Source organism: Melozone crissalis, unplaced genomic scaffold (genome assembly GCF_028551555.1).
Source record: "Melozone crissalis strain CALT ecotype California unplaced genomic scaffold, PUWL_Pcris_2 ptg000081l_1, whole genome shotgun sequence".
Taxonomy (NCBI): Eukaryota; Metazoa; Chordata; class Aves; order Passeriformes; family Passerellidae; genus Melozone; species Melozone crissalis.
Genome location: NW_026535858.1, coordinates 10,798,809 through 10,855,739, shown reverse-complemented (window position 1 = coordinate 10,855,739; position 56,931 = coordinate 10,798,809). Strand labels below are relative to the sequence as shown.

Below are 56,931 nucleotides of genomic sequence, written 5' to 3'. Positions count from 1 at the left end.
CTCCCATCAATTCCCGTGGTCCGTGCTCTGCCCCGTGGAGGGAAAGCGGCTCCCCCAGAAGGAGTGACTCCGTTTGAAAGGCCTCTTCCTTGGGTGGGGAACCGGGAAGCGGCTCCCGGTGCTCATTCCCGCAGCTGCCCCGGCCCCGTGCCTGGGGACGGAGGCACTGAGCGCGTTTCCACGGCTTTCAATAAGAAATCAGATTGAGCAGGAGACGGGAGAAGGGATCCCTGAGCGTTGTTAAACACCCAAGGCCAGCCAGGCGCGGGCTCTGCTCGGCTCGCAGACTTCTTGTGGGTTTTCTTCTGTTTCTTTTGCTTCCTTCCCCAATACCCTAACCTCTCGTCTTTGTTTCATTTCCACTTTGGGAAGAGGGGGAAGACGACAAGAGGCAAATAAAAGAAAAAAAGGAAAAAAAAAGGGGGGGGGGGGGAGAGAAAAGGCTGTGACACGTTTTGAATTTTAAATCAATGACTGAAAAAGAATAAATTGTAAATTAATTTTTTTCTTTTTTTTTTTCTTTCTTTCTGAACAGAAGAAAGGCTAATCATTGAGAAAAGTAATAAGAACTTTCTCTTCGTGCTGCTGCTGCCCCGAGGACAGCTCGGCCTCTTTCCCGGCGCCTCGACAGGCACTCCCGGGGGGCTCTGCTCGGACCCCGAGGGGGGAACGGGGACAAATCCCGGCCCCCATTCCCGGCAGGGCATCCCGGTGCGGCGGCCGAGAGAGGGACAGAGGGACAGAGGGACAGCGGCTCCGGCCCTGCGGGGGCTCCGCCAGTGGGCAGGTAGCAGTGGCGGGGCTCCCTCCCCGCTTCTTGGCTTTTTGGTTTGGTTTTGTGTTGTTCCTTTATTTTCCTTTTTTTTTTTATTATTTTTTTTTTTTTATTTTCAGACGTTAAATTCTTTTGCAAACATTCATGCCTTAGGAAGGGCTGGAACAAAGCTCAGCTGCTCCAACCGGTCGGACAGGTAAGCAGACTTGTTGACACCGTTATGTTTGCAGCACGCATGCTCCTTCCCAAGTTTCCTGGTGCATTTTTCTATTCCACCTTATGAAACTTTCCTCCCACCCCCCCCACCCTTCTCCCCTCTCCTCCCCTCCCCTTCCCCTCCCCGCGCCTCCGCGGCTCTGCCCGGTGCGTGCGGTCCCGCTCCCCCGGACGGCAGCGCGGCCCCGTCGGGGCGGGCGGCGGGGCTGAGGCTCCGCTCCGTGCCCAGCCGTGCCCTCGCCATGCCCAGAGCCTTCCTGGTGAAGCGCCGCAGCCCGCAGCCCGCCGTGCGCAGCTGGGATGGGCTGCCCGACGAGGAGAGAGCCGACACCTACATCCCAGGTACGGCCCGGACGGACGGAGCCGGCGGGGTCCCGGCGCTCCGAGGAGCGGGAGACCCGGGGGAAGGGGGATTTACCGGGCCGGGGGAGCCCCGAGGGGGCGGGCAGCGGCTTTAGAGAGAGCTGGGTGAAATGCAGCGGAGGGGACAGCGCTCCGGGGGAAACATGCCCGGACAGCGGTGCCAGCCCCGCCGGGCAGCGAGTCCCACCCGGGGATGGGGAGCGGATCTGGGGGGGAATGAATGTCCCTGTGTGTGTGTGTGTGTGTCCAGGAAGGTGGGAAACCTCGTTTGCATGAGAAAGGTGGCTGGGGGAGGAGGAGGAGGAGAAGGAAGGACCCAGGGCGGGCGGGGTGGGGGTGATGTACTCCTGGCCTCCCCCTCTCCTCCTCCTGCCCTTGCCCGGGGTATAACGGGAAGGCGGCGGAGCTGGCTTGTTTGAACTTTGGGACCGTTCGTGTTTGAGTTTCCGATTGCAGCGTGAGCCGGGGATCCTCCCCCGCCGCCAGCGGCCCGCCCGCAGGTTAAACACCGCGGCCCGCCGGCTCCTGCCCGGCCCTGCCCGCGGTCCCCCCGCTTTATCGCATCCCCACCCCTCCGCAGGCGGCATCGGCTGCGTGCTGCTGGGCTACGAGGACAGCTGCAGCCTGGAGAGCAGCGGTAGCAGCAGCGGCGGCACCCGCGACGCCGAGCCCAGCGATCCCCCGACGCCGCAGGCTGCCCCCGGCGAGCTGGGCGCGGGCGGCGCCGTGCTGCTGGACCTGGCCGGCCAGCGGCCCGTGGTCAGGTCGAAAATCAAGGTAAATGCCTACACCCACACCCCAACCATCTCTGGGGTGACCCCTGCTCAAGGTCAAGGCCTGGCACTGCCCGGGGACACCAGGTGACAACAGTCCCGCACAGTGGTGACAGCAGCTGTCCCGCACACCGAGGTGAAGGCCAGCCCGCTGTGGGGTGGCAGCGGCAGGGAAAGCCCCGTAAGCGATGTGCCACAGTCTTCCAGCGCCCTTTGCCTTCTCTTATCCTTGCCCGGGATGTGCTGCCCCTGACCTGCTTGGCTCGGGTCCCACAGGAGCTCTGAACCAGCCGGGAAGGAGCAGCCCTGGCAGCACGGAGTCGTGCCCCACGGGGCGTGGGTGGATTGTGCTCCTCAGCGTGGGGCCTCCTTAAAGGCTGCCTGCTGGGCTGCGCTCAAACCTTCCCCAAGGAGGGCTGGGTGACCCTTCACGCTGCCCCCTGTCCCACCACGACCTATCAAGAGAGCAGATAAAGGTTCTCCTCCATTGCCACCTTGAGGCGGACCTGCAGGCTTGGGTGAGATGGAGCAATCATCTGCCCACGGACTTTGCTGAGGGGCAGGAGCTCTGGCTGCACAGCCAGCACAGCACTGCAGTGATTTCCCTCCCTCCCAAGGCTGGGAGAAGGCAAATGGTGCCTCAGATCCTCGTGGTACCTGAGAATCCAACACCGAGCGAGCTTCCGATCCCTCTGTGAGCATCCAGGGTGTCCCAGGCCACCCCAGCGCTAGGCAGGAGATGTGTTTACCACTGGTGGTTAACACCTCGTTAAACCCTGGCTGCCGCTGTGCGGGATGGAGCTGTAAAGATTACCATTGTCTGTGCCGGGCTGACAGCTTTTCTGTCGCCGCGTTCTGAGGTGCCATGATTGGGTTTCACCCCGATTATATGCAGCTGCTTGAGGTGGAGTCACAGCGGTGTTGCCCAACAGATTCTTCCCAGATGGCTCCCCCTCCAGTTTCACACCTCGTGGTTTCACAGCTGCCGGGTTTTTTTAATATTTCTTCACAATTTCGAGTAGCCTTGCTTCAGTAGTAAGCAGAGGAGGAGGACCGGGAAAAATATCTGGCTCTTCAGGAAAAAAGAAACCCCAGATGTATTCCTGTCCTTGTGAAAAGCCCGCCCTGCTGCTGTTTGACTTTAACCCACTTTGTATAATTTAACCTGGGCTGTTTGTGACTGTCACAGCAAAACCTTTCAGCAGAGCTGGGCTTTTCAGCCGATGGATGTGGTCCTGTCTGCTCTGCTGGCTTTCCCTCATCTCTGGCATCCAACAGGGGGCATGTCCATGGGTTCCACCAGGAATAATTAAACCAGCAGCGCAGTATTTACATTTTCCAGACATTCCAGATCTTCCCAGGAGCTGAATCATCAGTGTCTTCTTTAGTCAAGTTATGTCATGGTGCTGGCACAATGCTTTTGGTGCCAGGAGTGGGAATGAGATTACCCCCTAATGTCACTTTGCTATTAATTAACGAGACACCAACAGGGCGAGATTAGGGCCATTGTTTCAGTCTTTGCTGAGACAGCACAACGTGCCTGGGGTTTATCTCTCCAAAACCACCTTTTTTATCACTGCTGGCTGGTTTTTGAGGGACCTGGAGCAGTTGGAGGTGTGACTGGTGAAGGCAGCACATAAAACAGCTCTTTGGCACTAGAGAGGACTTCCCTTTCCATGCAGGGCATCAGCTGAGCGCAGGAGCAAGAAAGGTGCTCAAAGCCTAAGCCCTTGTGTTCATGGATGTACCTGGATAAGGGTTGCTACCCCTGGAAGGAAACCACTGCACAAAATTTGTTTTAACCCCTGAATCCAAGCTGGCCAGAGATGCCTCAGTCCCAAACTGTGCACAATAAATCCCCACTTGATCACAAAGAGGTTGTGAAGGTTTCACCCAGCGGGAAAATCCTCAGTGCGTTCACTTTTCATTTTTTAAATATACCCCTCCCCCCATTTTTTTTTTTTTTTAATTTTTAATGCCACAATAAGCCCTGCTTGTTTTGCTTTATTCCCCCTGCTGGTTCATCCCCATGCTCACACAGTCCTCCTCTCCCACTCCCCAGTTCACCACGGGCACCTGCACCGATGCTGCCCTGCACAGCTGCGAGCTGTGTGGCAAAGGATTCCGCCTGCAGAGGATGCTCAACCGGCACATCAAGTGCCACAGCCAGGTGAAGAGACACTTGTGCACCTTCTGTGGAAAAGGCTTCAACGACACCTTTGATCTGAAGAGGCATGTCCGGACCCATACTGGTGAGAATGGGATCCCTGGGGACCCGCGGGAGGCTCTGGGAGAAGGGGTGGGATGGGACAAGCACAAGGTGAGGGTGACCTGGTGAGATCATAACATGAGGGCCTGGTTAACAACATTTGCCAAAAATTGTGGGGATGCAGTGGAGAAAATGCGAAGACAGAGTGTGTGCGGTGTGGACAGAGAAAAGTCCTGGGAATGAAGAAATCCGAGTAGAACTATTGCAATCCCTGTGAAGCAGTGAGGGTGCAGGACCTGACATCCACACCTGGTGTAGACACAGCCCCGTGCTGCCATGCCTGGGGCAGTGAGGCTGGGATAACCCCCCCAATAACCCACCTGGGATAACAGCCCAGGATAACCCACCTGGGATAACCCCCCCAACAACACGCCTGGGATAACCCCCCCCCCCCCCCCCCAGATAACCTGCCTGGGATAGCGACCCAGGATAACCTGCCTGGTATAACCCCCCTGGACAACCTGACTGGGACAACTATCCATAACCTGCCTGGGATAACCCCCCCCCCCCCCCCCCCCCCAGATAACCTGCCTGGGATAACCCCCACGATAACCCACCTGGGATAACCCCCTTCCCCAATAACCTGCCTGGGATTACCCCCCAATAACTTGCCTGGGATAACCACCCCGGGACAGCAAATCGCTGCAGTTATCCGTGCAGGAGCTCCATGAAAACGCTTTGCCCTCTAGAGGCAACGAGCAGCAGTTTCCTGGGGATTTTGCTGTTGGGAGCTTTTCCAGCGGATTGCTGTGCAGGATGGTTTTTGAGGGACCTGGAGCAGTTGGAGGTGTGACTGGTGAAGGCAGAGCATAAAACAACTCTGGCACCAGAGAGGACGTCCCTTCTCCATCCAGGGTGTCAGCAGGAGCAAGAAAGGTGCTCAAAGCCTAAGTCCTTGTGTTCATGGACGTAGCCAGATAAGGGTTGCTACCCCTGCAAGGAAACCACTGCACAGAATTTGTTTTAACCCCTGAATCCAAGCTGGCCAGAGATGCCTCAGTCCCAAGCTGTGCACATTAAATCCCTCACTTGATTGCAAGGAGATTGTGAAGGTTTCACCCAGCAGGAAAATCTCGAATGCCTTCATTATTGAATGCTTTCTTCCCATCAGGATGGGATTCTGGCTTGACTTTGGAAATGTCTGGAGGAAGCAGAGTGTGGTTCATGCTGTGCCTCCCCCAGGCTGCAGGATGTGCTGTCTGTCTGCTGTGGGGTCAGTTCCTGAGTCCATCCCAAATCACAGTGGTTGTGTTTCTGTTGCCTCAAATCCAGCTCACTTTTCCCACAAGTTGTTACCCCAGTTTGGAGCAGGGAGAAGGCTGCCAGTTTGATTGGATTTTTATTTTTCCTTGGAAGCAATGGCTTAAATAAACATCCACCCCATCCTCTCCAAGGGCAATTCTTCCTGGTGGCCAGGCTGGCTGAGCTCAGCAGGCTTTGACTTTGCACTGTTGGTGGTGCATCCACCACATCTCACAGGCACATCCCATCTTCCCAGACGTGTGGTCACCCAATGGGAGCTGGAGATCATTTGGGCTTGCTCTGCAGAGCCTCTTTAACCAGGTGAACTGCTAGAAGTGACACAAGGATGTTTTTAGGCAGGAGCTGTTTCTTAGCAGTAGAGCCCCCAAACCAATGGCACCTGTTTGGATGGGAAGGCATTGCCTGGAGCCAATGTTTTGGGCTGTTTGGGTTTGTTTGCAAAGATTTCATGTGGGAAGGAGAGCTGCCACTGGGCTATGGAATCAGTGCTTCCAAAAGAAGCGATTTTTCAAGCTGTCTCCTCATTAGAGTCAAAAAATAAACCCAAGAAGGTCTCTGGTCAGAATAATTTAAAATGATTCCTAAATGACTTTAAATGATTCCTAAGTGATGAAGAGGTTCCCTCAGCCTTAATGGGCTGTGCCATCCCGGCATTGCCCTTTCTGTGTTGTGTTCCTGCCTGTGGAGTGCTGGAGCAGGCACCAAGGATGGTGGAGGTTTAAATTGCCTCAAATTAGCACAAAACTGCTTTTTGTGTGTGAATTCTAGTGAAGGTTTGGGCTTTCTCTCCAACTGCAGTTTAATGAATGGAAATTAAGCAATTTCACATCAGCAGGCATTAGGAAACTTCTGTCTTGATAGTTTAATCTGGTGCACTGGGATAACCTCTTTTAACTAAACCAAAATGCAGTTGAGATGCTGCTTATTGGAACTTCTAATTAGCTTGGATTTCTGGTGGATAGATCAGGTCCTGACTGGTAACTCCATGCAATCACAAAGTTACAACTGTCTGAGCAATCAGGTTTACCCATTTCTGCCTGGCTCACCATAGGGTCTTCCAGATTCTGGCATTCCACCTTCCCTGGGGAAAAGAGGGGTTTAGGCGACTCCTTTTATCAGTTTTAAGGGTGGTCTTTGCTTGGAAACTTACTAATCTAGTCTAGTAACTAGAATTCCTGCTGGTTTAGGTTCTTTCAAGTGTTGCTAAATCCTCAGCTCTTTAAGCACTGGGGGAGTTGTTAAATCAGCGTTGATTGGTGGTAAAATTGATTTTTGTGGTGTTGGTTGTCTGGGCTTTCAAATCACAAGCCAGTTTCTTCTCCCTCCTCTGGAAACACACAGAGTTATTTCTTTCATCTTCCTGCACTTCTCTAGAATTTGTAATCTCAGTCATCAAAACTGTATGGTATGAAAGTACTTGGGATTGCTGCTGTTCACTGAAGCCTTGTTAAACCAAGGAGAAAAATTAAAATTTTATCAAGACAGAAGTTTTCCTTCATTATAAAAGCTGAAATGGATAGTTTTGTCCAATCACAGGATTTCAAACAGTCAGGATAAAAATAAAAAGTTAAAAAAATATATATATAAAAAATAAAATAAGTTTTGCAGGAGTTGATGGTTGCTACCTTAGGACCGAACCACTGATGGGCATCTGTTATCCTCAGCACCTGCTGGGGATAACTCCTAGGTTTTCTATGCCTAAATCTATAAACCCATAGCCTAAAAGGAGGATGTTCTGTTTAGACAGGCAGCTCCTTGGGCTGCTGGATATCTCAGCAGCTGGTGTGCCAGAGCCTTGCTCTTGGCTGGCTGTAGGAAACCAGACACAGGTGACACAACAGGTGACACGACCTATTGTATTTGCCGGAACCCTCATGGCAGGGAGGAATGATGCATCTGACTCCATGCTCTCAGAAGGCTAAATGTTATATTATATTATATTATATTATATTATATTATATTATATTATATTATATTATATTATTATATCATATCATATCATATATCATAGTATGGTATAGTATGGTATATCATAGTGTAGTATATCATAGTATGGTATGGTATATCATAGTGTAGTATATCACATTATATTAATATCATACCATATCATACTATATTATATCACTATATTATACTATATTTCATTACATTACATTACATGATACAGAAAGGATATTTACTGAATATTAAAAAGATAATAATGAAAAATCATGACTCTTTCCAGAGTCCCAACATATCTTGGCCCTGATTGGCCAGCGAGGGAGAACAACTCACACCAAATCCAATGAAACAATCACCTGTGGGTAAACAATCTACATGTGAGCACAACACAAGAAAAGCAAATGAAACAATAATTGTTCTCCTTTTTCTCTGAGGCTTCTCAGCTTCCTAGGAGAAAAGCCCTGAGTAAAGGGACTTTTCAGGAACGCCACAGTAACCTCTGTCTTTCCCCCTGCAGGCATTCGTCCCTACAAGTGCGAGGTTTGCAACAAGGCCTTCACGCAGCGCTGCTCGCTGGAGTCGCACCTGCGGAAGATCCACGGCGTGCAGCAGCACTACGCCTACAAGCAGAGGAGGGACAAGCTGTACGTGTGCGAGGACTGCGGCTACACGGGCCCCACGCAGGAGGAGCTGTACCTGCACGTCAGCGGCGTCCACCCCGGCAGCGCCTTCCTGAAGAAAACCTCCAAAAAACTCGCAGCTGTTCTGCAAACCAAGCTCAGCCCCGTGCTGCAGAGGAACTCCAAAGAGGAGGGCAAGGACGAGTGACGCTCGCCGGCGCTCGGCGGGAATGAAGTTTACATGCAGGACTACGGATCTTATTTTTTTAAGAACTATTTTGAAAGAAACGCCTGAAATTATTAAAGGGATGCTTTTGTTAACGGGACTCTTGATGTTGGTAAAACCTCAGTTTGACAGAAATATTCCCATTCAGACTTTTTTTTTTTATTTTTATCTGGCCAATAAAAACGGAATGCTTGCAAAGGCTGTCGCCTCTCGGATGGCGTATTTACTGAACTGGCATTTGGGCAGCCTGTTTTCTGCCAGGTCTGAACACCCCTGACAAATGAGAGTTCACCTTTCCCCAAGTGTATTTTGTAAAGTGAATAACTGCTACCTCCCATGCAAATTACTTATGAGAGGTTTGGGTGGCAAGTGTTGGGTAAGAGTGCTGCTGGTACTCGGTTCTATGCAATGTTAATTGAAGTGCCTTAAGAGCAGGAGTGCATTGTATCATCCAGTGAGCTACAAAGTGCAAGTACCCTCAGCTCTGCCCCCTGTGCAGCCTGCTAACAATTCATGGAAGTGTGATCCAAGGTGAGTTGAAACTCTTCCCAAAGGATGCAGAATGTTTTCTTCTCAAAATTTCTCCACTATTATTCTAGAGCAGACTTTTGGTTGTGTTTTAAGTACTTGAAGCCATGAACTTACTTTTATCATGTTGATATACAAGTGAAATCTTAGCTCTGGTGTTCCTGGACTTGCTGCGCTCACTTGGAGGACTATTACCACGTCATTTTAATATGCACCAACAGCAACCCAGAAACCCAAAGAAAGCACTGTAATGACTTGAAATTAAGTATTTTCTGTCATGATGAAATGCAATTTTGTGCATATTTTATGGTGTGTGTTTGTTTTTGTTTTTTTTTTTTTTTTTTTGTCTTTTATATTCAAGTGCCTGTTCATTAATACAACAATGGAAAGGGGGATTGAGCCTGTGTCTGCTTGAGGAGATCAGTGCAAAGCTGCAGGCACCAATCTGGCTGCTCCTCTGTGACCACTCTAAGTGTAGAAGCCTCCTCCCACCTAAAATACCAAGTCAGGACTTTTACAGTCATTGCTGCTAAAATGAGATATTTTGAGCAACTTTGTAAGAATTGTAAAAAAATCTTTTCAACTTCAGTTTTTGTACAGGCACCTGCTTGAGTTTTTGTGGGGAAAGGATTTTAGGGGTCTTAACACCTTCCTAAGGATGTTAATGCTTTATTCAGCACAACTGTTGGTGCTTGAGACCTTGAAAATGAGGATAATAAAGTGATGCTACTGTGTTAAGAACAAACTTATCCAATATGTAGCAGGAAAGTTTGTAGAATACTTTAATAAATGGGAAAAGAAAACATCTGAGGTAAATGAGAAGATCCTGACTGCAGAAAGCTAAAGCTTGTACACTGACCCCCAGGCCTTGTAACTGAGCAGTGTAAAGGGAAGGTTGCTCACTCTGCAGTGGGATTAATGTTCACCTGACTGCATGGGATTTGTGTGCTCAGCTCTGCTGAAACCTCAGCCCTTCCCTGGCACAGCAGAGCTGGGGCTGAACCCTTCCTCTCCAGCGAGAGCCATGTTTTGTGTTGGTTTTTTGTTCCTCCTGCACCATGTGTTGCTTTGGCTCTCCCTCCAGTGTAAGTGCCACAGCACATCCCTGCTGACAGAAGCACAGGCACAGTGAGCTGGGCACAGAAAGGATTCACAACAAAAGAGAAAGGGAGCAGGTAGCAGGCCACAGGGAAAAAGCCATCCTGGATGGAGAGTGAAGCTCTGGATGGCAGAGCTGGACTAAGTGCCCTGGCTGCCCAGCAAGTTTTTCTGCAGAGGACAGACAGTGCCTGCAGCAGTGCCCTGGGCGCATCACTGTAACAGTCTGGCAGCTTCATTGAAACTGGTCACAAAGTGTCTCTGGGTTTGTGTGACACCGTGACAGGCACCTGCCAGTCCTGTTCCAGGACAAACCAGCCTGTGCTGCTCCAGCCACGCTCCACAGCTGAGCCAGGGCTGCCCAAGGCAGCAGCCAGGCTCTCAGAGGTGCCAGACACAGTGACTCCCAGCACTGCTGTTTTTGAAGGCTGTCTGCCTCCTCCTGGCTCCATGAGGTACAGACTCACTGGGACTGAGGGTCACAAACTGCCTTTGCTGGCAGCCTTCCTCAGGCACGGGGTTCTGGCTGATTTCCTTAAAGCTCGGGGGTTGGGCATGACTTCATTTGTAAGCTGCAGTGTTATTGTGAAAACTCACACATACAGGTCATACAAGACAAAGAGAATGAGGAAAAAACATTTTCAGAACAATACTGCTTGACACGATCAAGGCTTATTCTCTGCTTTACAGACTTGATTTTATGTGCTTCAAAAGTAAAAATTCTGTTTCAAAACATTTATTCACAAACTTATTTGAAAAAAAAAAAAAACCAACAAAAAACCAAAGAGAAACCTATAAAAAACAGTCCCCAAAACCCAACCAGCAGCTCTTCACCCCTCAGAAGGCTCTGCTTTGATACAGAAGCTCACTCAGTGGCACTGGGGATGGTTATACAGGATGGGCTCCTCGTGTGCTCAGGCCCACAGCAGAGCCAGGGGAGCTCAAGGCAGTGGCAGCACAGAGCTCCCAAGCCAAGGCACACAGCCCATCTCTCAGTGCTTTTCTGTGGGCTGGGTGTAAAACACCTGCAGGAGGAGCCACTGGCAGCAGCCAACATTCCCACCTCTCAGAACACCCGCTGGAAATTTCTGGGAGTGTTGGCTCCAATTCTGCTCCTCTCTTGCTGAGCCACTTCTGCTAAGTGGCCACTTTGCTGTACTGTTCTAAATGAGAACTAATGAGGACTTTCACTGTAACTCAGCACAGGTTTTCCAGCTGTAGCTGGAAGAAAAACCACAAATAAAAACCACAAAGAAAAACCACAAATAATATAATAATAATAAACCACAAAAAATAACAACTTGTTATTATGATAGCATGAACAAGAATTGACTGAAATCCAGTCTACTACATCCACTTCTTTATCATTTGCATTTCTCTCAGCTCATACATCACAGATGTTCTTTTGCTTTAGTTCACCAACTTCGTTTTTAAAGACTCAGTTCTGCAACTTTCATTTGTGATTTTTGAGGAAAAGAAAAAAAGATGATTTGATCAAGCAGTTTTACTTGATAGTAGAAACTTTTCTATCAACCCCAGGCTGTAGAAACTGCGTGGGATAAAAAAAGAGAGGCCAAATAAATTGGCTTTTTTCTGCCTGGACCACTGAGGTCACCTACAATACAAGGAAATAGATATTCCCCATTTGAAAGTTACTTTTTGGGAGGGGTGAGAGGGGAGCCTGGCTAGTAAGAAATTAGCTGAAGTTACACAAAAAAGAACATGAAAAAAAGTTCTTCCTTTGCCTCTGGCCACTTGCTTGTGCTCAGCCTGGGTCAGTTTTTGTCCCTGTACTCCTCCAGGCGCAAGAGCCACTTGTCCCAGTACTGAGAGCACAGGTCAGGGTCCATGAAATGCGGATGTGCCGGGGATCCGTCCTTGTAGGCAACCACCACGAGCCCACAGCGAACCTGCAGCACAAACAGGGCTGTCACAAACCTGTGTGCAAGCCTAGGAGCTAAACCTCACTGCAAAACAGCTTCCAACATGCACAGCTCACATAAGGAATGGGGAATAAACACTTGGAGACTTAACATTCAAATGCTCCAAAAACCCCCAGCCCAAAGCTCCAGTGAAAACCAGGGGACATGAACTCTGAGGATGAGTGATATTTAAACCCTGCAGATGCCAGGAAAATTGCCAGAGACTGAGGAGTTTTTGCCTGGGGCCACACAACCAGGTTGATGCCACCCTCCAGCTTCAGTCTGGGCAGAAATGGTTACTTAGGTATGTTCTGACATCTTTCATACCTGGCAAATCCCAAATCCCAAGCAGACACTGGCAGTGGGGGGCAGGAAGCTACTAGCAGAACTCCAGGCCATATTTCACTCTGTCAGGATCATGTCTGTGGAGTGCTTGTGTTCATTTACCTCCACAGTATCCTAGAAAGTCCTTTGCACAGCATACAAATTACCCTGCTCTCTGCTGCTTTGTATTTTCCCCCTTCAATATCTGTACTGAGGCAAAAATCCTTCAGGCCAAGCAGGCAGGCTAGAACTGCTTTTGGAGTCTTTAAAAACATTATTCCACAGTCTTCTGATGAAGTGATTTCCAACATTGCTTTTCCCTGAGGAAACACAGTACAGCCCCCAGATACCAAGTGCATCACTCAGTCCCTCATTTGCTAGTGGGACACAGCAGGACAGGATGCAGGCAAGACCCTCCCACACCATTTCATTGTTTGCAGGTTCTTTTGCTTTATTTCCTCTCCTGCCCCTTCCTACTCTTGACACAAGGACAGAGCACAGGGGATTGCCCACATGCCAAGTACCTGGGAGTTCATCTGAGCATCCCCTGCTCCCACTGAGCACTTCCTTAAAACCACTGAAAATTCACCACTGGCAGCCAAGGGCAGCAGGATCAGCAGGAGCAGTGGAATTATTTCACAGTATGACACCTTAACCTGATCTCAGACTGGGCTCCTTTGTTACAAATCCTACCAACACTTCCATGGTGGGCAGCAGATTCTAAAGGCAGGAAGAAATGAGGATCACACAGGCATTGCTGCTTGTCTTGGCATGCAGCAGGCCTACTGACCTGGAAGTTATAGTTGGCATCATGATTTATGGCTCCAATATATGCTGCAACCTGCAATGGGTTGTCATAAGTATTCTGCAGAAATGGCTTTGGCTTCTCTGAAGTTTTCCAGTCGATCACACACAGCTGGCCCCTGCACAGGAGAACAAGACAGGACAATGGCTTAAACTTAAGTTCAGTCTCAGGTAAGAAATAAGGGAGACAGCACATAAAGACTTTTCACTCTCAGCCTGTTTCCCCATGATGTCACTAAACAAGTCTCTTTCACACTGGCAGTTTAGATCCTAAAAACCACACTAGAACTAGATTACTCAAACCTGCTGCAGTTTCTGGAAAATGCAGACAATTGCTTGAACCTGTCCCTTTTCCAGTAGGAAGCTCCCCACCAGGAAAACAGCACTGAGGATCATCCAGGGGAGTTTCTTGAGCCTGCCAGTCCTAGAGATCTGTCCACTCAATCACAATCACACCCTGGCCCCCACAGCATCACAGCACAGGGGTTTTAGGAAGGGCACTCACTGATACTTGGCCACGCAGTCGACCAGGCCCAGGTACTGCAGGCTCTCGTGGTGAACTCCGCTCTCCAGGGCCTTCACCTCGCTGATGTCCTCCAAGACACCTTCCACACTGGATAGGTAACCAGCCACCACATCATCCTCACCCTGCTCCCTGGCTGCTGTCTCTCCAGACAGGAATATTGATTCCAAAGCTGAATGGAAGAGCTCTCCTTGGAGAAAAAGATCTAAGAAAAACGGGAAAAGCCCCTTATTGTATTTGCAGGGAATGCCCCGATGAAGGCAGGAATGATGCATCTGACTCCATGTTATTCAAAAGACTAATTTATTATTTTATAATACTTTATTATACTAAAAAATATTATATTAAACTATACTCAAGAATACAGGAAAGATACTTAATGCTAAAAAGATAATAATGAAAACTCGTGACTCTCTTCAGAGTCCCGACACAGCTTGGCCCTGATTGGCCAAAGAGTAAAAACAACTCACAGCAGAATCCAATGAAACAATCACCTGGGGGTAAACAATCTCCAAACACATCCCAAAGGAGCAAAACACAGGAGAAGCAAATGAGGAAAGAATTGTTTTCCTTTTCTCTGAGGCTTCTCAACTTCTCAGGAGAAAAATCCTGGCCAAAGGGGTTTTTTCACCCCCTCACCTTTTAGACACTACTTTGGATTTGTATCTTACATATTCCACAATGTAGCTCTTAAACCAGTCCCAATTTTTGTACTGAAAGTCTGAGGGTGTGGGGAGAAGGGAAAGAAACAGAAAATAAATTTTCAGTAGGGAAATTGGTACGTATCCCTTTAGAAATGCTTCCTTTAGTTTTTCAGTCTCACTGGATAAACCAGTTACTGAAAAACCCCACCATAAACAGCAGGACATTGGTTTTTAAAGGCTCAGGACTCCATGAGTTCAAAATGCCTGTTTCCATCTTATTACAAAGCAGCTTTGTAACTGCAAAGAGTCTCAGTAACATCACCTGGAAAATACCTATTTCTAATTAGATACTGGCTAATCGAGAACTAAAGGAAAGTCAGACAGGATTGAGCAAAGTATGCCTACAGTCTGACTCTCACTTTCTACAAATTTCTAAACCCATTTTAGTGGTCCCAGAACAAAGACAGAGCTTAGGCTCATTGGTAACAGGTACACTCACAACATCCTCTCATGAAGCAACCTCATGGATTTCCAAACCACTCATCCCATTGTACCTGCCAGCAATCCAAACTACAGCTTCCATTCTACAATCCCACTGTGGCCAGACTTACTTTTGGTGTACTCTTCAAATCCCTCTTTTCCAAGCTCCTCTATCATTTTCTGCTTCCATCTCTCCAGATAGAAGACCTGCTGAGGAGAGAGGGTTTGTTGAAGGATGCGGGTAACGCTGGGCAGCTTTGCTCTTTGCAGCCTGATTTTCAGGGGCACCTTTGAGTCACTGCTGGCAGGAAGAATTCTCTTGCTGGGGTTTATTAAAGGAATCCAATTCTTGGGAGTTCTTGTCCCAGCTTTAATTGGAGGTGTGTGTTTAGCTGGTGGCCCATATAACAAATTATCTTCCTCAAGTATTGTCTCTGGGGTTTGGGCACTGGTTTTATAAGATATAACAGAGTGGACCAGATTCTTGTATTTTTCTTGGTCAACTTGGTCATAACTGTTTCCTTTTTTCTTTTTGCTGTAAACACAGGCAGAGGTAGAGAGACACGAGTATGGGAATTGCTTTTGGCAAAATGGTATTTGAAAAAGCACTTCCAGGCTGCCTGGCTTCCTGGCCAGGATCTGTAGGAATTGCATCCTGACAAGAAGTGGCTGTGAGCAGTTAGAGTTTTCTTCCTTCTGTCACCAACACTCTGTGGGTTACCATATTTGTTTCCTCCTGTGGAAAAAGAAATTTGTGATTTACAGAGTCAAAAAACTCTGCCACCATCCTATTCCTGCCCTTTGCCCAACAAAGAACTGCTATGACCAAAGTGTCTTCACTTAGCTTGTGTCACCTTTATTCTTCAGATCAATAAGATAAAAAAACAAGGAGCAAGGAAGAGAGGAAATGCTCCTGAAAAGAACAGCCAAATCTGAAATCTGAATCACTTGAGGATTTGTTGCAAGCAGCTAAAGCTGCATCACAGGACATCCCTACAGCAACAGTACCAGAACTGCCATGGAGGCAGGCACAAAATCCAGATCTGCCAAAAACAACCCCCAACAGGGAGAGGGTGAAATTAAAGTTACACAGAGGACAATGAAGCCAATCCACTGCTGTGAGGTATTAAAACTCTGAAATTTAGAGAGAATAACCAACTTAAGGGGGTTGTGGGGAACCTTACAGGGTATAAACCCATGATTTTCTTTTGGATCACTAGGAGAAAACAGACAGCAGCAGTATATATATACAACTGTGAGACTTGAAGCTAGAAAAGGCAAAGAGGAACCACATGCACTGCAAATATTTTCAAAGAAATTTTTTTAAAGTTCAGAATAAAATATAAACACATTTTTCCAACCAAAGTTTCAAGCATAGTTCTGCTCAAAGCCACTTAGGAAATTTAAGAGCAAGAATAGCATATAAGTAATACCATGCTCAGCACACCTTCCAGGGATGCACTGGAAGCCCTAGGAAGTTTTTTTGCACACATTTTTGGATAAAATGTAACACTTCCATAGTGGCATTTCCTTCATCAGTGCAGAAAATGGATCCCTTCCCTCTTGGGGCTTCCCTCTTACTAGACCTTACAGGGTATAAACCCACAATTTTCTTCTGTATCACTAGGAGAAAACAGACAGCATTATATATATACAACTGTGAGACTTGAAGCTAGAAAAGGCAAAAAGGAACCACATGCATTGCAAATATTTTCAGATTCAAAGAAATTTTTTAAAAGTTCAGAATAAAATATAAACACATTTTTCCAAACCAAGTTTCAAGCATAGTTGCGCTCAAAGCCACTTAGGAAATTTAAGAGCAAGAATAGCATATAAGTAATACCATGCTCAGCACACCTTCCAGGGATGCACTGGAAGCCCTAGGAAGTTTTTTTGCACACATTTTTGGATAATATGTAACACTTCCATAGTGGCATTTCCTTCATCAGTGCAGAAAAATGGATCCCTTTCCTCTTACTAGACCTTACAGGGTATTAACCCACAATTTTCTTCTGTATCACTAGGAGAAAACAGACAGCAGTATATACATACAACTGTGAGGCTTGAAGCTAGAAAAGGCAAAGAGGAACCAGATGCACTGCAAATATTTTCAGATTCAAAGAAATTTTTTTTAAAGTTCAGAATGAAATATAAACACATTTTTCCAAAGCAAATTTCAAACACAGCTGTGCTCAAAGCCACTTAGAAAATTAAAAGCAAGAACAGCCTACAAGCAATACCATGCTCAGCACACCTTCCAGGGCTGCACTGGAAACTCTAGGAAGTTTTTTTGCACATATTTTTGGATAAAGTGCAACATTTCCATAGTGGCACTTCCTTCATCAGTGCAGAAAAATGGATCCCTTCCCTCTTGGAGCTTACCTGTAACTAGAGGTGCCAAAGCTGGGATTGAAAATGAAATAATAAAAATGTATTCTTATTCCTGTGTGACAGTACCCAAGCTTGTGGATTCCCAGTCTGATGATTATTAGCAGGCTCATTAATGGTCCCTGTGGACATGCACCAATCAGAACAGAGCAACTGCTGGGCCAGTGGCTGTGCCTTTGTCACAGAAAGCCACAGCACAAAAGAAAAAGTTTATTCTGGCTTTGTGGCCCGAGAGGAAGCAAGAGGATGCCTGGGTCAGCATAAATTCACTTGGAGTGAGCTGCTCCCTCAACACTTCCCAAGGAATAAATTTATACCAGATCAGTGTTTTTTATTGAGATATAAAATATTACCAGGTCCAGAGTTAAATTTAGTGCTACACAGTGCTTCAGTGACTAGCAGGAATTCTGATTTAACAGCCTTTGTTGTGCTGGGGAATACACCTGTGGAATTTCCAGTACTTGTGGAAATGTTTGTGCAGTGTCCTGTTTTACAAAAGGAAAGAGGTTCTAGGATTGCTAAGAAATAAGGAACCCTTGTGCCCCGCTGAATGAAGAATCACATGTTTTTCAACAAATCACTAAAGTGGCATTTCTGTGCAGATAACAAGAAAGAAACGGAGTGGTCAGGATCTGCTCTTGTACACAAAGAACGGAATTTAATTGAGATTTCCCCCTGGGGAAGAGTCTCCCTTCTCTCTGGAAGCATTTGTGGTTGAAGACTGGCAGAATTGCTTCAAGTGTTGCATGATGAGCCACAATGGAGAACTGAAAAAAATTAAAATAACTTGGAGCTAAAAAAAAAAACCCAAGAGGACTTTACTGTCCCAAGCAAGTTGACTTTGCAGCTCCAACAATAACTGAGCTAACACAACTAAGGACATTTTTTTCCAGTATAAGAATGAATGGTTTAACTGAAGGAAATAGGATTACTTAAGGAAAAGTTCCCATCTATAAAAACCTACCTCCAGCTGTGGTTTTGCATAATAACAAGTTTGGCTTTTTCTCCACAGAAACCTGTCCAGCTAAAAGGCAAACAAAAACAAAACAATGGCTTATTTCAGAGATAACAAAAAAGAGCACTCCCAAACACACCTACAGACCTGTTGCCCTTTGTCCCTAATTTGAGCAGAACAAATCCACTGAGGAAGGTATAACTGTGAGTTCCCCATAGTTTTCAAAATACATTATTGAACTATCCAGGTTAAAAACACGCCTCCCTCTTTTGGGATGTTTAGAGCACAAAGAGAGACAACTTACAACCTCGTTTAAAGTACAAGCCCATAGCTGTGAGCTTTAGTTCAGTGTAGCTTTAACAGGCATCAGTTCCCAGTTCAAGCTCCATTCCCAGCACTAGGAAGGGAATTAGTGGGGAATAGGGCTGTAACACGAAATCAGCGTTTTTTACGATATATGATAGAGCTGGGCCAACACCGGTGACCACTAAGCGCCCTCAGGCAAATAAACTTTCTGCATGCGCCTGAAAACCCCAGTGCCGGACAGCCCCGGGGGAAACCTTGTGCTGAGCGGGGAAACCCACTGTGGCCACGGAGCCCCGCCGGACGCGGACATGCCCAGCCACGGCAGCCCGGCCATACGGGCCGCTCGCTGACGGACCCGGGGGCAGTGTGGGCCAGGGGAACACCAGCACCTTTCCTCTTTCCCGTCCCTTGTCCTTCCCTCGCCCTCAGGCCCGCCCGGCCCTCACGACCCGCGTTACCTCAGCCGCGCTTCCCGCCACCGCCGCCGGCGCCACCGCGCAGGCGCGCCCCGCCCACAGCCTCTGCCCCGCCCATCGCGCATGCGCCGCCCGCTGCCTCATGGGACTTGTAGTTCTCCCTCACTGCCAGCCCCCAACCCTTTCCCCTTCGCTGGAGCGCACCGAAAAGTGGCGAGAGGGGCGTGCCTGCTCTATCTCGCTCTCTTTTGGTAGTTTTTGAAAGGCTGTAAAGGAAGACAACCCAAATCTTTAAATGTAAGCTGAAAAATAAAGCGTTGCTGTGCCGTCTCGAATGAAGGCAGCAGCGCCCTGCCCTCACCAAAGATGGCGAGTGCCCCTCGGGGGGTGTGGCGGCGGCGGCTCCGCCCGGGTTATATGAGGAGGAGGTGGCGGGGAGGAGCAGAGAGGGAAAGGTGTAGGGTGGCTGTTTGCACCCGGAGATATGGCTCTGCTCCGTGGGGACTCGCAGGACAAGGTGAGGGTAGCGGCCTGAGCCCGGCTGGGACGGCGGGGAGGGCACAGCCGAGCTGGCCCCGCGGTGTGAGAGGCAGCTCCCGGCTCCCTCTGCCCAGGCAGCGCTGGGACAGTGACGGGGCTTTGGCTTCTGCTGCGTTTAGGACTTTTTAAAAGAAGATAAATCCCCTTAATCCTCGTGCTGAGGTCTCCTGAGGGCAGGGGGTCAGAGCGGCCGGGGTGGGCGAGGGGAGCAGCCCGGAGGGGAAAGGTGAGCGGGCGGGAGGATGAGAGCCGGGGCGGGAAGGAGGAAGAGGAGGGAAGGGCAGGGCGGTGCGGGCTGCGCTCTGTGCCCGGGCGGAGCAGGTGATACCCGCGGCCCTGGAGCTGCGGAGCCGGGCCTGGCAGGTGATGAGTGCCGGAGCAGGACCTGGGCCAAGTGCTGCAGGGGGTTAAAGTCGCTGTTCCCCGGGGGCCAGGTGCCGTGCTGGGGATGTGACCGGCCTTCCCGGCTGTGCTCCGCGGTCATTGGGCTGCCGGCTGTCACCTCACCTGCGCTGCCCCGCTGCCTTGGCTGTCACATCAGCAAGGTTTTCCTTTCTCGCTTGGCTTTCCCTTCTCCGGAGAAGTGTTGAAGCTGTAAGTGCCAAGGAGCTTCGTGTCTCCCCTTTCAAGCAGCACAGGGGATTTCCTAGTGTTAAGACTCTCAGCTCCTCAGAGGAAATGCAAGTGAAATGCTGAAGCAGGAACTTCGTGAATTAATGTTTATGTAGTGCAGGCAGTGACTGGAATTCTCTCTTCTGCTGGACGAGCTGCTTGGGTTAACCTACCTAAACTGCCTGGTTTAATAACTACCCTCAGCACACCTTGGGAAGAAGGCAAGGCAGCCCTGTAAGAGTCAGCAAGTCACCCATTTGCCTTTCATATTGTCACATCTGCATGTGGTTTTGCATTGTGACTAAGCTTCGCTGGCAGGAAGATGACTTTGCTTTAAGCTCTTAGGTGTGCTGAAAGTCTCTCCAGCCTGTGTTTTCTCCAGCTCTTTGGAGCATGTATATTAACTAACTTGGGGGGCTAGAAATACACCAGCCTTTATTGACTTCTGGTTAATTTCCTTTTCTCTGCTTCTTTCCCGTATGAATCTTGTTTTGAAACAATCCTGAGTCAGTAAGACAGGCAAGAGTTTGTAGAAGAAGGATTTTCTGGTAGTTTGCTTTGAGCTGTGCATTTTTTCACAGGCTTTCTTTTCTGCTGCATGTGAAACTCTTTGTATTAAGAAAGTGTCTGCCCTTGGAGAATACTCGAGGGGAAGGTCAAATATCAACTCTCTTGCAACATTTGGTAACTTTTGAGTGTTTATGTGCCTTTCTAACTCAGACAGGAGTATTGGGGGGAGGGGAAAATGTTCTCATGGTGGGGGCTGGAGTAGCTTTAAACTCTGATGCTCAATGGACAAAGATTAGCTTGTTTTAGGTTGTAGGGCTGTCTCGGGATTCCAGCAGCACGGGGGAGGATACAAATGCTCCTATCTTGTCTGTTTCTGTTTGGGCAGAGAAACAGCAACATGGAACTGGTGTGTGACCAAGAGATAAAAGTCATGCCTGTAAAGGAAACTTCATTAGGAATTAACTCAAATAGGAGCCACTGTTAAGTATAAACTGAAAACTGACCCTGAGGTGGCAAAGCAGGAGAGGATCAGGATATGTAGGAAGAGGAAGGGAGGGTAGGATAAAGGTGATTGGAAGTGCAGTGGAAAATAAGGTGTAATCTGTCATGGGGGAGGAAAAGGCACTTCAGAATGTGAAGTGAGTGGTGGGACTTCCAAGCTGAGCTTGAGTAAATACCTTGGTATTTCCTAATGTCAGTAGCTCCATGGTGTTCAAGGGCTTCAGTCTGCTGCAATGTTCTGGATCAAAATGCTGAGAGCATGTATTGTAGCACCTCTTCCACAAAGCAATCAGTGAAGACAAAATGTTGTGTCATGGCCTGGGACTTGCTGTTATCACTCACAAGTGGTGGCTCTGCAGGACAAATTCTGCTGCACATTCTGGAAGCAATGAGACCATACTGGTCTCCTGCTCCTGCATGCTGCTGAGCCTGGAATCAGCAGGGAGGTGAGCTGCTGCAAGGAGCCAGCTCCTGGACAGGGATGGTGCCCTCTCAAGGACACACAGCCTCCATGAAGCAGTTTGGGCTACAGAAGGTGAGGCTGCCCTGCTCCTGACATCCCTGCCACCAGCTCTGCCCTCACTGTAGGAGGTCAGCAGAGCATTCCTGGGGAATCCTGACTGTACCTTGGGCTTTGCTGCTGTTGCACCATTCCCATTTGAGCTGGGCCAGGAGTGCTCAGCCCCAGGCTGTGCTCTGCAGGCACGCGGGGGATTGCCCTGCATGGCCAAAGCTGTGCTGAGGAGGCCATGGCTTGGGTGGAACAGGGTGAGCCAGCACGGCTTTTGCTCAGAATGTGGCATCCTTGGATGTTTATGGAGCCCTTCCCTCTGTCAGGAGTGTGACCTGCAAGGCTTTTGCTCAGAGTGTGGCATCCTTGGATGTTTATGGATTCCTTCCCTCTGTCAGGAGGAGTGTCACCAGCAAGGCTTTTGCTCAGAATCCATAAACATCCTTGGATGTTTATGGAGCCCTTCCCTCTGTCAGGAGGTGTGTGACCTGCAGGTTCCTGCAGAGAGTGATGCAGAGATCCCTCTGGCAGGAGAGGGACACGTTATTACACAGCCCCAGGCAACAGGTGCTCTGGGCCTTCTGCTTCCTTGGCAAGCACTGCACTTGCTGAGGAATGCCATTGCAGTGTGACCACATTGAGCTGTTGTTCCCTCTTTATCGGTGTTTTAAGCAAAATAATTAAACCTTTGCATCACTGGAGTTCTTCAGCTTGAAGTCACACATTTGGGGAAGTGTTTTCCATAGAGTAAGTAACCAGTGCTTCAATTTTTGTGGCTGTGTGTAACCAGACCACTTCAGGACTGTTCAGCTCAGTGTCAGAGTGGTGACAGCAAACTGCCACAAAATCCAGGCTTCACATGTGCTCTGTAGTGCTGCAGTGCACTTTCAGATGTCCTTTTAGAATCCTGATTAAAAGGAAACTTTAGCTGCTTGTGCTGAATATGACTAAAAAGTAGTTCCAGCAGCTAATGCTGCTGATAGCTGCTGGCCAGATCCTCTGCTGGCTAATTCCTGGGTGTCAAAACAAGGCCCTCTGGAAGTGAGGGCTCTGTATAAACACCAGGATCTTTTAGTGCTCTCTGGAGAGCACCTAAACAGCTTTCATTAGAAAGCCTGCTCTGTAAAAATTAATGGGTTTTAGGTAGTGGCAGATGTAATTACTTCTGAAGCCTTGTTTGTGGGCTGTTGCTTGAATGACAGTAAGGGGAGAAGGTTTTTAAAAGGTAGCTGGCAATAAGCAGAAAAATCTGACTTGTGAGCCCTTGTGGAAGGGCTCCTTGCTCCTTCCAAGAGCCTGGCTGTGTGGAAAACCCCTGGATTCATCTGTCTTTGGGAACAAATACCCATTTCAGTAGCAGTCAGAGGTTGTACACAGTTGCTTGCACTGGCAGATTCTTTTGTTAGAATGCAGAAGTGACACCGAGTCATCCGGAGCTGATGCTAAAACTGCAGAGGGTGGAACTGTAAAAGCAGCAGCTCAGGCCTCTCCCCAGAACTGAGAGACTTGGGTGGCTGAGGGCATTTCCTCCCTCTGGGTGTCTGCAAGCACATCAGAAATGTCATGTCTGTCAGGCAGAAGTCTGCTAGCTGATGGTCATCACTGCCTTGTATTTAAGTGATCCAGCTTTTTTCTTTTCTTAGCATCTCTAACAAATACAAAAAACCCCAACTGTTCTAAAATTCTACCTGGATTGGGCACTGTAATGATCTCTGCTGTTTCCTGGGCTTCTAGATCAGGTGTTTATCATGGTGTCCTAATTAGTACCACAATATCTATTTATAGTCTTTTGGTTCTGAAACCTAGAAATGTTAACCAGTACGATGTCTATGTTATTGTGAAGGGCTCTGCTTTGTTCTGATTTACCAGTTGGACAGGTAAACTGCACTGAACAGGGAGTAGTTTTGCTTGAATCTTCAAGAAACCCTAGGAATCCTGAAACAAGTCCTGAGTTTAGATGTGGGAGGTGTCAGAGAAGCTGTAGCAGTTTCTGGAGTCACTGCAAGCCAGAAGCTGCTTCTGGGGAAGAGAAATGTAAGTTGAAAGTGAGAGTACTGTGCTGGCTCTGGTGAGTGTTTCAGTTTGCAGCCCAACCCAGCTGGTTCCATTCTGTGTGTCCTCTGTGCCTATTTGGGCATCTGCTACCAGTGAGGAAGGGATTATTCCTCACAGCTGCTGAGCTTGGATTATATCCCTTGAGGGTGTGGAGTGACAGACTGGTTTCTGGTAACTGGCTGGGGAACTTTCAGTTCTCTTGCCCCACTGCTTGGAGTGTGGGGAGGAAGCAGTGATGTCCTAGCAGAGAAATGCTTCTGGGTATGAAGGAGCTGCCAGAGAGTGAAGATGGAGGGGTGACCTGGGAAAGCCTGGGGTTGGGTGCCTGCTGTGGTAAAAGGACAAGCCTGGGGCCTGGAGGTGGCTATTTAATTCCTTTGCTCTGCACAGCCTTCATGTGCCCATGAGGAGGTTGGTCCCCATCCCTGCTTGTGGGATGGGTGCAGGAGAGATGGTGGCACAAAAGGTCCTGTGTGCAGGGCAGGTGTGGGTCAGGGGTTGGTGTGAGACATCTGCCGTGGGTGCTCCCTGAGTTAGGGCTTTACAGAGCTCTGCTGACAGGAGTGGGGCTTCCTGCTTCCCCCAGTCAGGGGACAAATGCTGCTCCAGCACTTTTTGTTGGGAAACAAAGCACTCTCTCCTCCTGAAGTCAGACAGTGTGAATGTTCCCTTTGTAGTCTGAGCCATGTTTCTGTAATCCTGAAGGTCTCTGGCCTGGAGTTAGGAGCCCACAGTGACCTTCGCAGGACTAGAGCAGCCTGGGGTCTCACAATCCTTGGTTTCATTTAGCTCCAGATCCCATTTGCAGTTTGTGCAGGGTGCCAGGACATGCTTGTGACATGTTAACTGCTTTAATCTGACCAAGCAGGACCCTCTAATGTTTGTGCTTGTCTGTCTCCTGTGTAGGTAACTAGACAGCATCTAATCACAGGTTACTTTCTCCACAAGAAAGAAAGCAAGCAAGCTCACAAATTCAGGACTGTGTGATTTGTGTAATCCTTTCCTTAGTTTAGCTGAGAGGAAATGGTTTCCTTTGGCTTATCATACTTTCCAGACTCAGCAGTTCATATTGTTAGCACTGCTGATCCTGTTTGGACAGCAAATACAAGTAAGCAGGATGTAAAACACTGGGGTCTGCATCTTGCTGCTTTGGCTGGGAAATGGAAAACACCAACCAACTTGCATTTCATCACTGTGCTCCCAGTGAAACCGGTGCCTGACTGGTGGCCTTCTACCTGTCCTTCCTGCAGTGCCTGGGGGGTGAGAGCAGCTTCTGCTCAAGCCTGTGTCAGTGAGCTCTGAACCATGCACCTCTGTCTGGCCTGTGCCTTCCTAGCAAGGACCAGAATTCCTGCCTGGATGGGAGTATAATGGTCTGTCCTAAGTGGTGACTGCAGGGAAGTGATTATTGTTGGAGTGCCACCATGTCCTGTGGGATGTGAACAGGGCCTGGGACTGCAGGGAACTGTGCCCTGTAAGTGTGCTCACTGCCAAGGCAATGCCCAGAATGGGCTAAAAATCTTCTGTCCTTCCCATCTTCTGGGAATGTGCTGCATGCAAGGCCATTCCATAGCTGTAAGGCTTAACAAGTTTCATCTATTACTTGTCTCCTTTTAATTCTAGCTAACAGTGAGGGTTCAGCAGACAGAAGTGTTTTTAGCATGGCTGGAGGGTGCAGTGGCTGGGGAATCCCTCACTTTTTCACAGCACTCTGATCATGGGGAGAGCAGTGGCAGGGCAAATGCTGCCTGTCCTGGCAGCTGTGTGCTCTGCAGGCAGCCAGAGACGCTTGTCACATACCAGATCTGGGCTGCAGATGGCCAGCCTAGGGGGGGCATCTTCCAGAGCCTCTGGGAAGCAAACTTCACCTTAAAACAGGCAGCCTATCAACAGTTCTTAGGCAGCTTTGCAGAGGCTTGGAGCAGCATTTAGCCATCTGTGATATGATAGGGTTGCTCAGATCCTGGCTCCATTTGGGTGCTGAAGCTCAGTGTACAGAGCAGAGGTAGGAGCAGGGTCCTGGCTGGTGTGGTCTGTGCTGCAGGGTGCTGAGACAGCAGTCCTGGTGCAGTTCTCTAGCCTGCTTTTCTGAGAAGGCCTTCAGAATTATCTCCAGAGGGGAACTGCAGCATTCCTCCTGGCTCTGATAGTCACTCTTCAGCAAACTTCCTGTGTTGTGACCTTGATCTCTGGTGGTTTCTCCCTTATGCAGAAAACAGCAATAATTTGTCAGGCTGCAGCAAGGGAGGGCCTCTTAGAAGACAGTCTTCACGTGTAAGCTGGAGGATCTTCTACTGAGAAAGCTATTCCACTGCTCTTTGAAAGTTTGAGTAGTCTTGAAATTATGTTCTGGGTCTAGGCTGTTGGAATGAATGAAGAAATAGGCCCCCAAAGGAATGCTGGCTCAGTTTATGGCTCTTTGAAGCACTGGGAAAGGAATTCTGGTCATAAGTGTGTACCTGAAGGCAGGTGTGTAGTGCAGTGTGGTTCTTGTTCACAGCTTCACTAAACCTACCTGGTGCTTGATCAAGGATTGTTCTGTGAATTCTCTTGCAGCTGAGGTCTGTATCTGTAGACCTGAATGTTGATCCTTCTCTCCAAATTGACATCCCTGATGCCCTAAGTGAAAAGGACAGAGTGAAGTTCACTGTGCACACTAAGGTAAGGTCATGGGCAAAAAGAGGTTGTGCAAGTAACATGTATTTGCAGTACACATACCTGCAAAGATGGGCTTGGCAATGAAGAAAATCTAATTAGATGGAGATTTTCCACTTAAAGGTGGCCTGGGGATGTGTATATATATGCAGAAATTCAGATTTCCTAGGATCTAAACAGAGGCAAGTAGCTGATGGCTTTGCTAAGGAATCCTAGCTAGACACCAGAAGGATGGGGGTAGGAAGGGAGCTACTGTGAAATGTCACAAAACAAACTGCATTAATGCTGTTCTACAACAGTACTTTTTTTTCTAACAGTCTCCTTAGTGGTGCTGTTGAATAAGTGCCAGCTCAGCTAAAAGGGAGTGGGCAAGGCTCTTAGTAAGCAGAATAGCTTCCTTTGGAAGTGGACAGAACTGTTTCTAAAAGCACTGATTTACAAAACAGTAGAGCTTCTATATATTCTCTTCCAGACTACACTGCCAGCTTTTCAAAGCCCTGAATTTTCAGTTACAAGGCAGCACGAAGACTTTGTGTGGTTACATGATACACTCACTGAAACTGAGGAGTATGCAGGACTCATTGTAAGTACTTCCTAAAGAATGTGATCCTAAGTGAAAAATTGTAGCAATCTAAAGTGCCTGCTAATAAGGGCATGAAGTGTGTTTTGCCAGTGTTGCTGGTGTTCTGTGATTTGGGTGTTCCCTATGCTTCCTGTTTCCTTAATTCCTAGAAAACTTGAGTGGTATGGCATTTGTGTTAACTTTGCATATAGCTTGGAGCAGCAAAAGGTGCTGTGAGAGTCCTTGACTCTGTGGTGGTATTAATATCTGCCTGAAGGTGGCACACTGAAATAATCTATTAAATGTGGGCTTTCCTTCCTATCATGATTCTTTAGGAGATGGCTGGCAATAGGGTGTATTACAGAAGCTGTTGCTCTGGTTTGGTTTCCCTCCTTGGTAGGGATAACACAAACCAAGGACCTAGAATTCCTGGATCATGCCCTCTTTACCACACTTTTTATGGCCAGGCAAAAGAGCCTCCTTCTAGAGAAGGCTAAAAGTAATCTTGGAAAACTTTATTTGCTAATATCCGTGACTAACCAATTCCCTGCCTAGATACCTCCAGCACCTTCAAAGCCTGACTTTGATGGTCCCAGAGAGAAGATGCAGAAGCTGGGGGAAGGAGAGGTGTCCATGACAAAAGAAGAGTTTGCCAAAATGAAGCAAGAGCTGGAAGCGTAAGTAAAACGAGTCTACTGCCAAAAGCTGCATTTAGAGAAGCCTCCTGGGAGAGCAACTCATTTGGTGATAACTGATCTTGAGGGTCTCTGTTTTGAAGGGTGTCTTGAAAATCCTGGAGCTGGGGAGTGGCCCAGCTTTTCCAGCTTTCAAGCTGGAAAACTTCCTAGGTAAAGAGACTGAAAGTAGCTTTGCTGTCACAAGCTGGCTATTTCAGAAGTCTGCAATTGAATATTTTCACGGGCTAAAGTTAAAGCAATTCTTTGTGTACTGAAGAGGGTAGTACAAAGAGGATCTCAGTCTGTTGTTTCCTTGCAGTGAATACCTCGCTGTCTTCAAGAAGACTGTCTCATCACATGAGATCTTCCTGCAGAGGATTGCTTCTCATCCTGTGCTCAGCAAGGATCGCAATTTCCATGTTTTCCTGGAGTATGACCAGGACGTGAGGCTTTTTTTCCTTGTTTCCCTTTCCAAATGAGGCAAACTGTTGTTTCTGCTGGGCACAGTCAGAATGTTCTGTGGATCTGTGTGCAGCATCAGCAAGTAGATATTGCAAGTATTTCTGTGAGATGGCTGAAGGGTGAAAGCCTGACCTTTACACCTTTCTCTGTTGTAAATCCCACCATGTTTCTAAATCCTTGTCAAGCTGGTTAGGGAGCCACCTTTGCATGTCTTTACCTTGGGAACATGTATGTCTCAGGTGTACCTGTGCTGTGTTGCATGGTCCTAAAGTGGAAATGTATTAAAGTCACTCCTGCATATGTTTCATCACACCTAATTATGAGTGATAGATGCTGAGCCAAGATATACAAGGAGAAATAGAGCTGTTTATGGGAATTGGAAAAATCCCTTGAACTACTTGTAGCCAAGCCACCTGTTACCTGTTACATTTTTATATGGGTATTCTGGAGGGCTTGGAAATCAACCTGCTCTGACATATGCTAAGTGTAAAGGATGTTACTAACATTGCAAGTATCAAAACAAAACTTGTTTTCTCTCCCTGGGTATAACTTTAAAGCAGCTTTGGCCTCTCTATTACAGCTGAGTGTGCGGAGGAAAAACACTAAAGAGATGTTTGGTGGCTTTTTAAAAAGTGTAGTAAAGAGTGCTGATGAGGTCCTCTTCTCTGGAGTCAAGGTAAGGTTGTTGCTTTGTCTCTTACCCTAATTTTGATTGTTTCTTGCTTCCTGCTCCAGGGAAGTTACTCCTGTCTGCTTCAGGCTTGCTCTGCATGAGTCTCAGCTACTGACATACCTCCCTTGTTACTGCTCTCCCCGTTGAGGGGAGCAGCCTGTATTAATTCTGATTTCTATAGAAATCAGACATTGTGGCTTTAGGCTGTTCAATTTCAGTGTATAATTCAAGTTTCTGGATGCAGAAGACCTGCCTTCATACCTGATACTGGAGAGGAAGGAATTATACCTACAGGAAATATCCTTACGGCTTTTGTCTACTTTGGAGCTCTGAACAGACATAATTTATGGGTTTCTGCTTATACTAGACAAGAACAAATACCCAAGACTCCTGTAACTGGTCTTGCTCCAGCTTTTGTGTTGTGTTGCCATAGCAGCACTTCCCAAAAAGCTTGTTGTCCTATGTGCACTGTCATGAAACATTACAATTTGTATCATGTTTGGTGTGGATGAGAAACAAGCTTGTAAACTGCTTAGTCCTTAGCTACAGTGTTGCAGCAGGCCCAGGAAATAAAATTCCAGCAGTTGGGAGTCCTGAGGGCTGTCCCATAACTTACTGGCTATTTCAGACAACCTGCATCAGTATTTGAGTGCCAACTCCATGTTCACTGCATAGTGAGGAAGAAGTTTGCCAGGTGGTTTGGGGTGTCAAACCCTTGGCTCACATCTTGTCTTGAACAGTTTTTCCATAGGGATTGATGGGCCTCAAGCTCAGGCCCAGGCTATGGTTGTTTCTTTGGCCCTTCCTAAAAAAGGGAAGAGCTTGTATTCTGCAGTTACTGACTTAACAGGTCATATTCTTTTTCAGGAAGTAGAAGATTTTTTTGAGCAAGAGAAGACTTTTCTTGTGAACTACTACAACAGAATCAAGGATGCATGTGCAAAAGCAGATAAGATGACAAGATCTCATAAAAGTGAATCTTTTCAAAGCCCCTTTCAAGGGATCATCCAGTTTTGATGATTTCAGCCTGAAAACCTTGTCTTGTTCTTGCAGATGTTGCAGATGACTATATTTATACTTCAGCTTGTTTGAACAGCCTGGCATTAGAAGAGCCTACAGTTATCAAAAAGTAAGCAATTCCAACTGTTCATAAACATATCCTGAGTCTGGGAAAACCAAATTTCTTCTGTAAAATCCAGAGGATTCAGTCATAGATGGTTTGAGGTTCTTGAATTGCATACAAGTGGCATTAAAACTTTCCTTCTTCTGGCACTCCTGCTGTGGCAGACCTAATGTCATCAATTGCACCTAACTGAACTAGTTGATAACTTGCCAGTTGTGGCCTAGAGGTTACTTGGGCTGGTCATCAAATCCTTCTAAACAGAAATCTCCATGATTCTCTTCAGGTGGCAAACTGCTGGAGACCCCTGAAGAAAGGGTTTGTGTGTGTGTTCTAATGTGCTGTCAAATATAACTGCACTAGGTCAGCTTACACAGGTCTGTACTATCTTCTGGACCTTTGCACTTCCAGATTAGTAGGGGATTTTTTAAGGGGAACTCAGTTGCCTTTTTTGAGGTGACTTCTTCCACCTTTTGACTTTGCTATCAATTTACCAAGACCTTGTTAAAACGGAGTGTAAAGCTGAATCAACAAGTCAGCTCATCTCTCTTGGATAACAGCAGGGAAATTCTCCGCAAGACCTTTGTGCTCTGGAGATCAGCATTGTTACATTAAATGGTGTTGAGCTGCTCAGCTGTACTGTTCTGGTAGGCTGGAATCCAGCACATTGAACCTTTTCTCAAGGTCTTTGCCTAAATGAGTTTTTTCCAAGCCCTTGTTTGGATGTGTATACAGAAGTAAACTCCAGCCTTCAGCTTTCTGGTTTCCTGCCAATTGATCCTGGCATTTATCAGACTAAGAAGTATCTCAAACTTATTTATGCTTTTTTTTCCCCCCTCACTAGATACTTGTTGAAAGTTGCAGAGCTCTTTGAGAAACTCAGGGTAAGAAGCTTTGCTGGGGGCAGGTGTGGGGGAACAGAATCTCTGATTCTGCATGTGGCTGTTCTGTTACACACCAACTAAACTGACTTTTTTTTTTCCCCTTTCTGCAGAAGGTAGAGAGCAGAGTTTCATCTGATGAAGACTTAAAGCTCTCTGAACTGTTGAGATACTACATGCTCAATATAGAAGCTGCTAAGGTGAGAAGAGTTTTCTTTTTGAAGCTTTGTTTTTGTTATGGGCAACACAACTCACTCATGGTATTCTTTGTGCTTTAAGAAGACAGGAAAGTGGAACCTTGTTTTGCCTAAGAAACCTGAGACTCTTAAACCACAGCAGAATGTAGAAGCTATATATTAGCTAGCTGGAGCCCAGCCACTTACAGAAGACTTGGATCAATTTTTCTTTGGCATGTAAAGTGGAAGAACTCTTTAAATTTCTGTAAGTTAGAGCAAACTGAATTTAAGTCTGCAGCAGTTTCTTTCCTATTCCCTGCTTGAGTAGTCACGGACTTGCCAATAAAATCAGTGATGACTAATTAGTAGTTGGGATTGATTTCAGGATTTTTAGAGTACCTTAGCACAAATAAGTGGTAACTTGTGAAGGCTCTTGGAGTCTGAACTTCCAAGAGGACTTTGGTAGATTGATGTGACTGCAAAAGCCTTGCTGGCAACATTTTCTAATAAAAACTTTCTTTGACAGGGGATGACTATGCTGCAAAAAGGTATCTAGGTACAACCTACTGGGCCTCTTTATTTAGTGTCTTACCTGTAATGTCAGGTACTCCAGAACACCCACTACAGCCCCCCTCAGTGGGGTGTACTGTTATATCACAGCTGTACTCCTGCTGCATTAGGAAGGGATTGGCTCACAGACCTCTATACTTATCCTGTCTAGGTTAGTGCAGTGCTTCAGTCAAGCTGTCAGATCTCCAAATTAAATGGCTGCTGGAAGTAGATTGAGGGAATTCAGCAAGTGCTTTTTGCTCTTAGTGGAGACATCTATCTTACAGGAGGAGAAACTACTTTAAGGGAAGAAATTATGCCCATAGTAGCCCTTAGACTTCCTTCACTAAGGCATAACTGGCTGTGCTGAAAATGTAGTGCTGCACTGTGAAAAGATGCCAAGAGCAGGCTGTAATAACTTGTTTGAAAAAGCAGAATCTGGTGCTGAAAGAAGTGAAACCTCCTGCTGCTAAGGTGGCTGTAACCTCAGTTTGGGAAGTAGTCCTGTAAGGCTCTGGTGTGCTTTTTCTGTCTCTTCAGGATCTGCTGTACAGGCGAACCCGGGCTCTTGTTGACTATGAGAACTCGAACAAAGCTCTAGACAAAGCCAGACTAAAGAGCAAGGATGTCAGGCTGGCTGAGGCACATCAACAGGATTGCTGTCAGAAGTTTGAAAAGATTTCAGAATCTGCTAAACAAGGTAAAACGGGCTTTGCTGAACTTATGCTTAAAGGAGAGCTTAATGCTATCGAGGTCTCCATCTCACCTTCAGCTTCTGAAGGCTCCTGAACAAACAGTCTGAACATGCCAAGGACAATAGAGATAGATGCTGTAAAACTAATGCAGCTAAACATTTTTAAAAGCAGTTTTCTGTAGCAGAGCAGTGTCAATCCTACACCAACCTTATTTATAAGCCCCTAGTATTTGTTTTTGGACTGAACTCAGCCTCCATGTGAATGTAACTACTAGAGGGTAACTAATTGTCTCAGTCAAAGCTGTGCAAACAGGCTTTTGCTCCCTCCTGCCTTACACAGAGTTTCAAACACTGTTTCTCAGTAGATGAGTATATGTGTGTATATTTATATATATTTACAATATGCTTTCATAGTATACATGCTGCTCCTTTAGTGTATCTGGCTTTTAAATGATCCAGGTTCTCACAGAGCTTGTGTGGCTTATTTCTGCTTTGTTCCAGCTCTCTTCCTACAAAGCTTTTCTGTCTTAAGCTGTCTGTGTATCATGTGATGACTGCATCTCTGTCTAAAAACAGCATGACTAACTCTTGAACCTTTTTTTGATCAAATACTGTAATCTGAGCTGCACAACAGAACTCCTGAAACATGAGGGGCATTGCTTGTCACACTTTGTCTATTTCTTACCTTTGTTTATTTCCTCCTCTACAGAACTGATGAGCTTCAAACAGAAGAGAATAGCAGCATTCCGTAAAAACTTAATTGAAATGGCAGAACTGGAAATAAAACATGCAAAGGTGTGTTCTCTTTGGAATTTAACAGGTATAAGTTGAGAGAAATGAGTAGTGTGTAACTGGGAGGGTTTGCTGGGTCATCTGACTTCCCATCAGGCAGCCTCTGCCAAGCTTTGCTGGGCAGGCTTGAAGGGTCTGTTAACTTAGTGTAGAGAACAAAGCAGTAACTGGGCATCCTCAGCTCCCTTTGGAGAAGGAAAGTCTCATGTCCCACTCCCTGAGAGTACTGGACTTTAGCACAGCATCAGTGCTGAGCTGGAATGTGACACAAAGCCTTGATGACACTGCTCAGTTTGGCCCACTTTAAAAGCTTCCTGTTGACTCTTGCCCCTCTCCTCAGCACAAACTGATTAATGGTTGCAGGCCTGCAGGAGGAGGCAGGCTGCAGAATGTGTGATCTGGTTTTGGTTCTTTACTGCTTGAGTGCTTGTCTTTGCACAAAATCCTGTGACAGAGCCACTATTTGGGAAGTTACTTCATTGTGAAAGGCAGGATTGGAATTATCAGTCATCCCCATCTGAAACTAATTCTCTTCCTTTGCAGAACAATGTCTCTCTCCTGCAGAGCTGTATTGATTTGTTCAAGAACTGAGGAGTCCTACTCTGAAAATGTGACAAAAGCATCAATTGCACTCAATAGCCAGGGGCAACTTATTGGCTTGACTTCATTAGCTTAAAATAATAATGTCACTGAGATTGTTTCACTAATACTTAGGTATGTTGATAGTGATACATTGACTTTATTGGTATAAATGGGAGCTGAATTGTGTATGAATTGTGTGGATGTAGCTAACATCCTGTTGGCTGATAACTCAAAATGAGTCAAATGTAAGAAATTAATTTGCTGTTGACTGACTTCATCTAGCAGAAAAAGTTTACTGAGAACTCCTTTTTTGCAGGATCATAATGTCTCTTCATGACCCTGATGTATTTAAAACTTGCCAAGTGAGAGTGACTTAAGGGTAATAATTTTATAAAGTGAATATCTTAGCATTCCACTTCCCAGACAGATTTCTACTACAATATATTTTGAATTTCTATAACTACATTCACTATTTGTACACTTGGGGAACACAGCAAATAAAGATGTCTGACACAACAAGCTGTTGTATGGCAAGAATTTGTGTGGGATGTAAAGTGACAAAGAGGCTTCAGACACAGAACTATCACGAATTACTCATCACCTGGAGCTCTTCAGAGCACTGGAGAGAAATATTTGACTCAAGAGGATTGTTCTTGGAATGGGTGTTGAAATGAAATGTGTGTGGACTTCAAGTGACATTGCTGTTTGAGTGGCTGGCTGCAATTTCCTCTGTGCTGCACATACAGCATTGTAAAGTAATTTTATACCTCCTACTAGCAGCAAGAGGCTGTTTAAATCTTCAGGGCTTCTGGAAGGTATGAAGCTCTTGAAAGAGCTGGGCTCACAGTGCCACAGCTGAGGTGGCTCAGCCCACAAGCCCCAGGGCCATCACTGGACAGTTTGTTATCAGTTGGCATCCATGGATATAGGTCAGTGAGTCAGACCCTCCTAAAGGCAGCTTTTGGGTGAGATGAGTGTCTCAGCCTTGCTGAATTTCTAATGTGACTAAACTCCTAATCATGCTCAAAGTGGGCTCTGTGGCTGTGCTCTGGGCAGACTGCCTGAAGCAGCTCCAACCAGAGAAGCTCTGAGAATGGGCAGCTCTGTGGCAGTTTCTAAGGGTTTATTTTCCTGTGACCTACTGCTTTTTCTTCTTGATACTCCATGAAAACTGAGAAGCTTGTGCCAGCCACACCATCCTGCAGCAGTGTAGCTGAAGAATGTGTGAATGTGTGAGCTCCTTTTTCCTCTGTTTGGCAGGAATAGTTTCACCCTGGGGTTGTTTGTGCATATGTGGCCTCTATATAGCTGATAGGTGACAGTGATGCTTCCTATGTCAGGTAAGCTCCTAGCACTTGTCCTGGAGCCATCAGTGGTCCCAAACTGGATGGCTCATGCTGGCAAAGCTTTGGTTTTTCTTAAAAAAGCATACTGTTTATCCTAAACTAGTTCAACCTGGCTCAAAGACTTCTCCAGAGAAAGGGTGCAGTTGTTTTTGCCATGGTAAGCAATACTTTATGTCCCAACCCCAGAAGTGGCCCAGGCTATGGTGGGTTTCATGCAGTGTTGGAAGCAAAGTGAGAGACCCTTTTTCTATTTCAAATACCCTTTTGGAGCTTTTCCCCGAGATGTTTGTTCTTGTGTTGGCACTCTAAATTCTTGACATACCTTAATCCAAGTCAAGATATTAATGTGAACAGATTAAAAGCATGTTAAACACTTCAAATGGCTGTAATTATGGCTTTGTACTGATGTTGCAGCTACTGTAGTTGCAGTTGATTTACAATAACTGCAAGAAAGCTGTACAGCAGTCTCTGCCACTGCTGCTCTGGATGAAGCTGCTGCGTGTCAGCTGCTGCCAGCAGAGTGCATTGCAGTGCCTTGGAAAATAAACCCCAGCACAGCTCACACCTCTGCAGGCCAGTGGGTGGCAGGCTGCAACAGCCACTGCTTTCCTGCTCCCACCTTTCCCCTCAGGCTGAGTTGAGGTGAAGTCCTGAAAACGCTCCTGCATCCCCCAGTTTCTTACCTGGAAGCTGGACAGATGTTGATACATAAATTAGCTGTGTATGTAGGCAACCTGCTCATAAGGAAGGACAGAAATATTCCTTTAAGGCATGTCATATCACTGGAGCTGCCTTTTCTTATAGCAGAGCCTTGAATAAAGCCTTAGCAGGATGAAGATCAGCTTGGGCAAATCAGTGTGATAAGGCAGGTTATCATCAATATGAAAATAAGTTCTTAGAAATATTGCTAAGACCTTATTTAAAAGGCTGGTTGGGGTGGATGAGAGTAGAGTCTCATAGATGTCCCAAACAAGGATTGACTAATGTATATTTACTGATCCCATCTGTAAAGCAGGTTAACTTTAACTTTGCAAGCTTGTTCCTCTAGTTTATGAGGTTTATGTTCCTCTAGTTTATGAGTTAAAAATTGCCTTTTGAGAACAAGCACAGGCCTTATCACTGTGATGGCAACTGCTGTGAAAAGCCACATGTTACAGATGTCTTCACCACCTATTTGAATAAGGGCAGAGGAAAATCTACTGTTTGGTCAAATTTACTCTAAGGTGTGTTAAACATTCAGCTGTAGAAAAACTGCAGATGGGAGCCAAGCTGGTCCCATAAGAGAGGCTCAAAAACATGTCCTCTTGCACAAGGCTGTGATTCCAGGTGCTGCAAAAAAAAAGGGTTTGTAGCCAGAGAAAGGGAATGATTAAGGATCAAATGTACTTCAGGAAGGAACTGGTTTGCCCTGACGTGTGCAAGTAGTCATGATTCTAGGAAGGCACATCACTGATGCTGAGGCTGGTAAAAAAACCAGAACATTTTGTGTGCTTTTGGGATATATAAAGCCTGGAAGAGCCGTGGGCATGTACTCTTTGTGCTATTTATCCCAATTTATTCTGATTTTCTCCATTCCATCCTCTTTCTTCTGGATTGCACAGTCTGTAGAGGAGCTCTGACCCGAGGTCCTTGTGCTACACTTCTGATAGCAAATGTGAATTTCTCAAAACATGGGGACTGGGGAAGGTTTTCTGAGCAAAGTTTGTGACTTGCTGTCTCTTTCAGCAGCCTGGGAGAAGCTGCTTGTTTGTGCTGTGAAGCAGAGAGCTCTGCAGAGTTCCTGCTCTTAGATGGAGTTTTCAGTTCTTCCCTCTCTCCCAGCACTTTCTGCTGTGGTTGAGAGCACAGTCAGGAGTGATTTCAGTCTGTCCTCCCAACACCTGCGTTGCTGCTTGCTGAGAGTGGAATATCTGAAATGGGTTTGAAGTTTTGGTCCATTGGCAGATCACTGCTCACCAGTGAATGAGTGCAGCCACTGGTGATCCACCTAATCCCTCAGATTGTTGGCTGCCTGCAGCTCTCTGTTTACCAAAAGTTCTGTTTCATCTGCTATCAAAATGCTGCCCCGTGGCTGAGCTCTGGTGTGGGCTCAGCTCTGCTTTTTGTTTACTTTTAATATTACAAAGCCAATGAGAAGGCCCAGCTGAGATCAGAGTCCAGCTCAGCTGGGTTGTCATGCTTGCATGCTAAAAATAATCCCTGCTAGGAGTGCTTCATGACTTAAACAGAGCAGCAGGAACAGTGCCTGTTTTACAGGACAGGGAATTCAGGTGGTATGTGGAAAAGGGGACTTGCCTGTGGTTCCATGGGGAGTTTTTGTCAGATCCAGGAAATTAACTTGATTCTGAAATTCCACTCCTGGGCTCCTGCTGTCTTGATCAGCTGCTCTTGGAAGCAGTCAAATGAGTGCTGGTGGCTTTGAGTTTGGCTGTGGTTTGCTGCTTTTTCTGTGCAGATGTGGAGCTGCCAATGTCACTGTTCTGTCTCCACTCCAGTGCTGTGAAGCATTTCAGTCACTTTGAGTGACTTTTAGTGCTCTCTTCTGTGGGTCTGTTTTACTTGGCAGTAGAACTGCAAGGTCACTTTCTGCAAGAGAGGCTGCTGGGGTCCAGGGCAGGTAGAAATGGGCTGTGAGAGCTCCTGTGCTGGTGCTTTGGCTTCTTGTCAGCACTCAAAGCTAGAGAGCAGTGGACTGTGTGCACTCGCTGCTTGCAGCACCTTAACCTCTCTTAGGTAAGAGTACAGAACTCTTCCCTATCAATTCAGGGATTCTCATTCCCTTTTTGTTCCTTGTGTTTAGTGTTGCTTTGCTGTTACCCAAAAAACTTTCCTGTTTTGTTTGAGGAAAAGGCCCCTGAGAGTCTGACTCACTGACATAAAACAGGAGTGAAAAAGAACTTTAGGGTTCCTGTTTAATGCTAGTCTACTGCCTGCTTTGAAAACAATGTCCTGCTTTATTATGTCTGGTTTAGTTAGGATCAAGTTTGTTCTGCTCCCTTGCCAAGGGATTTTAAAAGAAAAAAGTAGAAAGAAGAGAGATGACTATGAAGCAGGAGAGGGAGTTTAGATTGCACCTGTGACTCAGCCCAAAAATGTACCTCAGGTTTAGTACAATTTAGTCAGGAGCTTCCAGCTCTTTCTTGAACTGCTCCTCCTTGAAGGCCTTGCTGAACAAAACCTCTTTAAATGTAAGAGGTTAATGAGAGATGTTCTAGTACAGTAAAGCTTGAGACAGCAATGGATGTGGTTTCATCATGAGCTCACTGTCGCTGCAAGGGGATGGCCTCACTTCCCCTCCTATTTTGTTCTTATTTCGTGCCTTGGGCTGGTCCTGATGTTCGTGTGGCCTCAGGCCAAGCTGATGTAACTCGCTAAAATGGTGTGAGATGGGCCAAAGCAAAACAAAGGCCTCTTGCCAAGTCACTGCACTGAATCTGTGTCCCTGGAGCTGAGAAGCACGCAGACCTAAGCAAGGGCAGCTCAGAGGGAGTGGAGAAGGACACCTTGCTGGGGAGGCTCAGTTTGGCTCAGCTCTGTTTTGGAACTGTTGGACCAGCACTGGTCCAGTGAGTGCTTCCCTTCCAGGAAAGAGAGGCAAGATTACTTCTAAACCTGTAACAGGAAGACCTGGGCCATCAAACTCCAGGGTTGTCTTCATGACAGGGACTGTCTTCACACTGAGAGCTGTGCCTTGTTGGAAAAAGCAAAAACCCTGTCCTTTGGAAGGTGCACAGACAGCTCTTGCTGGGAAGTGCTGGTGTTTGGTGACTTCAGAAAGCCCTGTGTCACCAGTGCTTGAGAAACTCCTTCTCCATGGGCAATGCAGCACTGGAGATTTGCCCCCACTGGCAGCACTTTTAAGGAGGGTGGAAGAATGGACTGGAACCATGGGTGTGAAAAACATCAGCAAGTTAAGCCCAGGAGCTAACAGGCAGTGGCACTTTAAAAATTTTCATTCTGCTCTGGAGATTATTGGCACAGCCTCCTTCAGTAAATGCAAAGTGGTTGCCATGGAGGACAGGAAATCCCTCGTCTGCACAGAGAAAGAAAACATTGGAAACTGTCCTACTGTAAAGCACAGCTGCCTCTGTGCTGGGAGAGGGGCGCTTGCTTCTATGGAGTGTTTTCCAAAGGTCTCTGTTTTTGTCTGCAAACCTTTGCACATATTTGCTCTGTTTCTTAGTGGGCTGCTTGTGCATTTAAGAAGAGCTGGACAAAGGAAGTGGGAGCAGCTGGTTAGGACTAGTTTTAAGTGCCCTGATTAATGTGAGAAGCAGGAGGGATTTTCACTTGGAAGTTAGATACTTAGCAAACTTTCAGTGTATGCCTCTCCATTTAACTCTGCAGCTCCTCTCACTCCTGCTTCCCTCTGTGCCTTTTCTTGCCTCAGATTTCTTGGAGCTCAGGCGTCTGTGCTGTGCTGGCTCTGTGTTCTCTACCTGGAATCTTTCACATGTCCTGGCTGCTGGGAACACCAGTCTGGGCCACGTGTGCAGATGGAGCAGCTGGCCATCTGTCCCTGCAGATACCCAGATGTTCAGGGCTGCCCTGTCCTTATGGGATGGGTGAGAGGTGAGACCCCAGGCAGATCTCTCAGGACATGTTGGTGCCACCTTTCCACTGCAGGCTCTGTGGGAGGATCCAGTTCCCTCAGGAGCTGAGACCAGACAAGCCTGTGGTGGGTTAACTAACTTTGTCAAGCCATCACTGTTAATTAACAGCATGAATTTGTATAAAGGCTGAGCTGCCTGGATGCTGCCAACACATGAATATCTCACCTGTCACCAGGATTGTCATTCTTGCCTATTCTGCTTCAGAGGCCAGATAAGCAGGTTACCACTGATGTACACCAGTGATTATTGATCACCTGTAGATACTGATCACCACTGGATCAGGAATTTCCCTTCTTCCAGAGACAGGTTTGTCAGTTGTTTAGTTCAGTTCTGGTTCTGTCCCACTGCTGTCCACACCATTGCAACCCCAAGCTGTGTTTGGAACAGAAAAAGAGAAGGCCATGTCTGACTTGGTGAGCTTTAGCATTCTTCTCTGGGGCAAGTTTTTGAGCTGATGCTCACAAAACTGGACTTGTTTCAAGGCTCCAGAGGACATTCCTGCAAGTAGACTGTGGTGTTCTGGCTGGAAAGGGAGCTGTGCTCATCAGCTTCTCTTTGTACACCAGTCACTGCTTTCAACATGACGTGTTAAATCATCAGCAAGGTCTCTGGGGACCCCTCTTGGAACTGCTCATAGGGACACTGTGGGTGAATTTAAGGTACCTTAGGCACCCAGTGTGATGGGAATGGTGTCAAAACCCCAGAACTCCTGTATCCTTCCTGAAGCTGCTCCAGGATTTCCCTTGCAGCTGTTCCCAGCCTTGCCACAGCCCAGCTTTGATGCAGTGCAGAATGCTCAAAGGACCCTCTTGCTCTGCTTCTTCTCACGTTGGCAGGGAGTCTTTTGACGTCACCTGGCATGGCTGTGTTGACTCGAGTCAAGGCAAGACTGATTGACACCAGCAGGGCTCCCTGGCTGTGTTTGCCCAGCCCTGAACAAGGCAGCTTGTGACGTCTCTCTGGAGCCACCACAAGGCCACCTGATCCATGTCTTCCTTTTATGAGTGACCACAAAGTGCCACCTCCTCCTTTCCACCACCAGCCCTCCCTAGGTATATTTGCACAAGACAAGTCCTACCTTCTGTGCTACTTTATTTTCCCATCAACAGCTGGGAATGCTGTATGTTTTAGGTGTCCTCACCTTGCTGGGATGGGGTTTCTCTTCCCTGATGGGAGTCTGGGCTTTTTAAGCCTCACATCCATCTGTTGCAGAATGCCTGATTAACCCTTAATTCTGGGGCTGAACTGGCACTGTTTGGCCCATTGGTGTAGGGCCTGGCTGGGTTCCTTTAGAGCCACTTGATTCTCAGAGTGTTTCTAGTCCTTTAACCTGTAAAATGTGCAAGGTGACACAGAATTTACTTTCTGATGTCAACAAGACCACATGAAGAAGAAACCCCCTGTCTGTCCCTTAGGTGTGTGCAAAAGGAGGAATAAAAGGCAATAAATGAAAACAGAGATGGTCTTGCTCATCTTCAATTTGGTTGTCAATGACAACCATTCTGGAAACTGTGTGTTGCATGGATTTCTGTTCTTTTAATTTTCTAGAGGATAAGGACATCCTTTTATTAAAAGAAGGGGCTAAAGAACTTTCTCAGGGGTGAAAAAATCTCTTGCATTCCTTGTGACAGCATCTTCCTCCTTTGTGGCAAAAAGGGCATCAAGAGCTTGGTCTTCTGCAGCAGAAAGGCAGGAGGCAATGCTATTTGAACCAGTGCTGGGTGGTTGTGTGTCTGTCCATCTTTTACACACACACACCATCTCTTTATGTCAGACATTTCAAGGGGCTCTGGAGAGGATGACCTAGAAAATTCTTTGGGCATCAAAAAGCCAAGTGCCAAATGTAATGTGGCACCTGTGCATGGCTCAGCCTTCACTCAAATAGAAGAGGGGAAAATGAAAGATTTATTTGGTCTCCTTGGGACTGTGCACATGGTATTTGTGTGCTTCAGTGAAATGGCAAGCTGGAGGATGTGCTCTGGAGGGAGAAACGTGATGCTTGGCTTAAAAGCTTTCCTCAGGCAGGATAATTTGGTCTATAGAAACTGGTTAATCATAAAAGCCATGTGGTGTGTGAGGGCACAGGGCTTAAAGTGCCAGAGCTTCCTTGGTGCACACAACAAGCAGGGAAACAGGGAGTTCTTGTGGGAGACAGGCATCCCTGTGTCCTGGTGGAGAAACCTCTGTAAATAACCCACCTGGCTCTGTTTGCTTTCTGAGCAGCTAAAAAGGGAGCAAGGACACCAGGAGGACACTGCTGGCTGGTGAGAGATGGATTGCTCTGGGGAAAGATGGAGCTGGTGACAGCTTCCTGCCCTCCTTCCTGCCCCAGCTCCAGCCCCAGCAGGAAGGATGTAGGAATGGTGTTATCGTGTGTTGGCACTGTGCTGTTGGATATTCCTGCCTGCTGCTCAGTAACCCGCTCCACAGTGGGTGGAGCAGATAAGAAGGGGCCTGCAAGAGTGGCCTGGGGAGCAGGCTCAGCAGAGAGCCCCAGATCCATTCCCTGCTCCTGGAACAATGCATCTGGGGTCTTGTGTGGGCTGGACAGGTACAGCACTTCTGGGGACACTGCTGGAGGTATAAAAAGGGACCATTTCTTTTTAAAGCACAATAGAGAGAAGGAAATGGGAGCTCTGGGTGCACCCCCTGTCCTCTGCCTGCCCCTCCATGCCAATGTGTGCATATCCTGTGCCTACCAAAGCCACAAGATAAGGCAGCCCTGGAAGGAGGCTTGTGTTCTGGGTGAGTGACTGAGCTCTGGGCTGAAGTTACACAATCCTTGTTTAAGTGGCTGTCCTGCAGCTCTGCAAAGGCCTGACAAAGCAAGCAGGGGACAGGTGGGGAGGAGTCCGTCTGTCCCCCAGGAGGCTGCAAAGGGAGGTGCAGCACAGTGGGGTGCTGGTTCCTCACCAATTTCACCAGAGGTGTGGCAGTGCCCCCCAGCTCCAGCACTCTCAGAATCACAGTCCTATGACTTTGCAGTGCTCAGAGAGGGTTTCCTTTGCCCTCCCAAGGAAGTGGGAAGGATGCTGTGTTGGATGGACACCTGTTGGAGCTGCTTTGCCCAGGGCATGCCATGGGGAATTGGTCAGTGAGTCAATCAACACCCTGGGCTGCACAGAGGGTTTGGGAGCAGGTCAGATCCTGCTGAGCTCTATGGAAGAGGCATTTTCTGTCCCTGTAATGTCAGGATGCACTGCAGAGCATGGATACATCATGGGTACACTGGCTGTACAGAAACCTGTTTCTCAGCATGCTGCAGAGCTGCAAAGCTGCTCAAGGCAGCACCTTTGGTAGTGTCTGTGTAACACCTCGTGTACAGGAGTTCCAGTCCCAGCTCTAAGTGATCAGCCCACCAGCAGGTGCTCCCCGAGTCCTCTGAACCTTTGGGGCTCTTTGCTCTGCAGAGCTGGACCCAAGGAAAACCCAAGGCACCAACACCTCGGCCTGGAATTGCAGGAATGCTTAAAGGGAAGAGTTGGAATGCTGCAGTGAGCAAATACAGATTGAAGGGGGAAAATGGAGATAAACACTGAGATAAATCAAGGATCCCCTGGCTGCAGGAATAATGTGTTTTCAGTGTTCTCATGCAGGCCCAGAGAGATGCATCCCTCCCTCTACATCCGTGCCTGCCCTGTTTGCTGATGAGGAGTGTCCCTGTGCCAGCCTGGCACCCAGATGGAGCACGGGCTGTTTGCCTGGTGGAAGGAGAGGGTAAAGCAGCTCTGCCCTGAACCTCCCTTTGGGCTCCACCTTTCCTTGTATCCCTGCCTGGCCACTCCATCAGGCCTCCTGGATGGGTTCCTGCCACTTGGGTGTTGTTTTGGGAAGGATGGAGCCCAGAGATCTGATCCATGAAAGCAATATCACAGTGATTGATTTCCTGTAAGCCAGTGAGGACAGGGGCTGGAAAAACAACCTGGCATGTTTCAGTCAGGTACTCCTTGTAGTGCAGCACCAGGCTGGGGAATGAGCAGCAGAAAGTGGAGGGTGATGAGCTGTGACAAGGACACCACAGCACGTTTCTCAGTCTGTGTGTTTCCATACCACAGCAGGGTCCTGCTGTAAATTTGAGAGCAATGTGCTCTTCCACTGAGGCAATGCTGGGTGAAATTCTCCCTGTTAAGCATCAAAGGCAGGCTGTGCTTCCCTGGCAAGTGCAACTTGCTTTCCAGCCCCAGGAAAAGGAGAAACCCCAGGAAAGCGGCCTTGGATGGCTGCAAAGGCCAGACCAAAGAGGAATCCATCAATGTCCCTGCAAAAACTGCAATGAGAGAGGTTCCAGCCACCCCAGGGTGCTTGTACTTGGGTCTCCTAATGGGGAAAGGATCATGCAGGGGGGTGCACTGCTGTAAAGAAGTTAAAGGTGCTTTGTGGTCAGGTCTGGCCAAGTCTGTGTGCCATTCAATTATCTCCTGCTGCTGCTGGGAGTGCTGTCTGACCCAGGCTGTCTCCCAAACCTTGGACACCTGCAGAATGAAGCTCCTGGGCATGGGCTGAAGCCACACCAGGTACCATCCTAACAGCCATGGTTCCAACTCCCAGCCAATCCAGAACATGCCTCCTCCTCCTCACCTGGATCCAGTTTGTCCCAGCTGATCTGTGTGAGGACAGGAGAATAGTCAAACTCCAGGACTACCAGGACAAGAAGAAGACTGAACTAAAGTTGGGTATTTTGGGGCATTTACTGGGAGGTGGTGGTGGGATTCCTGTGGCTGCTCATCTTTCTTGCAATGGTGCCAGCTTTTCCTGCTCCTTGAGGCCCCAGTGCCTGGTGTGGGGTGTTGTGGTGAGGTTCCTGTGCTGAGAACCTCGTGTATTACTAGGGCCTGGGATTGTTTTCCCACTTCAGCTGTATTCAGATCAGCTTTAAACCAAGTGCTCTGAAACCAGTCCAAGAAAAGAACATTTGTTGCTGGATTTGGGGTGTGCCAGGTGTGTCTGTGCAGCAGGCCCAGGCCACAGGTACCCAGGCAGCTCTGCCCAGCTGCAGCCACAAGCACAATGTGTGGCAGAGCTCCCACCCTCACCTTGTCTGTAAATATTTGTATCCTTCCCTGGTCAATCAGCAGCCTGCTATTTGCACAGGGAGAAGGCAGCAGACATATGAACGATTAATTTTCTGTGCAGGCCCATTCACAGGAGCTGGGCAGGAAGGATTCCTGGTGGGACTGAGGGATAACAAAGCACAGGGAGCAGCAGTGATTCCTTCTGCTGTGTAATGATGCCAAGGGCACAGTCTGGGCAGTGTTCCTTTGGGGATTTATGGAGCACTGAGCTCATCACCTGCCTGCACACCAGGAGCTGCTTTAGGCTTGGAGCACTAAAGAACAGGGCTCCTGCTAATGACGTGTCTAATCTCCCATCTCTGGTGCTTTCCCGAAGCAGCCAGCCCCAGTGGTTACAGATTTACAGCTTTTTTTTGATCCACACCGTGGGGCTGTGGTAGCCCAGCTGCCCAGAGTGACAGTGGTCACAAGGGTTCTTGGACGAGGGAAGAGATGAGAATGTTGACTCCATGTTCAGAAGGCTTGATTTATTATTTTATGATATATATATATATATATATATTACATTATAACTATACTAAAAAGAATAGAAGGAAAGGTTTCCTCAGAAGGCTAGCTAAGAATAAAATGGAAAAGAATGATAACAAAGACAGCTGGCTCAGACAGAGAGCGAGAGCCACCTCTGCCGTGACTGGTCACCAAATCTAAAAATCCACAGGAGACCAATCACAGATCCACCTGTTGCATTCCACAGCAGCAGATAATCATTGTTTGCATTTTGTTTCTGAGGCCTCAGCTCCTCAGAGGGGAAAAAATCCTAAGAAAGGATTTTTAGTGAAAAGATGTCTGCAGCACCCAGGGGCAGGATAGGGTGGGCAGGCAGCCCTTGCCAGCATTCCTGCAGAGCCATGGCCCCTCTGGGATCAGCACCATTCCCAGTGCTACAGGCAGCTTTCTGCTGCCATGTGGAGCACAGGAAGGTGGTGGGGCTCTGATTTGAGGCTCAGCAGCCTTAACTTTGTGGGGACCCTGCTTCAGTTCCTGCCTGGATACCACCCTGCCTTCCATGTGTGTGGATAAATCAGCATTGCTTTGGATCCACAGCATGAGGGCTCTCACCTGTGTGATTTTCTGCCTAGCCTTGCCCCATCAGTGGCTGTAGGGTGGATTGGATCATGGATCTGCTCCAGTGTAAAACCCTCTTCCCTCCTGATGGATCCTTCACCATCCTCACAAAACCCAGACTTGCTTTGTTCCATTGCACCAAAAAAGTGTCTGAGAGTTTCCAAACTGTGATGGTGTCTTCATCCCTCCCAGAGTTGGATGAGGGGACAAGCCAGGCACAATGAAAGTCATTACCCTAATTTCTTCATCTCCAGGCTGCTGCCATCACTGCAGGAGGTGTAACATGCACCTTCAGGGCACCTCTCCATTGCAGCCTTTGCTGTGTGCACTGCTGATGCCACCCTTGCAGCAGCCTGCAGCATGTCAGGCATCCCAAGCAGGATGGCTGCTCCCCTGAGGAAGCAAAGGGAAGCATCCCTGGGTGTTCATGCACTGCTCACCTCTGCCGGGGTCCAGATTTAATTCCCAGCCTTTTTCCTGGTGCTGTTCAGGAATACCCACCCTCTCCCTGCTCAAACAAAAGAAGCTTTTGGGGAAAGATTTGCCAAATGTTTCTCTTTGCAGCAACACAATCTTAACTCCTTCTTCTTGCCTCACTTTTTATCCACAACATGAGTTTGGGAGGCCAGGAGGGAAACAGGGAAATGATCCAGGCTGAAATTAACCTGGTGAAATGAATGTCAGTCCATTGAGAGATTGTGGCCATGGCCGGAGACATCAGGTGGAGTTCCTAAGAACTGCTCCAGGCTTTTGGCTACAGGCATATTTTGCCTGAAAAGCCACAAACATGGTCTCAGAGAAGTGTTTGGAGATATATGCAGGTGTTTCTATTTGTATGTCAGCTTTTGAAGGTAGTGACAGCACATCTCAGGGCAAAAATCTCCAATCCCTAAATTGGAGAATTGGCCAGATTCTCACACCCAGAATTGGCCAAGATGAGTGTGAATGATGCACCAGGTGGAGTCTGACACTGTTCCATTTTCTGATTGTCCTGTTGGGAAGCTGTTTGCCCTGGTTAGGGGGGTATAACATGTCACAGAGCCAAAAGCTCTATTTTGACCTAGAGAAGGGGAGGGCAGCAGCAAAGGGGCTGGCCTGTGTGAGGAGGCAAGGAGGCAGCTGTGTTTTTGCTGGTCAGTCTCTGCCTCCTCCACTTGCATGTTTTCACACAGTGTATTCCCACTTCCCCAGGAAGTGTTCATTCTTTGAATGTAGAAATTTTATCAATGGCTTTTCTGGGTTGGAAGGAGGGATGCTGCCCTTTCAGAAATGGCTGGTCACCTTTTTCTGCTCAGTGCACAACAGCTGATGGCCCTGCCTTGGCAAGACTCTGCCCGTAAGTTTTGCCTGTCTCAGGGCACTGGGAGGAAGAGTTTTAGGGTACTTTTTCCTTTAGTTCTCCCCTTTTGTCACCTTCCTTGTGGGCTCACCTTGGGATGACCCAGGCAAAGAACTGGATTTCCTTGCCTGAGTGTGAGCAGGGACAGCCTGGCCTGTGGAGAAAGGTCAGGTCTGCATCTCCTGGCCTTGTCCTGCTAAACAAGGCAAGGCCAGCCCTTCTCCAGCCTGGCTGCCCATCTGGCTTGGACTGTAGCCCAGCAGAGTTCTGCCAGTCACAGCTGGGGTGAGCTGGTGGCACCCAGCAGGGGAGTGGCACACGTGTGACACCACAGGGTGACAGCCACCCCACACCAGGGCAATCAAACCTGCTTGCAAGGAGGGCTGCAGCCCTCACATGGTTTGGGGAGTGGGAAATCAGGGCCACAGCAGCACAGTGAGGGGCTCAGGGCAATTCCTGCCTGCTGGAACATGGCACAGCTGCAGCCATGTCTTTGCCTCTGCCAGAGATTTGTCTCCAGCCTTTTTTATTTAGAACCTAAGGAAGTGTGGAAACTCCTTAGAGAGAAGAGCTGGAAGTGCTGTTGGTGTTCCCTAGCAGGTTTTCCTCTTCCAGAGGAGATTCCAGAGTATGCTGAAGGTCACATTTCTGTGACGGTGGTCACAGGGGTTTTCAGGTAAGGGAAGAGACGAAAATGTTGACTCCATGTTCAGAAGCTTGATTTATTATTTTTATTATATATATATTACATTATAACTATAGTAAAAAGAATAGAAGGAAAAGTTTCATCTCAGAAGGCCAGCTAAGAATAGAATAGAATGGAAAAGAATGAAAGCAAAGGTCTGTGGCTCAGACAGAGAGAGAGCCAGCTCTGCCAGGAGTGGTCACTAATTCCAAACATCCACATGGGCCAATCACAGATCCGCCTGTTGCATTCCACAGCAGCAGGTAATCAATGTTCACATTTTGTCTCTGAGGTCTCTCAGCTTCTCAGAAGGGAAAAAATCCTAAGAAAGGATTTTCATAAAAAGATGTCTGCAACAACATTTCCTCTGGGTGCCCATCCTTGACAAATGGTGGCAACTGGGGAGGTACAAACCTGTTGGGTCCTTGCATCTCCCATCACTGGCTCAGTGTTTGTAGGACACCTGTTTTACTCCTGAAAAGGCAAGAGCTGGCAAAGCCTTCCCTCAGCACACCACACTTGAGTGTCCCTTCAGAGGAGGAGTCCCTGGGCTGGTGGAGCTGTTAAGGGAAACAGATTATTCTTGTTCTTTTGGCCACCTGCAGAAACCATCACAACTGCAGAGCTCTGGCCAGCTTAGATGTGTTTTACTGTCCTGCCATCTTGGGGATCTCTAACCCTGTGGGTATTTTTTAATGATATTTTTTTACTGTTTTAAGTTTCTTAGGCTCTTCTGGAAGCACGTTGAAGGAAATTTGGTTGTTCCTCTGTGTGGTCCTCCCCTCACGGTATTCCAAGCTGTGCCCTCCAGAAGGAAGCAAGGACAGCTGTGCTGTTTTGTCACACGGTGAAGCCTGTGCCACCTCCTGTCCTTTGCCATGCTCCTTCCCTGAGCTGCAGGCTGTGGTTTCAAGGCTCCTGAGAACTACATCAGAAAATATCCCAGCCCTGTGATGCAAGGCACTAATGACCCATGCAAACTCACTTTTTTCTGGTTCAGATTTGTTGAATATTTTTGTCTGCCTGGAAGGCTCTGTGCCACATCAGGAGCTGCCTGTCTCTGTGTCTCTGCACCATGGCTTGCCTGTTTTCCTGCACAGAAGCACCACAAACTCCATGAACCATGGCTAATAGGGTAGAAATTGAGTGTTCTGCTTGTACAAAACTGAGATGGAACGTATGCTGATGGGTGGACTTGTGACCGTGTTCACAGGGGTTTTTGGATGAGGGAAGAGATGAGGATCCGCCTCCATGTTACAGAAGGCTTGATTGATTATTTTATGATATATATTACATTAAAACTATACTAAAGAATAGAAGAAAAGGTTTCATCAGAAGGCCAGCTAAGAATAGAAAAGAATGATAACAAAAGCTTCTGTCTCGGACAGAGAGCCCAAGCCAGCTGACTGTGATTGGCCATTAACTAGAAACGATTCTATGAGGCCAATCACAGGTGCACCTGTTGCATTCCACAGCAGCAGATAATCAATGTTTACATTTTGTTCCTGAGGTCTCTCAGCTTCTCAGGAGGAAAAATCCTAAGGAAAGGATTTTTCCTAAAAGAAGTCTGCGACACGGACTGGTGCACAGACGCTGTGTTCCTGATGGGGGACAGTCAGCCCTGGCACTTGGATGCTGTCCCTGGATCCTGGCACTGCCTGCTGGGATGGGACACTGGGTGTGACTGTGTCTCACTGCTGCTCCATCCCTGGGTCCTCCCCACTGCTAGAAGTGCAGGTGCAGATGCTGATGTGGCACAGCTGGGATGTGAGAATTCTTTAAGTCGCCACAGCTTGCAGTATCTGACATCAATTGTTTCTTTCACTGTAAAACTGTCGCTGCACAATTTCCCTTTGCAAGCCTTTCAAACAGGCACATCTGTCAGATTTTCATGTTGTCAGTGCTTTGTCATGTGGGATTTTCTATTTATTAAGAGCAGGGCTTTTACCAAACAAGCATCTCAGTTACAAAAGCAAGCTGACCTGAAGTCATCTTGGGGAATGCTTTAACTTAAGGATGGTGTACAACCCCCCAGAATCTATGATTATAGAATGTGGCCAGCTTTTGTCACTTCCAGCAGAGAGATGTGATCTGCTTCATTTCACCCTTAATTTTGCTTGTATAGATAATTCAACATCCACTCAAACACTTGGAAAAAAATAATATATTTTATATTATATATAATATAATATATTATATTTATAAATATAAATATAAATATAAAATGTAAATACTTACATCTATAAATAATAGATAATATTATATATTATAAATATATAATTAAATATATTTATATTTATATTATAAATATAAAATATTTATATGTATCATATATTTATGATATATTATATGATATAAATATAATTTATATATTATACAAAATAGAAATATAGTACATACTTTATATAAAATATAAATATAATAATGTCTCATTAATATTAATATTAATAAACACTAATTAATATTAATAAATAGAAATATTATGTATTTTATATATCTATATATTTAATATATAACATAAGTATATTATATATTTATATATAGATACATGTATTTATATATTATATCAAGTATAAAAAAATATATAATAAAAATATGTACACACCTTCCATGTATACATAAAATGGGAGCCCCACAGCCGGTGCTCTGCCCTTCCCTGTGCTCTCCAGCCCAGGATTCTGGCATGGCCCTCCATCCCATGGGAGTGTGAGGAGGAGGAGAGGAGGGTGAGGGAATCTCTTAGTAATGCTATGGTCATCCCAAAGTCGGTGCCTGCAGCCAAACTCAAACTCAGGAGCTCTGCCAGCCATGTGGGCAGGCTCAGAGCCTGGGTCATGTGCTGTGGATGCAAATTTCGTGCTCTTGAAAACCGAGCTAAGCCTGGGGGCTCTACAGCCAGCCCGTGGAGAGCAGCTGGTGTGGCAGTGCATAAACGAGTGGGAAGGGAAAAACACTCTTTCCTTGTTTCAGGGAGAGAAGAATCTCTCCAGCCTGGGGCCCTGCTGTGCAAGGAGCTGCGTGTCCGGCTGTGGCTGGAATGGCAGGACCAAGATGGGGACAAGTGCCTTGGCTCCAGAGCTGGAAGGATGGAGAGCCCCCACACCTCTGTGTGGCAGGCTTGCAGAGCAGGAGGCAGAGAAAGGGACAGCCAGGGGCTCCAGGGTCCCTCCAGCCCGGAGCAGCAGCTCAGGGCTGCCAGGATATGGGAAGAGTTAAGCAGTCTGGACACAAGGAATGAGCTGTGGTGTTCCTCCTGTGATTTAAAGAGGGAAAAATGCACCCTCCCTCTCAGAGGCTTCCTTCTGTCCAAAAAAGGCTAAATAGGCTCAGTGAAAAACCAGCAGAGGCATTCCTCATATTCTCTGGAGTGACTGGATGGAAAAGCCTGGATTTAAAGGGGCAGCTTGCAGCAGATTAAATGTATTTCTGACAGGAATTCACCTCCTGCAGGAAAGCTGGCTGTGGTTTCCATAGGGAAGGGGGACCTGAGTGCTAGTGAGAGAAAGATGAGTCTGTGTACGAGATGGGTCTTAGCAAACACAGATGATTCATAAGTCAGCTCAGATTATTAAACACAGGTGGCCAGTTTGTCTTCTTTATTTTATTAGGGACAGCTTACATGCACAGTAATAACCCCAGGACTCAGCTGGGCTCAGCAGCTACCAAACAGCTTGGTTAATGGAATTAACCCTGATCCAAACCCTGCTCATGCCAATGGGGGACTCTCTCCTGACTTCCAACACGCTTTGGAGCGTGACCAAAGTGAGTTTAATGAGCTTTTTCAATATATTCTGCCATCCTTCTGTGCTGTCCTCTCTGGGCCAGGACTGCAGGCACTCACTGCACTCTTTGCTGGTGCCTGTCAGCCACCTGCAGAACACATGGGAGGGCTGGTTGGCAAAATTACCTCCACAAAGCAAAAAAGCCACCTCTGGCACCCAGCAATGAGTCACAGAGGCAATCTAGGGTTTGAAGGAAGGGTAGGGAAGGGGGTGAGAAAAATCTTTAAAAGTGAAAGGAAAATTAAGGTTAGGAGGTAGGGAAAATGAAGGAAAGGATGTAGGGAAAATGAAGGAAAGGATGTAGGGAAAATGAAGGTAAGGAGGTAGGGAAAATGAAGGTAATTAAGGGAGGAGGAAGGGGGCTGAGTGTGGCAGACATCTTTTATGGAAAATCCTTTCTTTAGGGTTTTCCCTCCTGAGAAGCTGGGAGGCCTCAGGAACAAAATGCAAACATTGATTATCTGCTGCTGTGGAATGCAACAGGTGCATCTGTGATTGGCTCATGTTGGATGTTTATAATTAATGGCCAATCACAGCCCAGCTGGCTCAGACAGAGAGCCGAGCCACAAACCTTTGTTATCATTCTTTGCTATTCTATTCTTAGCTAGCCTTCTGATGAAACCTTTTCTTCTATTCTTTTAGTATAGTTTTAATGTAATATGTATCATAAAATAATAAATCAGCCTTCTGAAACATGGAGGCGGATCCTCATCTCTTCCCTCATCCAAGAACCCCTGTGAACAGGGTCACAGCTGAGGCTGGCTGCCAGTGTCAGTGTGATGGGGAAGGGAAGGATCCCTGGCAGACAGACAGACACTGTGGTCCTTCCTGCCCATCCCCAGCCAGGGATGAGAGCAGCATGGGGCACACACCTCCATGGTGGGAGCACTGCCTCACCCCCCCGAGTGGATCACAGCTGGACACAGATCCACCCTGCTCTGCTCATTGCCCAAACGCAGGATTTCCAGGAGGGTGTCCTAGGGGATGGGCAGGAAGGTGTCTGTGGGCCAAGGAACCCCATCAGGCAGCACTTTCCAGCTACTCTGAAAAACCCTGAACTCTTGCACCCCTGTGGGGGGCTTGTGGCTTCTTTTCAGATCCTGCTCCTGTCTGAGGGGGAGCTTCCCATTCCCATGGGAGTGGTTAGCCAGAGCATCCCTAGTGAGCATGGGTGAGACTGTGTGAGAAGTGAAGGTTAGGGGATAAAGTGTGGGAAGAAGGAAAACAATTGATATGGGGGTGCAGGAGGGGGATCTGGAAGAATGTTTCAGTCACTTTGGGTGGCAGTTTCTTATCTCCCTTGGGCAGAATTTCTGGGGCTTTCTGTGACTCTCTGAGTGAGTGAGATGCAGAAGACCAAGTGTCTTCATCCATTAAATCAGGGCTGCTTTTGCTTGGACATTTATATTGGGGAGAGGGCTTCAGGAAAGTCTCCTGAAGAGAAACTGGGGAGGCAGAGGATGGAGCAGTGTCACTCCTTAGCTGCCTTTTTAGGGTGAGGATGAAGCTCTTCACCTCAATACCTTCTGCAAATGCCAACCCTGAGCAGCTCATTCTCTTGCAGTGCCTCAACAGGAATTTTGCAGTTTCTCCAAATCAGACCTGTGCCTATTGGACCTTTATACTGGGAAAGGGCTTCTGGAAAGTCTCTTGCAGAGAAACTGGGGAAGCAGTAGGGTGGAGCAGTGTCACTCTTTAGCTGCCTTTTTAGGTAGGAATTAAGGAATTTAGGGTAGGAATTAAGCTCTTCACCTCCGTACCTTCTGCAAATGCCAATTCTCTTGTACCTTCTGCAAAGGCCTCATTCTCTAGCAGCACCTCAACAGGAATTTTGCAGTTTCTCCAAATCAGACCTGTGCCTGTTGGACCTTTATACTGGGAAAGGGCTTCAGGAAAGTCTCCTGAAGAGAGACTGGGGAGGCAGGGGGTGGAGCAGTGTCGCTCCTTAGCTGCCTTTCTAGGGTAGGAATTAAGCTCTTCACCTCCGTACCTTCTGCAAATGCCAATTCTCTTGTACCTTCTGCAAAGGCCTCATTCTCTTGCAGTGCCTCCACAGGAATTTTGCAGTTTCTCCAAATCAGACCTTTGCCTGTTGGGGGGTCTTACCCTGCAAAACTCACTCACATGTGGGAAGCCAAAGCTGCAGGTCCTTGCCTGCTGCCTGCTGGCAAAGTACAGCTTTTAGGGGGTGTGACAGGACAGGGTCTTCTTGCTGAAGGGTCCTGCTGGAGCCCCTCCCGAGGGTCACAGTGCCTTGGTCCCTTTGCAGGAGCCTTGGGAGCAGAGATATTCCCAGTTCTCTCTGCCTGGCTGCTGCACTCTCACTCATTGGTGCTGGCACCCTGAGGAGGGCTCAGTGCAGGCTGTCCTGGTGCTTGCCAGGGCTCCCATGCAGCTGCTGCATGGAGGCTGCAGGTCAGGCCCTCACAAAGGGGCTCAGCCAGGCCAGGACTTTGTGCACATCAGTGCCTGGAGGTTCCCTGGGCAGGTTCCTGTCTGGTTTGTGTGTTTATTTTGTGCCTGGAATGGAGTACATACTCAAGCTCTTTTCTAAGGAAAGCTGTTCAAAGTTACTGCCACGAGCAGCAGGGTTGGCTTCCCTTTGTATGGCTGGGGAAAGGAAAGGATTGCCACCAAAATCAAGTAGCGTTTCTTGTAAATTTGATGGTTTTACCAAGTGCTGACCTGCAGCAAGCTGGAACCAACTGAGAAACCACCCTCTGTCCCTCTCTTTCTCTCTTCCCTAGCAAGTGTCTGGCTCTCAGTAGCACAAACCACCCCAGAAAACCTCACACATCTCCTGTTGGGTGAAGCATTGCCCAGAGGAATATCAGGAATATGGATTTTCTGTGGAGCACAGGCAGCCCCAACAAGGTGATGAAGTTAGGCAGGAGTGTGTTTAAGGGAAGGGAGAGGAGATGGCTTGCCTGGGCTTTTCCTTGGAAGGAAATGCCCTTTGAGAGGAGGCCTGGGCGAGGTGGATGCCAGGGCTCAGGGAGCAGGATGCAGTGACTTCCAGAAGCTGCAGAGGTGGAAGCACCGCAGTGAGGTCAATTTGGACCTGTGGCACATTGGGGGTGGCAGGGAGTGACTCAGCTGGTTGTTTTGCTCTTGACTGTCTGCAGCACTGTGCACTGCTGTCAAAGGAGCTCAAGGAATGGCAAATCCAGCTTTGTTCCCCCTGAAAGGATCCAGCTTGGATTCACCAGATGTGTTTCAGGGGGGACCATTCCTGGCTGGCTGAGGGATTTCAGGCAGATTGAGATTCCCAGGCAGGGCCAGCATCCCCAGGGCTCTGAGCAGGGAGTGGAGCTGGGGGCTGAGCCAAGAGCTGCTGGCAGTCCTGGATGGCCCAGTGGCTTTCCCAGCCCTCCCTCCCCACTGTGCCTCAATGCTCCAGTGCACTGTGGGCTGCGTGGGCAGAGCATCCTCCTGGGAGGAGGGAATTGCTGACCACTGGGAACCAGAGGAAAGCCTGGTTTAAAATAGCTTTGGTGGTGAGTCCTATTCCAGCCTGACTCCCTGAAAAATCACATAACAATCAGTTAATTTCAGTTAAGAATGCAAGAAGGGGTGTGTGTGAAGGCTTATCTACTGTGATGGTGTTCACAGGGGTCCGAGGATGAGGGAAGAGAGGAGGATCTGACTCCATGTTTCAGAAGGCTTGATTTATTATTTTATGATATATATATTATATTAAAACTATACTAAAAGAATAGAAGAAAGGATTTCATCAGAAGGCCAGCTAAGAATAGAAAAAAAAAAGAATGATAACAAACGTTTGTGGCTCAGCTCTGTGTCCAAGCCAGCTGGGCTGTGATTGGCCATTAATTACAAACATCCAGCATGGGCCAATCACAGATGCACCTGTTGCATTCCACAGCAGCAGATAATCAATGTTTACATTTTGTTCCTGAGGCCTCCCAGCTTCTCAGGAGGAAAAATCCTAAGGAAAGGTTTTTTCCATAAAAGATGTCTGTGACAATCTACCTCTTGTGACCAGGGAGCTCAACACTAAAATCTGTGAGAAGATCCCTGTAGGAAGAACAGGGCCTGTGCTTGTGTCCTGACAGGATCATGGCATCAGACAAACCCCCATTTCTTTGTCAGAGTGATATCTGTGAACCCATGATATCTGTGAACCCAGAAATGGTGAGGGGTTGGATGGGCGGGAAGCCTCCATCAGCTCATGCAGCACTGATGCCAATTTAGAAATTGGTCCTTGGGGCTTGCCTTGCCTTTAGATTCTCAGAAGGACATTGAGGTGATGCTGGCAGAGGCTCTCCTGTCTTCAATAACTTGGAAGAGAAAGAGAGAGGAAAAGCAGAACCAGGAAGACAAACATGAATGGAGAGGATGAATCTCCTGCCTGGCATGGTTCTCCCTTTTTGCTGTGCTGAAGTTACTTTCTCTCAGCTTGCAGATTCTGCTTGGCTTGTCTCCCCCCCTCACCTCCTGCTCTCAATTCTTTGATCTGAAAGGGCAATCACTCAGTGGAACCAGGCAGTTGGGGCTTTCTCAGGAGGGTCAGTGAGTGCCCAAGGCTCCCAGCTGCTGAGCTTGCACAGCTGGGCACAGGTGAGCTGCTCAAGGAGTTTATTATTTTTTATTTTCTCTCCAAGTCTCTTATTTCCCTCGATTTAAATCGGCTGTTGCACTTTCCTGCTCTTTCTAACTGACCTTTAAGGGAGGGTGTACCAGGATTGCAGGCATGGGAGGGTAAAGGAGTCAGGAGTGCATTTCTCCAACACACCTTGAATCTCATATTGCTGGCCCTGAGCAGGACTCTTTCCCCAGCTTTATCCTGCTCTTTATTTATTTTTTGTATTTCTGTGATTTAACAGCAGATTGAAGTCACAATGTGTATCTCTAGCTCTGCTTCCTGTCTGCTCATGATATAGAGCTCCATCTTCCTTCAAGGACCCAGAATTTACTTTTTGAGAGAGCTAAAGAACCAGCACCTCAAATCCTTGGGCACCAGTAAAATCCCTGACCTGTGAGATTTCCTGCCAGCTCAGAGTGTCATAAAAATGACAGAGCCAAGAAAGTGCTTTAAAAACTTGGAAGGGTGCTGAGATCCACCTTTTAACCATTTTTCTCTCTCTGTGGGCAGAAGATTGTGTGTCTCTTGTGATGTTCAGACAACATCAGGGATTTTTGTCAATCCTGGCTCTGTTCTTTGAGGAAGAAACCTACACCACAAGAGCCATGAGTCTTGCAAGCTGGAAAATATCTCCAGCTTTCCCTCTCTTGCCTTGTGAAAGGACAGAGGTAGGAACGTTTATGTCCTTCCTTGTGTCACAGAGAGCATCGAGAGCCATTTGTGGCGGAAAACACAAATCCCAGGAAGATCCCACATGGATTACCCACCCCTTCCATGTCACTGCCCCTTTCCCCAGGTCTCTCCCATCACATTTCCCATTTGCAGCTCTGGAGGCAGCAGTGTTTTGAGGCACAGCTTCTGCTTTGCCAGCAGCCCTGTCCCTCTCTGCAGCGCTGGGCTGGCAGCGCCGTGGCAGGGCAGTGACTCAGTGCCTGGCAGAGGCAGGGAGGGGAGGCAGCAGCCCCAACCTGCAGCTGAACAGGCCCAGCTTTGTGCTGCTCATCCTAAAAGGAGCTTTATGGCTGCTCTCAGCACAGCAC

The 56,931-nt window shown here is 47.5% G+C and overlaps 3 protein-coding genes across 3 annotated transcripts; 2 read left to right on the top strand and 1 right to left on the bottom strand.

Moving 5' to 3' along the window:
- The first annotated feature begins 1,097 nt into the window (after window positions 1–1,097).
- OVOL2 (ovo like zinc finger 2) lies at window positions 1,098–8,428 on the top strand. Its single transcript, XM_054290528.1, has 4 exons — window positions 1,098–1,333; window positions 1,935–2,131; window positions 4,190–4,379; window positions 8,118–8,428. The coding sequence occupies exons 1-4, from the start codon at window positions 1,234–1,236 to the stop codon at window positions 8,426–8,428; spliced, it is 798 nt and encodes a 265-aa protein (XP_054146503.1). The 5' UTR covers window positions 1,098–1,233.
- A 2,959-nt stretch (window positions 8,429–11,387) lies between these two features.
- Window positions 11,388–18,909, bottom strand: MGME1 (mitochondrial genome maintenance exonuclease 1). Its single transcript, XM_054290203.1, has 5 exons — window positions 18,877–18,909; window positions 14,901–15,505; window positions 13,628–13,850; window positions 13,109–13,241; window positions 11,388–11,982 (listed from the first exon to the last, which is right to left on the bottom strand). The coding sequence occupies exons 2-5, from the start codon at window positions 15,421–15,423 to the stop codon at window positions 11,848–11,850; spliced, it is 1,014 nt and encodes a 337-aa protein (XP_054146178.1). The 5' UTR covers window positions 15,424–15,505; window positions 18,877–18,909; the 3' UTR covers window positions 11,388–11,847.
- Window positions 18,910–19,272: 363 nt separating this feature from the next.
- SNX5 (sorting nexin 5) lies at window positions 19,273–33,892 on the top strand. Its single transcript, XM_054290202.1, has 13 exons — window positions 19,273–19,351; window positions 26,120–26,224; window positions 26,691–26,801; window positions 27,336–27,457; window positions 27,777–27,900; window positions 28,500–28,595; window positions 29,460–29,565; window positions 29,646–29,721; window positions 30,557–30,596; window positions 30,707–30,793; window positions 31,859–32,018; window positions 32,722–32,807; window positions 33,348–33,892. The coding sequence occupies exons 1-13, from the start codon at window positions 19,319–19,321 to the stop codon at window positions 33,393–33,395; spliced, it is 1,194 nt and encodes a 397-aa protein (XP_054146177.1). The 5' UTR covers window positions 19,273–19,318; the 3' UTR covers window positions 33,396–33,892.
- Window positions 33,893–56,931: the final 23,039 nt, after the last annotated feature.

Bases quoted from the DNA above. Each gene is read 5' to 3' on its own strand.
- OVOL2 (XM_054290528.1), top strand. From the start codon at position 1,234: ATGCCCAGAGCCTTCCTGGTGAAGCGCCGCAGCCCGCAGCCCGCCGTG. The intron at 1,334-1,934 runs GTACGGCCCGGA...ACCCCTCCGCAG, and splicing joins AGCCGACACCTACATCCCAG to GCGGCATCGGCTGCGTGCTG. The intron at 2,132-4,189 runs GTAAATGCCTAC...CCCACTCCCCAG, and splicing joins TGGTCAGGTCGAAAATCAAG to TTCACCACGGGCACCTGCAC.
- MGME1 (XM_054290203.1), bottom strand. From the start codon at position 15,423: ATGCAATTCCTACAGATCCTGGCCAGGAAGCCAGGCAGCCTGGAAGTG. The intron at 13,851-14,900 runs GTAAGTCTGGCC...CGTTTTTCTTAG, and splicing joins ATTTGAAGAGTACACCAAAA to ATCTTTTTCTCCAAGGAGAG. The intron at 13,242-13,627 runs GTGAGTGCCCTT...TCTCCTGTGCAG, and splicing joins GACTGCGTGGCCAAGTATCA to GGGCCAGCTGTGTGTGATCG.
- SNX5 (XM_054290202.1), top strand. From the start codon at position 19,319: ATGGCTCTGCTCCGTGGGGACTCGCAGGACAAG. The intron at 27,458-27,776 runs GTAAGTAAAACG...GTTTCCTTGCAG, and splicing joins ATGAAGCAAGAGCTGGAAGC to TGAATACCTCGCTGTCTTCA. The intron at 27,901-28,499 runs GTGAGGCTTTTT...TCTCTATTACAG, and splicing joins TCCTGGAGTATGACCAGGAC to CTGAGTGTGCGGAGGAAAAA.